The 72,089-nt window shown below is 33.7% G+C and overlaps 5 protein-coding genes and 1 non-coding gene across 9 annotated transcripts in view; 3 read left to right on the top strand and 3 right to left on the bottom strand.

Annotated features, from left to right (window-relative positions):
- The window catches only part of LOC100793101 (vacuolar protein sorting-associated protein 2 homolog 2), an 11,551-nt gene extending 6,491 nt beyond the window's left edge, over positions 1-5,060 (top strand). Inside the window, exons 5-11 of the mRNA XM_003546512.5 lie at positions 2,406-2,510; positions 2,602-2,673; positions 3,084-3,155; positions 4,128-4,208; positions 4,295-4,330; positions 4,433-4,491; positions 4,762-5,060. Of these exons, the coding sequence (XP_003546560.1) occupies positions 2,406-2,510; positions 2,602-2,673; positions 3,084-3,155; positions 4,128-4,208; positions 4,295-4,330; positions 4,433-4,491; positions 4,762-4,825 (489 nt within the window). The 3' untranslated portion in view covers positions 4,826-5,060. The remainder of the gene's footprint in view (positions 1-2,405; positions 2,511-2,601; positions 2,674-3,083; positions 3,156-4,127; positions 4,209-4,294; positions 4,331-4,432; positions 4,492-4,761) is intronic.
- A 4,726-nt stretch (positions 5,061-9,786) lies between these two features.
- Positions 9,787-9,893, bottom strand: LOC112999704 (small nucleolar RNA R71). The gene has a single exon (XR_003264912.1). It is a non-coding gene; the product is annotated as a small nucleolar RNA R71 (small nucleolar RNA).
- Positions 9,894-19,171: 9,278 nt separating this feature from the next.
- On the top strand, positions 19,172-20,196 carry LOC112999595 (uncharacterized). The gene is made up of 3 exons (XM_026125910.1): positions 19,172-19,632; positions 19,741-19,960; positions 20,074-20,196. The coding sequence occupies exons 1-3, from the start codon at positions 19,172-19,174 to the stop codon at positions 20,194-20,196; spliced, it is 804 nt and encodes a 267-aa protein (XP_025981695.1).
- Positions 20,197-29,446: 9,250 nt separating this feature from the next.
- On the bottom strand, positions 29,447-34,592 carry LOC100792570 (protein LSD1). Of its 4 annotated transcripts, none has more exons than XM_006597858.4 (7): positions 34,421-34,592; positions 34,016-34,130; positions 33,291-33,407; positions 30,920-31,020; positions 30,316-30,396; positions 30,153-30,230; positions 29,447-29,783 (listed from the first exon to the last, which is right to left on the bottom strand). In XM_006597858.4, exons 2-7 carry the CDS (start codon positions 34,125-34,127, stop codon positions 29,742-29,744), a joined length of 531 nt encoding a protein of 176 aa, XP_006597921.1. In that variant the 5' UTR covers positions 34,128-34,130; positions 34,421-34,592; the 3' UTR covers positions 29,447-29,741. The 4 variants fall into 4 exon arrangements, with proteins under 4 accessions (XP_006597921.1, XP_006597920.1, XP_006597922.1 ...); XM_006597857.4 differs by having other exon boundaries at positions 30,914-31,020; positions 34,421-34,590; XM_006597859.4 differs by having other exon boundaries at positions 30,153-30,224; positions 34,421-34,589.
- A 13,817-nt stretch (positions 34,593-48,409) lies between these two features.
- Positions 48,410-49,112, top strand: LOC106796120 (uncharacterized). The gene is made up of 2 exons (XM_014767679.1): positions 48,410-48,688; positions 48,777-49,112. The coding sequence occupies exons 1-2, from the start codon at positions 48,410-48,412 to the stop codon at positions 49,110-49,112; spliced, it is 615 nt and encodes a 204-aa protein (XP_014623165.1).
- Positions 49,113-58,617: 9,505 nt separating this feature from the next.
- On the bottom strand, positions 58,618-59,808 carry LOC102660786 (uncharacterized). Its single transcript, XM_006598379.1, has 2 exons — positions 58,976-59,808; positions 58,618-58,891 (listed from the first exon to the last, which is right to left on the bottom strand). The coding sequence occupies exons 1-2, from the start codon at positions 59,806-59,808 to the stop codon at positions 58,618-58,620; spliced, it is 1,107 nt and encodes a 368-aa protein (XP_006598442.1).
- Between the last annotated feature and the right edge of the window lie 12,281 nt (positions 59,809-72,089).

The following is a 72,089-nucleotide window of genomic DNA, read 5'->3' as shown; positions in this document are numbered from 1 at the left end:
AAAACTTAGCTCGGGTTTGGTTATGGTGGAGTATTGGAGAGCTCCAACTACTAATCTATATAGAGTAGGATCTGAGAGGAGGTCTGCTCTTGTTTTGGAGAGCTTGCATCCAGAAACCATTAGGGAAGCAATAGGTTGGGCCTCAGCCATTTTAGTTTTCTGTAGAAGGTCTCTTATGTATTTGCTTTGAGTTAGAAGAAAAGAACCATCCCAAAAAGTAGTCCAGCTTCCCAAGTTGTTTGAGCTAAAAATTAAAATAAGTTTGACAGTAAATTGCTGGACTAAGTTGACAGAATTGTCAGCGATTATAATATCATCAGCATATGCCAAAAGATAAATGACGAGAGGTATCTTTGAAAACAAAGATAGATCACACTTGCTTGCAGAAAAACCAAGATGCAAGAGAGTAGATTTTAGTCTATCAAACAACTATCTTGGTGCTTGCTTAAGCCCATATAGAGCCTTATTCAGTTTACAAACTAGAGAGGGTGTGCTGCATATAAATCGTTTCCTCTAGAAAGCCATTTAAGAAGGTATTGTTGACATCAAGTTGAAAGAGTTCCCACTTATTGGTTAGAGCCAAGGTTAGAATCAACCTTACTGTAACAAGTTTGATGACAGGGGAAAAAGTTTCATTGAAATCAGAACCAACCACTTGATAAAATCTAGAGTATTATAAGTATCCATTCAATCTGGCGTCATAGGCATCCAGGAATGTCTGAACCATCGCCCTATGAGTGTCCATCCGCTCCTACATGCCATCGAGGTGAGTTGCCAGAGCAGCATAGTGAGATTGGAAGCACTCTTCCATCTAATCTAGACGGCCATAAACCCCAGCCCTCATCTCATCTAAGTAACCTAGAGGGTCTACATGTCAAAAGCAAGCAAAGGAGGCTACTAAAACTGAGGCTGCTGATGACTGAATGGTGCTAAGGCTGTCCTGCATGTCTTCGTCCTTATGCGGTGCTCCCTCGGGGGGCTGTTGCTGTGGTGCATGCTCAATGAGGACATAACCATTTTCTTCCTGACGAATGCAGCCAATGCTCAGAAATGTAGCACGGCGAATGACAAACATGGGAACAGGTGGGGTATCGTCAGTGTCAGGGTCATAACCCAGGTAGTGTGCCAACTTGGCAATGAAAGCACCAATGATGATGTGGCCTTGGTGTAGCTTGGAGGTACATGTAGCCAACATTACATCGGTGTCCTCTAGTCAGGTAAGCATCTCTATTGGTGACCACACCGTCACTGTTCTTGCGGCAGTGAAGGAAACCTGAAAGCCACTTCTGAATGGCTCGCAGAATGGGGTATCTAATCTGGCTGGCCTTGGAGTGTTGTGCTTTGTAACCACCTTGGCATGTGATCTTCATCCAAGTGTTGGCCCCTGTGTATCCCTCATATGCTCCTAACTTTGCCCAACAATAGTCTTCAGTCAGGATGGAGGCATCTATCTCAAAACCCAGGATGATGTTGAACTTTGCTAATGTCATATGATGCTCCTAGCCCCCATCATGAAGAAGGAGATCATCTGCTCAGTCGGAGGGTCATGGACATCATACCATACCGCATGTGGATCATCCTCGGGTGGGGAAATAGTAGGCTGCCACCCTCGGCAAGAGGCTAGGAACTTCAAAGTGGGTATCCAATAGATGGGCTCATCAATCATTGCTAAGTCGGGGCCCCATCCCAAGGCATAAGCTATGTCTAGGCAGCAAGTGGGATGAATCAGAAAGGTAGACAACCTTCGATAGCGCTCTATAGAATCTTGACAAAACCTTTAAGGTGACAATGACTTTAATATATTTCCTCGGGTTCAGCTGCGCAATAGTTCTCTTTCCTCGGGTTCAGCTGGTTCTTATTACATGTATCTTGGCATTCTGAACCAGCTGTTAATCCAATCATCTTATGTATCTACAGTACCTCTGGTACTCATTTATATATATGATACTTACTTTTGCTGAGCAAAAAAAAATATATTTTCCAAGCTTGGTGCATTCAACATATATTCTCTAGCTTGAGGGGGAGTGCTGGAAACAGGTTTTATACGTTAGGAATTTTGCTGTCTATATTGGGAATTGCTGTCTAGATACATGAATGGTCAGATTCATGCATATTACTTGTGTACTTGGGTATTGCATCTATATTTACTGCTCTTAAATGTAATTAATTCTGAAATGTGTATAAATCTGTTGAATGTTTCTTTAACTAAAGTAATTTGCAAAAAATCTCAATCTTTGACCACAACATATTGCTTTAATTAAAGGGAAACACCTGCATTTGTCCTAGCTCCTGATGCCCTTTCTTAAGTTAAGTGTGAGAGGCTGTGTTAAGATCTCACATCGACTAGAGATATGATCAATGTAGTCCTTATAACCAATGTACTGAATAAAGAAGTGTGGTTGCAGGCTGCCACCAGAATCTTAGCTCGTCAACTTGTTAGGTTACGTCAACAGATAACCAATTTGCAGGGAAGTCGTGCTCAGATCAGGGGTGTAGCAACTCACACACAGGTTGCGGAAAAAATTATTGTTTTTTTTTCATTAACTTTTTAAGATGATAACAGGATTTTCAATTTTCACAATTTCCAAATTTCATTTGCAGGCATTATATGCAAGCACTTCAATCTCTACGGGAATGAAGGGTGCAACTAAAGCAATGGTGGCAATGAATAAGGTACGTTATCCAGATTGATTCAGCTTCATATGACTCAAAATTATGGAATGCATTTCTTTTGTTTACTAGTAAATAAATATGCAATCAGTTTATGTTATTCAAACTCTTTTCCTTGGCACTGAAAAAATCTCAAAATATATGCAAGCCTGCACTTTCACCCAACCAAACACCTAAAGGTCAAAGAGTCTTGAACTCAAGTATGCCATTGCCAAGGAAGCAAAGTGAGCATGAGTCCATTGGATATGTTGATAGAAAGCTATTGTTTAATACAAAAAACAGCAAAATTGTCTCTTTCAGCAAGTTTCTGCTGTTACTGGATCAAAAGTTCATATATTTGCTAGATTCATTTGTGACATTGATAATATTTTGCCAAACATGACTAAAAATGTTGCATTGTTTTTTCTTTTCAGCAAATGGCACCGGCAAAACAGGTTAAAGTGATCAAAGAATTCCAAAAGCAATCAGCACAATTGGACATGACGGTAATTTGCCTTTTGAGCATATTTCTGATGTGTTCTCATGCAAGTTTCATGTATTAGTGGTAGGCTAAATATATTAAGATTCATCAGTAAGTTCTCTAGTAACTTCTTTTAGAATTGGATCAAGTTTGGCCTTCATTAGAGAGAATTTAATACAGTTGACTGAACAATATGTTAATATTCTTAGACATTGTTTGAGGGGACCACCATTGGTGTCTATTGGTTGGCATTGCAATAGCAACTCTTTCACTCTATGAAACAGTGTGTTGCACACTAGAAACTGATTAAGGAATTATTTGGTTTTTGCTTCAGCATAAAGTACTGTTGATTTAAATTCTCAGTTCAGTATTTTCAATGGTGTCTCTATTAACGAATATTGGAGAGGCATATGGGAGTTGTTGACTGGAAAAAGATGTACTAGAAACAGTGTGCAAAATAAGAGGGAAGGCAGTAGACAAGTTGTACTAAAAAAAATTTTAAGTATAACAACTAGAAATGAAGGAATCAGAACATAGCTGCAGCAGCCTGAGCCTCAAACAGCAGAATAGAAGCAATAAAAAAGGAATTTCAAGAGTTTTTTTGTTGCTATAAATTGTTACGAGGGTTTCTAAGGAAGCTGCAGAATAGATCTATTGTTGAGAGATTTTCTAAGAAAACTGCTCTTTGTTCTTATTTTTTAAATAATAATATTTCACTACCCTGTTACAGTTACTAATTAGCTGGAAATGAATATTTAGAGTGTACTTTTTATTTTAAAAAAATGGGGATGCAAGTAAAATTTGCAAAACAAAGGTCAGCTTCACCCCATTTGACAAAACTTTCTTCCATAAATTTATAACATTATCCTATTTAGAGTGTACTTTTTATTTTAAAAAAATGGGGATGCAAGTAAAATTTGCAAAACAAAGGTCAGCTTCACCCCATTTGACAACACTTCCATAAATTTATAACATTATCCTATTATCCTATTTGCAGATTGAGATGATGTCAGAATCTATTGATGAAACTTTAGACAAAGATGAAGCTGAGGAAGAAACAGAAGAGCTCACTAACCAGGTGAATATATATTACCAACTTAATTATATAGCCTGCTATTATAAGCAAATTCTTCCTTTGTAAAATTTTCATTTTATTCATCACAGGTTCTTGATGAGATTGGAGTAGATATTGCATCCCAGGTTGGTTTTGGACACAACACGAATCCATTGTGTTTGCACCAATTCTTTCATTTAATTTTTTTTCTGAATGTCATCCTGATGCTGGTAATTTTATGATACTAGTTATCTTCTGCTCCAAAAGGGCGTATTGCTTCAATAAATACTGAAAATGTTGCTCCAAGGTACATTTCAATCTTTCATGGAAAATGCTGCCTAATCATTTCAATCTTATATTTGTTAGGAAAGGGGATACAACCCGCGAACTTTTCTCCTTTTTCTTCTCCCTTAACCATCAAATCCACCTTATATCTCCATTTTAATCTTATATTGAAACTGATTAGCTGATAAAAAAAAAATATATATATTGAAACTGATTAGACAGCATTTAATTTTCTTTTATTTCGTGTTCCTGTGGAATATTTGAAGAGAGAAACTTCTTTTTGTTGATGCAGACCAGCAGAATCCCAAGATGTTGAAGATCTTGAAAAGAGATTGGCTTCTCTTCGAAGAATATAAATATCTGATCATCTATATGTTAATGTACAAATCATTATGTATACTATAGCAATGGAGACATTATATTATTGGCACCTCATATAATTACCAATTTTATGCTGATGTGTGTTTGGATATAAAGAACTAGCAAAAATAGTTTTAGACTGGAATATATATTACTACCCCCATACATTTATCAGTTGGGAATTTGTAAATGTGTTTATCGATAAGCTTAGGTAGGTGGGTACTTCATTTCTTTCCTTTTGTTTTCTATTTCTGCGGCAAATTTTTCCTTTTTTAAAAATAAAAATCACTTAACGAGTGCAGAGTGATAGAGGTAATTTGAAATCGGATTTATCCTAGTTTGTCTGTAGAAGGAGAAATGAATACCCGAAATCTCATTAGCCCATTGAGTCTAGATAGAGCAAGGCTAATATAAATGTCCAAAGTGTACTTCTTTTGTAGAGTTTTCATAGAAATCTAGCAATTTTATAAAGTTATTATATTGGAACACGTTGCACAAAAATAGCACTTGGACGAATATTACAATAACTAAAAGTTTTTGGTCAGTCCGTGCTAGCCAGAGTTTTGTGATGACCGGGCAATGGTTGTGAAGCTGATGGCTGTTCAGCGGAAGTTCTATTAGCAAGGATTAGAAGTTTCACCCTCATTCCCAACCTTTTGTGATGACAAAGCATCTTTCCTTCATGAAACTTCTATTAGCAAGGATTAGAAGTTTCACCCTCATTGCCAACCTTTTTCTCTTTGGTGACTTTAGATAGAACAAAATGAAACAATTTTTTGTCACAAGTATAACAGTACTCATTTTTGCTTCTCATTTAATAAGTATATTTTCAATCTTGTCTCTCACCCACCATGGTCATCAACTAAAATATAAGAACAATAAGAAAAGTGAAGTTAAACCATAAGAAGCAATTTTGTGTTTAAGTCATTTATTAAAATTTGTGCTACTATACAAGACATTGATTTTGCAACTGCACTTATTATTGCTTCTTGCAGTTTGTATTATGAAAAATCTATTCCGACATGCAACTTCATATTAATTACATGTCGGAATGAATTTTTCACAATGCAATGAGAAATAGAAATAATAAAAGTGCAGGAAGTTTTACCCTATTTCTGTCAGGTACTAAACTTTTTATTTAGGCACATTATTTGTATCAACAATATCAATGATACTTGAATACTCCAACAGTATAAAACCTATCTAGCAACAATTGTTTTTCTTCATCTTTTTCCTATCATTAATTCAGTTATCACTTCTTTATCTTCTATTTCTCTCTCTAATAATGTAAACTAGGTGTCCACAAAACATTATTTATATTCAGTATAAAAAGCTCACACCACAATGGAAAAAACTGAGACATCCAATAACTGTTGAACTAGTATTACAAACATAACAAAGTTCAATCTGTTTGGATAAACTTTCCTGGAAACACTTAAAGAGAAAAAAATAAATTTCTTCATAAATTACAATTATCTTTTGATATTTTACGAGTATGCTTACACAAATCAATACATGTATTTTTTTTTACACAAACCAATCCATTTTAATATAGGTTTTTTCATATTTAATTATTTCATAAAAATAAAAACAAGTCCAAAATTGCAAAAGTTCTCCCATTAATTTTGAGTAAATAGGCATTTTGGTCCCTAACTTTTGACCCCTTTTGCAAATTAGTCCTTTTTTTTAAATGTAAAAAATAGTCTCTATCTTTACATCCGTTATGCAAATAAGTTCCTACCATTAAAATTTAATCTCCTGTTAGTCATATGTCTATGTGGCAAGTCTTTGTCCATGTAAGCAAACCCATGTGACAAGTTTTAGACTAAATTGAAAAATTATGATAAGTTAGGATAAAAACTATTCAAAAATTAAGTAAACTCATTTTCCCCAAAACGGTTTCATTGCCTTAGTGATGTGCCATCATTTTCTCCTATTTCTTAACCCTTTTTGCCCCATTTTAAATACTGATTAGTCTTAATTGTCAAATTTATTAGGCAGTTTTATTATTTGGGCCCATTCAGTTAATTTGATGTTTTTAATCTAATTTCAGGAATTAATGAAGCATTGGGTTTGAATCCAGAATTGGGCTTGGGCTTGAATCCAGAATTGAGCTTGGACTTGAAGAGGGCAGACTATTTTATTCTACAAAATTAGATCTTATCTTATCTAGATTTGAATTTCTCATCTAGATATTATTTAATCTAGATCTTATCTTATCTTATCTAGATTTGAATTTCTCATCTAGATATTATTTAATCTAGATCTTATCTTATCTTATCTAGATTTGAATTTAATTTATTTATGGGCCTGGATTTAAAACAGATTTGTAAGCTTTGGGACTGAAAAACTATATAACAGCACCAAGGTTCTAGTTTAGGTCTCTCTTCGATTATTCGTTTTTAGTTTTAGTCTCTCTCTCTCTCTCTCTTCTTCTCTCTCCTATTTTCGTTTTTAGTTTTAGGCTTTTCTTAGACATTTTTTTTTGTTTTGCAATTCCAGTTTTGACTTTTCATTTTAGCAATAAAATTTCGTTCTTCAATCTATAATTTTGTTCTCTATTGATTAATGGAAGGCTAGATTTTCTGGTGTTGTTCCTTTTGAGGACGAAGCCCAACTCTCTTTGAGGTTTCGCTTGCAATGTGGTTTCCTGGCAGTTTTCCCTTCACCAGTTATCCCAATTTCGTGAATATTAATCAGTGCACGCTTCGTGTTCGATTAATTGCCTCTGAGCCTAACTTGCGTTCATGCTTAATGGACGAAGGGCTAACTGGTGTATGTGGTGCCTAATCATGTATTGAAAACCCTAAGTTGATTTTCGCTTAGTAAATTGAAATAGGAATGGATTAAGTGGTTGACTGTTAGGGACGAATTCTCCATAACCCAGGATAAGAAAGTGGCTTCTGAATCAGAGGAAACAACCCGTTTTTAGTATTAGTAGTTTCGTATTCCATTTTATTTGTTCTGCTCTTTAATTACCAAACAACCAAACCCCCCCCATCGTTACTGTTACTGTTACTGCAAGTATATTATGAACATTTGGCTTGTCACTGCTCGTTGGGAAACGACCTAGGATCACTTCCTAGTTACTGCATTTTCATGTTTATTTGATTCGGGTACGGCCTCGATCAAATTTGGCGCCGTTGCCGGGGAGCAGTGTCCAAAGGTTCATAATAGCTAGCTATTGTTGTGTGTTTAATCCTTTCGTGTTTTATGTTTAATTGTTAGTATTGTGTTAGTATGTGTGTTAGTGTTGATTAGTTCACTGGTATTGATAACAGACAAATCCAGAATCCATATATCTAGGCTAATTAGACTTGTCAGGTTTTAGCGATTTTAATATATAGATTTTAGTCCTTATTTTCATTGTCGGTCTTCCTTAGAAGTAGTTATTCCTTATTTTTTTACTGTTGGGTTTTAGGAGTAAGTATTTGAATTTCTTAGAAGTAGTTATCTTTATCGCAATTTAAATATTTTATCATATCTTATCTTTAAATTTTTTTATCTTATCTTATCTATTATCTTTATCTTCTATTTTGATCTTTCAATCTTTTATCTTCTAATTTTATCTTTAAATATCTTATCTTTTCTTTACCTTATCTTCTATCTTCTATTTTAAATTCTTATCTCTTGCTTTTAAATTGGGTTTGCATTAATCTAAATACAAACAAAGTCCCTGTTTCAATCTTGGGTGTTTTGCTGTGAAGATTGTGCTTGAAAACAGAGTAGTAGTAGAAATCAGCTTGCGGAAAAACAGGGTAGTAGTAGAAATCAGCTAGAGACGGATTTTAGCGACCACCCATGTTGAATTATTTGGGATTTTTTGTTTTAGTAGCTAGGGTTGTTATTTTTGGCTGAATTTTTTTGTGGTAACTTCTTTTAATCCATATTTTGTGGGAAAAATAGCTAGAGCCTTTAGTTTGGTCAGATTTGAAAGTTCCAAAAAACTAGCAAATTTTGTGTTTGTCAAAACTTCAAACGGCCATAACTTTTGCTCCGGTTATCAGAATCGCAATTATTATATATGCATTTGGGGTAGAAAAAAATTTCCTACGCCGTGGCAGCCGGCCTATGGCCGGCTGAGGTCTCCATCGTCCAAAAAAACCGATTCTGTCAAAAGTTTTTTATTTTTCAAGTTTTATTCACTTATTTTTCTTAACCTACCATTTTTAGCTTTCATAGTTAGACTTTGAATTTTTGTCTGAAATTTTTTGTGCTATCTTCTCATCATTTTATAAGGTTGCTCACAAAATTTCAAGTCATTTGGATATCATTTGAGGGTAGTTGTAGTTCAAACCTACACCTTTATTTACATGACAAGGCAACTAGCTGTGTGCATGCTGAATGTAGTGTATGACTAGAGGCAATCCATCTGACTTACAACCCTTTGATCCTGAGATAGATAGGACATTTCATAGATTAGTTAGGCATCATTTTATACCTTTTTGATCATTCTGAGCATTCCATAACTGGTGAATCTGTGCATTCTGTTATTGGTGATTTTGAACATCCTGATCTTGAGCATTATAATTTTGAGCATTCTGATTCTGAGCATTCTGATTTTGCACATTCTGAGAACATGGCACAACCTCCACCTCGTGAGAGGACTCTAAGGGAAATGGCTGCACCTGATTTCACCTATGAAAGCTTGTGCATCCAATACCCTGATGAGGATGTCCCATATGTTCTTAAGACTGGACTGATTCATTTGCTTCCAAAGTTCCATGGCCTTGCAGGTGAAGACCCGCACAAACATTTGAAAGAATTTCACATTATCTGCTCCACCATGAAACCCCCAAATGTTCAAGAGGATCACATATTTCTGAAGGCTTTTCCTCATTCATTAGAGGGAGTGGCAAAGGACTGGCTGTATTACCTTGCTCCAAGGTCCATCACGAGCTGGGATGACCTTAAGAGAGTATTCTTAGAAAAAATTTTCCCTGCTTCCAGGACCACAGCCATCAGGAAGGATATCTCAGGTATTAGACAACTCAGTGGAGAGAGCCTGTATGAGTACTGGGAGAGATTTAAGAAACTATGTGCCAGTTGCCCCCACCATCAGATTTCAGAACAGCTTCTTCTCCAATATTTTTATGAAGGACTCAGTAATATGGAGAGAAGTATGATAGATGCTGCCAGTGGTGGAGCCCTTGGAGACATGACTCCTGCTGAAGCCAGAAATTTAATTGAGAAGATGGCCTCCAACTCCCAGCAGTTTAGTGCCAGAAATGATGCCATAGTCATTAGAGGAGTGCATGAGGTAGCTACAAACCCATCTGCATCATCTGAAACTAAGAAGCTTGAAGGCAAACTGGATGCGTTGGTCAACTTGGTAACCCAGCTGGCCTTGAATCAGAAATCTGTACCTGTCGCAAGGGTTTGTGGTTTGTGCTCCTCTGCTGACCACCATACAGACCTTTGCCCTTCCATGCAGCAACCTGGAGCAATTGAGCAGCCTGAAGCTTATGCTGCAAATATTTACAATAGACCTCCTCAACCTCAGCAGCAAAATCAACCACAGCAGAACAATTATGACCTTTCCAGCAACAGATACAACCCTGGATGGAGGAATCACCCTAACCTCAGATGGTCCAGCCCTCAGCAACAACAGCAGCCTGCTCCTTCCTTCCAAAATGCTGCTGGCCCAAGCAGACCATACATTCCTCCACCAATCCAACAACAGCAACAACCCCAGAAACAGCCAACAGTTGAGGCCCTTCCACAACCTTCCCTCGAAGAACTTGTGAGGCAAATGACTATGCAGAACATGCAGTTTCAGCAAGAGACCAGAGCCTCCATTCAGAGCTAAACCAATCAGATGGGACAATTAGCTACTCAATTGAATCAACAACAGTCCCAGAATTCTGACAAGCTGCCTTCTCAAGCTGTCCAAAACCCCAAAAATGTCAGTGCAATTTCATTGAGGTCGGGAAAGCAATGTCAAGGACCTCAACCCGTAGCACCTTCCTCATCTGCAAATGAACCTGCCAAACTTCACTCTATTCCAGAAAAAGGTGATGACAAAAATTTACCTAACAATTTCTGTGCAGGTGAATCTTCTTCCACAGGTAATTCTGATTTGCAGAAGCAGCACATTCCCCCTCTTCCATTCCCTCCAAGAGCAGTTTCCAACAAAAAAATGGAAGAGGCAGAGAAAGAGATCTTGGAAACGTTTAGAAAGGTAGAGGTAAACATACCTCTGTTGGATGCAATAAAGCAAATTCCAAGATATGCCAAATTCTTAAAGGAGCTGTGCACTAATAAGCGGAAGCTTAAAGGAAGTGAACGGATTAGCATGGGCAGAAATGTCTCCGCATTGATTGGTAAATCTGTTCCTCAAATTCCTGAAAAATGCAAAGATCCAGGTACATTCAGCATACCTTGTATCATAGGGAATAGTAAGTTTGACAATGCCATGCTAGATTTAGGAGCTTCTGTTAGTGTTATGCCTCTGTCTATTTTTAATTCTCTATCTCTAGGTCCCTTGCAGTCAACTGATGTGGTAATTCATTTAGCTAATAGAAGTGTTGCCTATCCTGTTGGTTTCATAGAAGATGTCTTAGTTAGAGTTGGTGAACTGATTTTCCCTGTTGATTTTTATATCTTGAATATGGAAGATGGATTTTCTCAAGGATCAGTTCCCATCATTCTAGGCAGACCCTTTATGAAAACTGCTAGAACTAAGATAGATATTTATGCAGGCACACTGTCTATGGAGTTTGGTGATATAACTGTTCATTTTAATATTCTGGATGCTATGAAATACCCATCTGAAGATCTTTCTGTATTTCGTCCTGAAATAATTGACCATGTTGTTGATGAATACATGACTGATCTTTATTCTAATCTGCATGCCTCTCACTCTTCATGCATTGAGTCTGAAATTGTACTTGATCATATGTCTGAATTTGATGCTGAGAGTGAATCTGAGAGTGATATTGATTGCATGCCTGGTGGTGGTGTTTTACCTCTTGAGATTGATTTTATAGAGTCAGATAGGACTAACCATGTTTCAGGAAGTACACATACCTCTGACTTTCTTTATGAGGTCAAGGCTGAGAAACCATCTCCTTCTACCACTGTCCAGCCGACCACACCAGAATTGAAGCCTCTGCCATCAAATTTAAAATACGCTTACTTGGATGATAGCAAGAGTTTTCCAGTGATTATATCTGCCTCCCTTGCTGATGAGCAAGAGGAGAAGTTGTTGTCAGTGCTCAAGAAGCATAAGAAGGCTATAGGCTGGACCCTGGCGGACATTCCTGGTATTAGCCCATCCACATGTATGCATCGAATAAATTTAGAGGATGGAGCTAAACCAGTAAGACAACCACAGAGAAGACTCAACCCGGTGATTCTTGATGTAGTGAAGAAGGAGATAACCAAGCTTTTGCAAGCTGGAATCATTTATCCTATCTCCGACAGCCAATGGGTGAGTCCCGTCCAGGTAGTCCCGAAAAAGACTGGCCTCACAGTGATCAGAAATGAGAAGGGGGAGCTGATTCCTACTCGGGTGCAGAACAGTTGGAGAGTCTGCATTGACTATAGGAGGCTGAACCAGGTTACCAAAAAGGACCATTTTCCCCTGCCATTCATTGACCAGATGCTTGAACGCCTGGCAGGTAAATCCCACTACTGTTTCCTTGATGGTTTTTCTGGTTATATGCAAATTACTATTGCTCCTGAGGATAAGGAAAAGACCACATTCACCTGCCCCTTTGGCACTTTTGCTTATAGGAGGATGCCTTTCGGCCTGTGCAATGCCCCTGGTACCTTCCAGCGGTGCATGATTAGTATTTTCAGTGATTTTTTAGAAAATTGCATAGAGGTGTTTATGGATGATTTCACTGTATATGGATCCTCTTTTGATGGTTGTTTGAATAGTTTGGAAAAAGTTTTGAATAGATGCATTGAAACTAACCTTGTTCTAAATTTTGAAAAATGTCATTTTATGGTTGAGAAAGGTATAGTTTTAGGCCACATTATTTCCAATAAGGGCATTGAAGTAGATCCTGCAAAAATTTCTGCTATTTCACAATTGCCTTACCCCTCTTGTGTGCGAGAGGTGCGATCTTTTCTTGGTCATGCAGGATTCTACAGGCGCTTTATAAGGGATTTTAGCAAAGTAGCCCTTCCACTGTCCAACTTGTTGCAAAAGGAGGTGGAGTTTGACTTTAATGACAGATGCAAAGAGGCTTTTGATTGCCTCAAAAGAGCGTTGACTACCACCCCCATCATCCAGGCACCCGATTGGACAGCCCCTTTTGAGCTTATGTGTGATGCATCAAACTATGCATTGGGGGCTGTCCTTGCTCAGAAAATTGATAAATTGCCCAGGGTGATATATTATGCTTCTAGGACTTTAGATGCTTCCCAAGCAAATTATACTACTACTGAGAAAGAGCTTCTAGCCATAGTTTTTGCTCTTGAAAAATTTCGATCTTATTTGCTTGGTACTCGCATTATTGTTTATACTGACCATGCATCTCTAAAGTACTTGTTGAAGAAGGCTGATTCTAAGCCTAGGTTGATCCGATGGATGCTCTGGCTCCAAGAGTTTGACTTGGAGATCCGTGATAGGAGCGGAGCACAAAATCTAGTTGCTGATCATTTGAGCCGAATCGAACGTGTCTCTGATGCAGATTCACCTATTCGGGATGATTTCCCGGATGATCATTTGTATATATTGTATAGTATTTCTGACTCTCTTTCTACTCCCTGGTTTGCTAACATTGTCAATTATTTAGTTGCCTCTGTTTTTCCTCCCTTAGCATCTAAGGCCCAAAAAGATAAGATTAAAAGTGATGCTAAGCATTTTATTTGGGATGACCCCTACTTGTGGAAATTGTGCAGTGATCAGGTCATTAGACGGTGCATTCCAGATCATGAGACTGACTCAGTCCTGCAGTTCTGTCATTCTTCCGCACCAGGAGGTCATCTGGGTGTTCAAAGGACAGCTCGCAAAGTGCTTGATTGTGGTTTTTATTGGCCCACCATATTTAAAGATGCGTGGAAGATCTGCAGCACTTGTGAGCAGTGTCAGAGAGCAGGACATACACTTACATGGCGACAACAAATGCCTCAGCAACCTATGCTATTTTGTGAGGTGTTTGATGTCTGGGGTATAGATTTCATGGGTCCTTTTCCTGTCTCTTTTGGTTATGTTTACATTCTCCTTGCAGTTGACTATGTTTCAAAATGGGTGGAAGCCAAGCCCACTAGAACTAATGATGCTAAAGTTGTCGCAGACTTGTCAGGTCTAATCTGTTTTGCAGGTTTGGAGTACCTAAAGCAATTGTTAGTGATCAAGGAACCCATTTTTGCAACAGGACAATGCATGCCCTGCTTAAAAAGTACGGGGTGGTACACAGGGTATCCACACCATACCACCCCCAGACTAATGGACAGGCAGAAATTTCTAACAGGGAAATCAAGAGAATTCTAGAGAAGATTGTGCAGCCAAGCAGGAAAGATTGGAGTACCAGGCTTGATGATGCTCTCTGGGCACATCGGACTGCCTACAAAGCACCCATAGGAATGTCTCCTTATCGGGTTGTCTTTGGAAAGGCATGTCATCTTCCAGTGGAAATTGAGCACAAAACATACTGGGCAGTGAAGACTTGCAACTTCTCTATGGATCAAGCTGGCGAGGAAAGGAAGTTGCAACTGAGTGAGTTAGATGAAATCCGCCTAGACGCCTACGAGAATGCCAAGTTCTACAAAGAAAAGACCAAGAAGTTCCATGATAGCATGATAGTTAAAAAAGACTTTGTGGTTGGGCAAAAAGTGTTATTGTATAATTCTAGGCTTGGACTCATGAGTGGTAAGTTGAGGTCTAAGTGGATTGGTCCTTTTGTTGTTACTAATGTTTTTCCTTATGGTACAGTTGAGATCAAAAGTGACTCCACAAACAAGAGCTTCAAGGTCAACGGACATCGACTTAAGCCATTCCTCACGAACCCTTCTTTAGTGGACGTAGTGGTGGAAGAGACTTCCTTACTCCACCCTACTCTTCCTCCACCATGACTTAGGGAGTTTTTCTTTTCCTATCTCCTTCTTTGCTTTTATTACACTTGTCCGATTCTCTTTGATGATTTAATTGTTTTTAATCTTTTAATTGTGCTACATTGAGGACAATGTGTTGTTTAAGTATGGGGGGGGGGAGTGTTCTTTGGTTTTGCTAGTTTTGTTGGTTTTGTTAATTTGTTAGTTGTGTTAATTTGTTAATGTTGTTAGTTTCGTCGGATTTTCAGTTTAATATTTTGGGTCAATTTCATGTGCACGTACGACTTTGCATGTTTTTCTTTGAATTATAGGATATGTTCAAGAAATGGGTAATTGTTTTGAAAATAAAAGTTCTTGACATTTTGTGACTTGAAATCCTTGATTCTTCTCTACATGTCATGATAGTTTTGAAAGCTCAATTTGAAAGTGATGATTTTACCTTTGTGAGAATTTGAGCCATCCATCATTATAATCATTTGGTGTGTTTTGCCCCATTGATTGCTTGCACAATAGCCTTGGCTTGATTCTTGTTGATGCGTCCTAATTCACATGCATATTTGGAAATGATTAAGGCAATTTTGTTCTTATAAGCTTCTAGCCAAATGGACTTACCTTGAATTAATTCCTTTGATAGCCCTTTTGAGCCTTGTTTCCCTTTCCTTGTTTTGAAGCTCACTACAAGCCTTAAGTGAAAAACCATGATATTACCATATCCTTAAGGAATTTTGGAGCTTTGGAATTGTTTTGGGAATAAGTGTGGGGGGTTTTTGTTTCATTGGACAACTTGTTTTGTTGACTATGCTTCATGATGTATTTTGGGCCATACTTGATGTACATTGTATATTGGTTAAATGTTGGACATGCTGAATGAAATGTTGTTTCTCAAAGGCAAAAAAAAAAAAAAAAAAATTTCGAAAAAAAAAAAAATTCGGAAAGAAAAAAAAAAAAAGAAAAGCAATAAAGTTGAGTGAATAAGATCTTAAATGGCACAAGAATGATGAAACTCTTGGTTCTACTCTTCATGTTTAATTTTTATCCTTACTTCTTTTTATTTTCTTATTTTTTTTCTTAATATGCACTTATTCCCCTTTGCTCCTCTATTCCTTTGGGATTTAGCCACTTATTCCATATTTCTCCATACCTTGTCCTTGGCCCCATTACAACCTTAAAAGACCTTTTGATCCTCATGTGCTTGTGTTTATGGGTTGATTGTCAATTTTAGAATCTTGCCAAGTTTATGTGGTGTTTGCTTTCATGGGTGCTTTGAGGGTAAATAGTAGCCTAGACACTTGAGAGATAGAGTGTATATCTTGTGAGGCTTTATCACTTTTCATTCTTGAGCTGATTAACTATTTTGCCATGATTGGGTTGCTTGGATGATTTTCATGAATGTCTTGACTTTTTGGATCTCCTTATGTTAGATGTTACCCATTCCTTTTATTCCTTGATGTTCATTGAGAAATATGTGAATGTTTTTGTTTGTCTCCCTCTGATATCCTTGGATTTTGTTCTTTGTTTCATTTTGCCCAGGAGTGCAAAAGGCTAAGTATGGGGGGTTTTGATGTGCCATCATTTTCTCCTATTTCTTAACCCTTTTTGCCCCATTTTAAATACTGATTAGTCTTAATTGTCAAATTTATTAGGCAGTTTTATTATTTGGGTCCATTCAGCTAATTTGATGTTTTTAATCTAATTTCAGGAATTAATGAAGCATTGGGTTTGAATCCAGAATTGGGCTTGGGCTTGAATCCAGAATTGAGCTTGGACTTGAAGAGGGCAGACTATTTTATTCTATAAAATTAGATCTTATCTTATCTTATCTTATCTAGATTTGAATTTCTCATCTAGATATTATTTAATCTAGATCTTATCTTATCTTATCTAGATTTGAATTTCTCATCTAGATATTATTTAATCTAGATCTTATCTTATCTTATCTAGATTTGAATTTAATTTATTTATGGGCCTGGATTTAAAACAGATTTGTAAGCTTTGGGACTGAAAAACTATATAACAGCACCAAGGTTCTAGTTTAGGTCTCTCTTCGATTATTCGTTTTTAGTTTTAGTCTCTCTCTCTCTCTCTCTTCTTCTCTCTCCTATTTTCGTTTTTAGTTTTAGGCTTTTCTTAGACATTTTTTTTTGTTTTGCAATTCCAGTTTTGACTTTTCATTTTAGCAATAAAATTTCGTTCTTCAATCTATAATTTTGTTCTCTATTGATTAATGGAAGGCTAGATTTTCTGGTGTTGTTCCTTTTGAGGACGAAGCCCAACTCTCTTTGAGGTTTCGCTTGCAATGTGGTTTCCTGGCAGTTTTCCCTTCACCAGTTATCCCAATTTCGTGAATATTAATCAGTGCACGCTTCGTGTTCGATTAATTGCCTCTGAGCCTAACTTGCGTTCATGCTTAATGGACGAAGGGCTAACTGGTGTATGTGGTGCCTAATCACGTATTGAAAACCCTAAGTTGATTTTCGCTTAGTAAATTGAAATAGGGTTGGATTAAGTGGTTGACTGTTAGGGACGAATTCTCCATAACCCAGGATAAGAGAGTGGCTTCTGAATCAGAGAAAACAACCCGTTTTTAGTATTAGTAGTTTCGTATTCCATTTTATTTGTTCTGCTCTTTAATTACCAAACACCAAAACCCCCCCCCCCCCCCCATCGTTACTGTTACTGTTACTGCAAGTATATTATGAACATTTGGCTTGTCACTGCTCGTTGGGAAACGACCTAGGATCACTTCCTAGTTACTGCATTTTCATGTTTATTTGATTCGAGTACGGCCTCGATCACTTAGACTACGATTGCAATGGGTTTTTTCACTGTGGTCCAAGAACGTCTCTTTGTATTCCCTCCATTTTTCAGTCGTGGTCTCCCTCGTTCTCATCATTAACCCCTCCCTCCACCAGTAGCGAACGTTTCTCGGCATTCATTGGTCATTTCCACTCTTCGCGCTTTTCTCTTCACTCAAGTTCGCATCATGTATGTCATCATTTGAAATTTTTGTGTGTTCGTTTTCATTGTTGCTCTAGGTTCGCATAATGTATGTTATCATTTTCATTTGCAGTCGTTTACGTTATCATTTTTGTTTCAATGTTCATCGCCCTGTTGCGCGAAGGGTTTTGTTTCGTGGTTGTTTTGCGTTTTCGCATTTTTATTTTTCATTTTGGTCTCTATTTTGGTGAACCAATTCGTCGTTTTGCTCTTCATTCATATAAATCGTTGTGATGTGTTGATTAAGGTTTGATGAAGAATGATTTATATTCTCTTGTATTTTTGGGCTTTTATATGTTGAAGGGTTTTGATATAGCATGGATTCATTGTTACTCTATTTTGTGGTCCTTTATTATTTTGATTTATGATGCTCTGTTTTTATACAGGACATTGCATTTTGTTGTGTGATGTGCCTATGTTTGAGTTAGGTTTTTTATTTCCTAATATATGGCATTTTTTGTGGTTTTTGATTGTGTAGAATGGATGTCAAGATAACTTTAATATTGCACCATCGAGGAAGATTCACTCCACGTGCCAGTGATGGAAAGGTTGAATATATAGGTGGAGAATTTGACGTTTGGGAGGATATATCTGCAAATTACATGAACACATTTATCCTATGTGATCTGGTGCAAGCATGTAAGAAGTATAGCAGGATATGAGATTGTTTTTGGTTGATTGATAAGGACTTAGATTTTAATCATAGGTTAAAGAGTTGTACAACAGATGGAGATATATTATACTTAGTGAAGGATGCTTTGAAAAATGAGAATGAGATAAACGTTTATTTTCATCATGAAGTAGATCCAATTCCAGAAGAAGTCTCACTGATGTTGGACTTGAAATGTCATCCAATTCCAGGGGCCAGTAATGAGGATGATTTAGATGATGTACTTGTTGCTGGCCATGAGGAAGGTAAATTTTAATTGATCTCTACTTGGTCCAACATGGTTAGCATAATTTTGAATAATTTTGGAATTTAATGTTTATAATTGATTAATATAATTTATTTGTACTTGGTCACCATTGATGCAGATGTTGGTGGTGGAGAGAAAGTTATTAATGTGGATGTTGGTGGTGGTGAAGAGAGAGATGTTGGTGGTGGTGAAGAGAAAGATGTTGGTAATCCTGATGATGAAGATGACAATGATGAGGATGAATGGTTTATAGACTTCTCTTGTATGAGGAAGGAAGTTGAAGTTGAATATGAAACAGATGGCTATCATTCAGAGGAGCTCAAAAACCCCATTAGTAGTGATGATGAAGATGAGGATGTTCACAAAGTTTATCCTCAATACAATGAAAGTAGTTGATTTGGTGAAATGAAGTTGGAAGTAGTGATGGAGTTTAGTACTCTGGCTGAATTTAAATCTGCCTTGAGGGAGTATAGCATATTCATAGGCAGGGAGTTCAGGTGGAAGAAGAATGATAAACAGAGGGTTAGAGCAAAATGCAAGAAGGCATGTTGTGATTGGGAGATCTACTGTGCAAAGAATGAACACAAAAACTGTTTTCAAATCAAGTCATTTAAACATGAGCATAAATGCTGCAGAGAAATCAAGAACAAACAAGCAAATAGAGAGTGGGTGGTCAGCAAACTTGAGGCCAAACTCAGAATCCAGCCAAGCCTTAAATGTGTTGAAGCTTTGGATTATTTCAAGCAAGAGTTTGGAGTTCACATTGAAGTTACAAAGATGTGGAGAGCCATGAAAAAAGCAAAGCAACTAGTAGAAGGGAGTGAGAGGAAACAATATGCCAAAGTATTTGACTATGCACATGAGTTGTTGAGGAGCAATCCTGGGTCAACAATTAAGATCAACACATTGCCAAGTCCAGAAGGTCCACCACAATTTTAGAGGCTATATATTTGTCTTGTTGGCTGTAAAAAGGGGTTTGTTGCTGGATGTAGACCATTCATAAGTCTAGATGGATGTTTCCTAAAAAGTGCATTTGGAGGAAACTTGCTCTCTATTGTTGGGGTTGATGGCAATAACCACATCTTTGATATTGCTTATGTTGCGGTGGACGTGGATAACAAAGACAATTGGAAATGGTTTTTAACTTTGTTGCATGAAGATCTTGGAGATTACGTACAGAATAGGTGGAATTTCATGTCAGACATGCAAAAGGTATGACGTGAACTGGTTTGCAATTATTATCATAATTTATGGATTTAATTGCAGTTAATGACATAAGTTAGGGACTACTTTGAAATATTTACTAAACTGTTTTATTTTTCCAGGGACTTATTTCATCTTTACAGGAAGTCATGCCCGGTGCACCTCATAGATTTTGTGCCTTGCATCTTTGGAAAAATTTTATTAAGAAATGGAAAAGCAAGGAACTTAAAGGATTAAAGGAATAGTGTGGCAATGTGCAAATTCGACTACCGTTGCTGAGTTTGAAGGCCATATGGTGCATTTGAAGACAATCAACTTGCAAGCTTGGGAATGCTTGAATAAATGGCCCAAGGAAGCATGGACAAAAGCCCATTTCAGTACAATACCCAAAGTGGACAACATATGCAACAACACATGTGAGGTCTTCAATGCCAAGATTCTGCAATATAGAAGCATGGACAAAAGCCCATTTCAGTACAATACCCAAAGTGGACAACATATGCAACAACACATGTGAGGTCTTCAATGCCAAGATTCTGCAGTATAGAAGCAAGCCTATTCTCACCATGCTTGAAGAAATTAGATGTTACATCATGAGAACCATAGCTTCCCACAAGGTTAAACTTTCTGGAAAACCTGGACCTTTATCTCCAGTTCAATACAAAAGACTAGAAAAGGAGATTCATTTTGCCAATCAATGGACTCCAATTTGATGTGGTGATAACATGGGCGTGAGATATGAGGTCCACATGTGGGGGAAAAAGGTTGAGGTCAATTTAGCTTAATGAACATGCACTTGTAGAGTTTGGCAACTAACAGGTTATGTTTTGTACAATTTTTCTTTTTTTCATTTGTAATCTACATGTGTCCTGATTTTACAACCTTGATGTAGGGATGCCATGCCGACATCCCATTACAGCAATAAGTCACAAAGGAGGCAAGCCTAAGGACTTGTGTCATGACTGGCTGTCCATAGAGGCTTATAATAAGACATATCACCATTTTATTCAGCCAGTCCAAGGACCACAATATTGGGCCCAGACACAGTATGCACAACCTGTTCCACCACATAAAAAGGTTCAAAGAGGAAGGCCTAAGAAAAATAGAAGGAGAGATGCAGATGAAGACAATGTCATAGGACATAGGGTAAAGAGGAAATTTCCTGACTTTACATGTGGAAGGTGTGGCCAAACTAATCATAACATCAAAAGCTGCAAAAATATTGGAGTTCCTATTAGGCCAAAGAAATATGTTGCACTACCAACTTCAAATCAGGATGACAACCTACTAGCTCAAGATGAGTAAGCTTTGAATGAGGCTTAAGAAGTTGATGCTCATGTTCAAGAAGGTCCGGTGGAGATTAATTTATCTCAGCCTAATTTTTCACAAGATAGTGACATGGAGTTCATGGTAAATATTTTGTTCTCCTAAGACTAGCCAATTTGTTTCTATATATTACAAGTGTTATTCATGTTTTTCATTTGCATGTAGGTCCCTACACCTATTGTTGATGTTCCACCAGTAGCAAGGTATAAGCTAAACATAAGAAGACCCAAACAAAAGAACATTTCAGACACTTTAATAGTAGACGCACCTGTTGTGGATGGCCCACCAACAGTACCCTTACTTTTTGATGCAATCCTCCCTAGGAATGGACCAATCACTAGAACCATGAGCAAGAGGCTCCAAGAAGATTGGGCTAGAGCTGCTGAAGAAGGCCCTAGGGTTCTCATGAACCTTAGGGTAGATTTCTGAGCCCATGGGCCAAGGTTGGGTCCAATTATCTTTGTACATATTAGACTAGGATGTCATTATATTTGGTCCTTGTATTTAGGGCTCCATATTGTAGGTAGGGTACCCTAGAAATATAGGATTTTTCAGCCCTTGTATTTTAGGGCACCTAGACTAGTTTTTGTATTAGGGGTAGTTTTGTAATTTCACATGCACTAAGTGGATATTTGATGTGTGTGGTTGGAAATAAATTTAATTGAATTGGTAGAAGCCCAATCCAATTAAATTTTAGAGGGGGAGGTGAGCATTTGCTTACTACACCCCATTGCCACATCATATAGTCACACTTTGTGCATGTCCTTCATGCTTTTCATGCCTCATGACACCTAAGCATACTTAGTGGAGAATCTTGGAATTGATCTTGGATTAGTGGGCTGAACCATAACTAAAATTCACTAATCATAATTAGTGAAATTTTGGCTCCAAAGTTTGGCTCCACAAATTCAATTTCAAATTCAAGTGAAATATGAATTTCCCTCCAATTTTGTGTGACACTTAGGCTATAAATAGATGTCATGTGTGTGCATTTTTTTCAACTTTGATCATTTGAATATTAAAATTCAGATTTCAAAGCTCATTTGGAGCACAAAATTTCGTGCTCTTCTCTCCCTCTCCCTTCATTCATCTCCTTCTTCCTCCAAGCTCTTATTCATGGCCTCCTATGGTGGTGAGCTTCTTCTAGACTCATCTTCTCCTTGAAGTGGCGTCTCTTCTCTCTCTTCCTTTTCTATTCTGCTGCCATTCATCTTCCAAGAAGCAAAGGAATCCATTGATGATGAAGATCCTAGGCCTACAAGCTCCAATGGAGCTTGCATCACTTTTCATGCCAACACCAAAGTTCACTAGAAGGAAGGCTGCTGATAAACATTCAGTATAAAAATGAAGAAAAGTGAAGACCCATTTCTTGTTTTATTTTGTTATTAGGATGTGTAGTTGGATATGACTAATTTATATTCAGTAGGTACTAGTTTATGTTGTGTACTTTGGTACTTTAAATTTGAAAGCTTGAACGATTAAACATTATGGTACTTATCTATGAAAGCTTGAGTTATCCATTTTGGTTTATGGTGTGAAAGTTTTATATGGTGTGAAAGCTTGCCCTGCTGAAGGATTGCTTGTAACTAGCATGCACTGGTGCATGCGCGCATCATATGCTTTGGTCTGTGAAATGAAATTATGGTTGGGCCATGTTGGTTCTCTGTTTTAGGAAGTGTCAAATGAAATTTGCTAGCATTTTTCTGCTCAGGTGTTGGAGCTTTTATGCAGGCTTTGGAGCAATTTCTGCTAGCAATTTCCTCTGCATCTATACAATTTCCATGATAGTAAGGAACTATTGATATGGACTAAGACCACTGTTAAACCTTACAACAGCTTGTAGAGTTTGAAAAATAATCACATGATTTAATGTCATGTTTCTTCTCTTTCTCTTATAATTTACACATTATTTTGGAGCTGGAGCTTCATGTATTTGAACTTCGAATTAGAGAGAGAACAAGGAATGACCATTACTTTTAGTGCTTTTTTCTTCCCTGATTGGTTTTTCAATTTCTCAGACATTTGCTACTTCACTAACTTCAAGAAGCTATACAGCTAGAATTATGCGTTTTATTACTTGAACACTTTTGATAAATGGGGTTAATGGACAGTCCGGACTTTGTAAAAAGAAGCATGATGCCTAATCCTTTAGCCCAATCTATTACTTATGAGAAGAAGTGGAGCAAAATAAAATAAAAGGGGGACAAGTTCAATATTTGCAAATATTTTACATATAGTAATTAGAGAAATCGACATGTCTCATGAGTAAGCTATTTGACACATTTTATGTTTTTATGTGTACTCATTTGCTACATTACCATTTTCAAGGGATATTACCTTTTTGTTCTTATATAGCTATTCTTTTCACCAAATAGTATCGAAAACTCAAGGAATTGTCATTTTTGCAATGGTGTATATTATTTAGATTTAGATAATCTTAATAGTAATCACTCGCACATGAAATCTGGCTATGGTGACATGTTAAGTGTGTGAGGTGGCTTTCATGATGTTTCTGATGATTTAATGTCTTGTTTCTTCTCTTTCTCTTATAATGCCCTGATATTAAAGATATGAAAGTGAACATTGAATGGCTTATCTTGAGACTGGAAGAGATACTTGAGGCAAGGAAACTTCTTAATCAATTTGCCATGCTAAAAGGAGAAAAGTATGTCAGCAAAAAGATCATTGAAAGTGTCAAGAGAGAATTGGAACAATGTGAAGCAGAAAAGAAGGCATTGGAAAAAAAGGAGACTGCTTGCAAGAAATCACTGGCCAGAGCACAAGATAAGTCTACCAAGATATATGAAACTATCACAAATGCTAAATCTAAAGTGAGACACTTTGATAATTTCTCTCTGGCGGATGGTTTGCTTTAGTTTTATCATTTCTTCAACCAATTTGTAGGCTTCTTCCATGGTAATGATTTTAGGATAGTTTAATGACTTGTATAGATTTTTTAGATAATTATGCTTTAAACGTATGCTAAAACTACGCTTTATATAGCCACATCTGGTATTTCTAGAGGCACACAAATATATTGCTTCATAGTAGTTAGACATCATGTTGCTAAGGAAACATGGAAAGTCAAATTTTTGCATGATAGTAAGCTAATACAATAGGTTCTTGAAGCAGTCGTTTTGCACTTGAGTTGATAGTCTACGACAAACTTGGTGTTGATCACAACTTGATTGTGGGCTCCTGGTGGAATTTAGATAATAACCATGTATACTGAATGTGTATTTAATAGTAAAGACTTAATTATATTTTAATGAGTTATGAGATTTCGAAGAACAGATTCTGCATGAATGGTGCGTTGAAAGTGACAGTGTTGTCATAAATAACTCCAGGCTTCTTTGTGGTAATGCTTATCTAACCATATATTAATTGGCATGAAATTGTTTCACCTTAATAGTGATCTTAGATTTAAGTTTCGGGTAAACAGGTGTGTTAAATTATTGAAGAGTGAATTTTATAGTCTATAATTGTGACACCCTCTACCCCTCACATATATATTAATAAAGGAATAAAAATTCAATATTAATTAAAAGTATTTTTAAAACATTTTTAAATACAAGCTTTTCAAATGGGTAAAAGGCTCACATTCACTTTCTTCTACATCATATTCAAACTTGTCCAAATAAATAATAAAGTCATCTCGACACAAAGAAGGTCATCTAAGTTTCATACAATTAATATAGAACATATATCCTAATGTCACATTCTATCAGAGCGTGGTGTTCCCGTGTCCTCTAGCATGAGGTTCTTCATAGTCATCCACCTATTCATCTGCTCCCCCGAACACAAAGTTCAAGGTCATCACAGGATCCAAACACAAATAGCAAACCAGGAGTGAGTTATCACATTTCTAACTACTATAGAGAAACAACACAACATATAGTAGCCAAATACAATTTACTTAGCATATCTCACATTATTTCATCACTTTGCCATTCATCAATCACATTTTTCATCCATCAATCACACCTTTCAATCATCAATCACAATACACAGGAATCACACACCCCGATCAAGACATAATAACACATCAATTTCATAATAAACAATTAGCAAGTGTATGCAACAGTTATGCTAAGACTCAAGCTTATATGCAATGTGGTACCATGTTAGTGAAAAACCTCGTCGGACGCCTAGGAGTACATGACAAGACAAACCATACAATAGTAAGTCAAGTCACTCTCACTAGACAATATCATAGGGAGACCAGTCAGGGTTACAATGTTTTGCGAGAATGCTTCAACCATATGGGATCAACATAGGCTTAAAGGAGCACTCAAACCGTGTGACCCCCAAGGCCTACACTCTGAAGAGTCCGTCAGGGCCTCTCCCTCCTGATTCAGGTCCAACCCAGAAAATATTTTAGCACAAAGACTCTATCTATGAACTGTACAAAACACACGAATCCTCAATTGTTCTCAAAATAATTTTAACTCGTCGCCCTTTAAGGGTCTTATCATTAACTCGTCGCTCTTAAAGGGACTTAACATTAACTCGTCGCCCTAAAAGGGACTTAGCATTAACTCGCCGCCCTTGAAGGGACTTATGATCGTGTGATTGTACAATTCATAGTTCACAACTCAATGCACATATATATCTCAATCATATACATACTCAATTTATCACATACACTTAATCCCAATCACAATGGTATAATCTCAATTTAACATGTTATCACACCTCATGAATCATATACACTTTACCTATGAACTATGCAATACACACATCTACTCAATTGTTTTCAAAATCATTTTAACTCGTCGGGTTCCCACAGTGGATCCCATCACAATACTCGTCGCCCTTAAAGGGTTTTACAATTGTGTGATTGCACAGTTCATAGTTCACAACTCAATACACACATTTCATCTCAATACACATGTATTTCATCATCTGTCACATGTTCAATTTATCACATACTCACAGTTTGAATCATCATTTCATAACCTCAACGTAACAATTTATACAAAAGATTTTATCACAACATGGAATGTAAAACCTCTGAAATAGTTCCTCACAATTGTATCAAAATCAATTAATCAAAATCATGGGTTAACACAAAGATATCAAGATCACTCAAGTTTATCAATCAATTCTCATCAAGACATCAATTGGTACATAGAACACAATAATATTGTATTCATAATCATAAAGAAAAATTATAATTCAATAAACATCCCAAAATAAACTCAAATTTAGTTCTCTAAGGATCCCTACACATGTTCATTCTAACCCCCAATTGCGATAAACTCATCCCTTACCTCTGAGCGGACTCACGTGTCTTCAGCTAGCGATAGTAACATTTCTAGCGATTCCCTAAGATTCCTTCAGTTATTCATTCGACTGCTCCGATAGAATTCCCAAACTTCAGAGAGACGGAGAAGAGATTGAAACCTCCACTTGTACTGTCTTCATGTGATTCCTTTTTCTCCCTCCACGAATCTTATCTCGAAAATCCCAAAGGTGTAAGTGTGCGCAATTGAATTTCGAACAACATATCCAAATTTAATGAAAATCCAACGGTTAACGAATTCGGTATCATAGTTTTACCGAGACAGTTTTGGGTTTCTGCGGGAAAATAAAAGGCTACAATGCGAAGGGTTTTCCTCTAAGCTCAGACATAATATCAAAATTCCCAACGGTGAGAATGTTTGGAATTGGGTTTCGAACGTGGTGTTCAAATTTCACGACGATCCAACGGTGAATGAGCCCGAGATCGTCGTTTTTCTAAGACAGGTTTGGTGAGCTGCGGGAAAAAGAAAGAGTTTTGAGAGGAGAAGGGGAAAAACGAAAATGAGGCCAAAAGGCATCTGACTTAACATAACTATTTATACCTAGGATACTCACCTATTATTTACTCTATATTTATTTATTTATTTATTTATTTATTTTATAAAAACAAACTCTATTTTATTTTCTATCAAACAAATAAATGAAATACCCTTTTTATTTTTTTCTCAAATCATTATTTTAATTAACAATTATATCTCCTTATTTATTTATTTATAAAATCTCATCATTTTTCTAAAACTTTATTTATTTATAAATAACAATCCTTTTTAATCTAGATTACAAGAATTGGGATGTTACAATAATAGTCTTATCTGATTTGAGCAAGATTGATTCTTGTATAAAAGAAAATACTTATCTAATGGTGATTAAGGAATAGCAAATTGGAAGAGGATTTTCCCTTTTGTCTGTTATTGTTATTGATGTGATTTCTGATACGCAGGTGAAGGACCCATATCACATGCACAACCATATACCACGCCTTCAATAACAGTATTTAGTATTTACAGAAAAATAAATATGATATGACTAGTGACTTCATGCAAAATCTGCATGATTGAAAATGGAATCAGAAATAATGATGTAAATTCTAAAGAGAAATTTTCCAATTTGGAATAAAAAAACAATGTTAAATTCATTTTAATCGCATCACAATTCACAACTAAAATGTGGATGAAGCCAAATTAACTCAAATTTCTACTAGTTGTCAATAAAAAATGCCAAGAAGCATTATAAGCAGAAAATATGGCAATTACTCTGTTGTACCACATCTGACAACAGTAGACACCAACAATTAACAATTTAATAGAATATCACTGGTCTTAATCCTAACTTAATCTTTATATTTTTCTGTCAATGCATAGCAGGCCAATGAGACGCATATAGCTTATCAACACGCACATAACACATAAGAGTAGAGGTAAGGAGGCAAGGTGAAGAGGTGGCAAAAAGCCAGAAGCAATAGAAGTTGCACTTATAACACATAAATGAATATGTTTAGATAATGATAAATAAATAAAAATAAAATTATATTTAATTGAAGTGGATTTAGGTGAATTGATTAAACTAGATTTTTTTCTCCTTTAATTAGCAAACATCAACACAATCAACACCAGAAAAGTATAACCAATTATATGATATTTGATCAAGTTGAGCATCATTCTATTGTTCTGCAAAGTAATTGACAGTAGATAGACCCAAATCAAATTTCAAATGAAAAACTTGAGGAATTGCAAAGTAGCTGACAATAGTAACAAAAATTGGAGGAACTTCATTCACAATATTTATTCACCAAAACAACACTTATAATATCAGAAGATACTTTTACAATTTTTTCCTAAAATATATTTCCCCTAAAACTAACATTATAGTTAAAATTGAAAAACCTAACAACACAATGCTTGTTAAATTTCTCATTTTCTTTTGCAATGCTTCAATTTGTAGGTTCAAATCAGTCACTATCATTGATTCTCTTGTGATAGAAGAAAAATTAGAAATTTGGTTTTCTTCTTCAACCCATTGAAAAAATTGACAGTTGTCCGGGTCTGTTTGGGACAATGCACAAGTATAGAATAACCTTCCTGGATTCCTCCTTATTCTTGCAGTTCGAATAGCTGCACGTCTTCTATGGTGGCATTGGCGAATGGTTCTATCAGAAAATGCAGAAGAGCTGCCACTTGCAGACATGGAAAAATCAAAGCCCACTAGGAAGAAGATGGAGTGGGGGGAGAAAAAAGATAGAGTAAGGGGGACAAATAAGACCAAGGAGAAACACACACACTTAAGACTTCATCATGTTAGAATTAAGAGGAGAGAAGCTTTAGAAACCCTAATTTGAGGAAAAAGAAGCAAGTGAAGAAGAAAATATTTGACTACTTTTTAAATTTTGCATCAAAGTCCAGTCTATGTGTCACAATCTGAGACAATTTATCACATTGCATAGTCTATGTGACATTAAATTGTCAATAATGCACCTCACTAATAGCGTTACTTTTAAATTTAACAACAATAATTATTTTGTAAAACATATGCAAAAGTAGAAACTATTTTTTACATTTCAAAAAGATAAGGACTAATTTACAAAAGGAATCAAAAGTCAAGGACCAAAATGTCTATTTACTCCATTAATTTATCCAAAAGTTGATTTTTAACTTGTGTACAAGTTAATTTTAACAAAAGGAAAAAAAAAATCTCATTTTTCTTTCTAATTTTCTTCTCCTATAAGTACTTCATTACTCATACTTAATGTTCAAGCAGGTCGATATTGTATTTCTGCGCCAGTTGACTCTAGGCACCTTATCAGGTTATATGCTTGCATAATAAAACTATTATTAACACATCTGAATATACGAATCAAGTCACCAAAGAAGAGGAAACAAATGTGCATCTACGACTTGTAATTCGAGATGTGAAAAACCCTGTGATCCAACTACAGCAAAAAGAGGACCTAGGCAATTGCACAAATGACAAGTTTTGTGCCCTTTCCACTTGTCCTCGTATTCATATACGTAAATTAAATCAGTCTAAATGTCGTTTAGAACAAAAATATTTTTAACTTCTATGCTGCAAAGTCACATATACGAACAATATCTTTGAGCACCAGCAGCTGATGAATCAAATAATGTTCTCTTTACACTTGTATAACATGATAATGTGACAAGTATCATTTCTTCTCTGTTGTAACGCCCACAACAACATTGCTCACCTGACATCAAATTCTTACCAGTGAGAAAATCTTGCTTTGCTAAAAATCACAGAAAAATTAGTGAAATAAAGTAAAAAAAAATTATAAGCTAAAGAATATTTTTAGTCCCTAAACACACTATTTTTTTTTTCATTAGTCTATTTAAATTACTTATTTTTAATTCTTAAAAATTATAAATAAATAAAAAGTGTTTCCAGTCACCAGCAAGGGATTAAAAAATTAGTGTTCTTGTCATATATAAGAATTAAAAATAAATAAAATTTAAGTAGGGATTAAAAAAAAAGAGACTTCGTATTTTCATTGACTAAAACATACTTAAGTCAAACATGCATCCAAAACTAGCCAAAAAGCAAAAGATGTAGTAATTACCAATTTCCCACTCGAATCAACAGACATGGGATTTTCTACTACGACAGTTTGGCTCTGAGAATGAGGCATTGACTGCAGCTAATAAAATGACGTATCAGGTATCATAACAAGAATGCAACAATTGCTCTAACAGAATCACCAAAAGAAAAGGAGAAAGGCATACCGATGAAGTAGAAGATACTGTTCCAGAGTTGGCTGTTCCATTTGGTCTCTGTACAGGAATTGGAAGCCTTCCATTCGTCATCTACAGAAGAAGCAGAACCCATTAAATGGTAGAAAAACTTAGTCAGAAAAGTTACATAAAATGCAAAACATTTGCATCATATTTCAAGATTTTCATGTCATTTATAACATGTAAAAGGCGCAGAAATCCGAACTTGTGTCCAATGTTGAATCAGATAACAGCCCCTAGGAAGGAAAGATGTTTTGGAGTTTGAACAACAAATTTAACTAGAGCTTCTGGGTTCTCAAAACAATTTTCAGTGATAAGAGGATATATCAGATTTAAAATTCCAAATATAGTCAAATAATTACACTCATATTACTTTACAAATCCAATCAACCACAAATTTCTAGCTACAAATTTATCACATAAGGATTCTGATTCACGTTGCAACAGAAAGCCACCTAAATTTACAGCAAAATGAACCCCAAATCATGTGACAAAACTCATGTCAATTTAATTTTAAGAGTTCTAACGCATTTGTAAAAATAGAAAGTGAACATGCAACACATTAATCATTCTATTAATGTATACTTACACTGACATTAGTAATATAGCGACAAATTGCACATTTTACTGAGGAAGCTCCATAAGGATACATGAGTGTTGTCCGGCAGTTCGTACAATGAATGACTTGATTAGATTCTTTTTGATGAAGACACAGCCCATCAACAATAAATCAGTAAAATATTTAAGCAAATTAATAAGCAAAAAATATTACAGTAAAACAAGGAATTCATCATTGGAAAGACATAAGATAAAGAAAATGAAACCTATTAAATGACACATCAAACACCCAACATCCTGTAGTTTATGCAGTAGAATTTTGTGCATAAAATAACCTTATTACAGAGCTCTGTCAATTGATGACAGCATTCACCAATACAAACTGTCTTGAAGGATAAAATACAAAATCAAATTAACATTAATCCAGGTTTTGGGTCATGTTTATATTCAACTGAATCTGGATGTCACTCTAGTTTTGTGATTTTCAGGTTGTGAACTAACTTGACATTATTTGTTGATTTGTTTTGTTTGACTTTATTTTTTATTATAAATAAAGGTTTATTAAGAGAGAAAAGAGAGGTACAAAAAGGATAAGAAATCCTCAAGGAATAAAAGGGAAAAAACAAGAATTAAGAACAAGAAACATGTGACACATGTCAATCTACCTGAAGATCTGAAAAAGACACCTCCTAGCAGAACACCACAAAGAAGCTAGTCAGCTAGATGAACTGCTCGATCCCAAATGCACTCAAAGAGGCGATTGATGATGAAGAGATAGCTGGCCTTGGAAATGAAGATTGATGATAGATATTAGCATTGTATTTGATTTTGAATATTTAGTTGACCACTTTTATTTTGTCATTGACAATTGACAATTTGGCATGCATTTGGTTATAAAACTCTTTTTGTATATGTTATTAATATGTTTTAATCATTAACTATGAATGTTTTTAATTTCAGGTACATTTTAGGATTCAAAATAGCAGTAGCTCTGCTATCTGCTATCCCGCTTTAGCGTTTTTGGGGAGCAGCCACTCCACACCACTATTTGGGACTAACTAATATGCTTACAGGGTAGTTGGTTCTTGACAAATATTACAACTGTTGATAGACCTTTTTCATTTTCATGGTCTGCATGCAGCAAGCAATTCCATGCATTGAGCTAATTTGGATCATTAATTTAATTTGGATGAAATATTACTCAAAGAAGAATGTAAATATGCATGGTAGTACTGTTGACCTCAATTTATACAGTTTACTTTATAGCTTATAGCATCAGCTCTATATCAAAGCTAGCACAAACTATTTTTTCCTTGTCAGCTGAGCATTTTCCTAGTACTAAGGAGTCAGTACTATCATAAATAGTTTCCAAAAAGGAGAATATAAAAAATTAAGGTTCTAAAGTTGGAAACAATGCATGTTTGACCAGAATTATTACTGTTAGGTTCTAAAAAGTGATAAGGGCATGGGAAGAGTTGGCTTAGCTAAGGAAATTGAGAATTGCAAGGGTTTAAATCCGGCATTAGGTCTTCCCTAAGACAGTTGATCATAATTATTTGTTTAATAACAACATATGTGGTTGTGGCATTTCATTAATGTTTTATGAAATTTATTAAATAGAATTTTGACCAGAAAGTTGGGAATGATCAGAAGAAAATTATAATCTTATGATAGTTACAAATCAAAAAGAAAGCTGTGGAGAACCACAAGGTTTGCATTCAAGTTTGTTCATTTTCCTGCTACCTAGATATGGTTTGCTGGATATTTTTTGTGTTTACAATTTGTACTAGATAAAGATATAAAAACCATTCATGAGCGTTTACTAAACTCATTAGGCTTTTAGGAGAATTGGTAGTTGACATGTATCAGAGTCTTTATGCAAAATTAGTCAAGGGTTCAATTATTGTCACTCCCACTCTTCTAAATAAAATAAACTGAATTTCAGCACAAGGTAGAGACTAGAGAGTGGGCTTGTACAATGTCCAAACTTTAAGCCCAAAGGGTTGTTGCATGAAGAGATGCTTAAAGATATAAAAGTCATTCATGATCCTTCACCAAACAGCCTATTCTTTTAGTAACGAATACATTTTCAAATATGTGCACAAACAGTTGGTTTACATTCTTGAGTTCATTTCAAATCAACATATGGCCTATTCCAACAGCAAGGTAATGAGGAAAGGAAAAAAGGATCCCCTCACTGCTCCCCTGCTGAATCCAATACCAGGATTTGGGATCACCATCAATGAATTAAGCATATTTCATGATCAAGAAAACCACCAAAACATCACTACTGTTACAGTTTATAAATGTAAATAGTTTGTCAAGCAAATCAGCATTTAGTAGAGCAAAATAAATATTGAGCTAATAAGCTTCACAAATCTGGCAACAGAGAAATATATGGTAGGTACCTAGTACTGGTACAAGGTTAATAGTGTGACAGCAGGAACATCTCACACTTGTAGCACCACGTGTGTACATTAGCAATGTCGTACAGCCTCCACAATAAAGTTGTGACATGTCCATTCCTGCACGGGCAACATGAAATTAAAGGTTCCCCCAGATGTAACCATTTAGTTAAAGTCCAATACATGTTAATGAATACTTAATCAAGCTGAATGCATAGTTTCTTATCAGTTTATCTCTGTCTCCAGCTCTCTCCACACACACACACACAGAGTATCTTTTAAAATAATATGCCAATGTTAGCTACACACACAATTTCTTGATTTTTTTTATCTTAATAAAAGCATATAGCTAACATTTCTATTGATTTTTCATCATCATTGATCTTCAATCTCTTGAAGAATTTATTAAAAAAGCATAATCGTAGTCAAACAGAAGAAAAAATGCAGCCAAGTTGTGATACGATGGATGCCATAACAAATGCATATCGGCATCCAATTCAAGCACAGTAGCATTTCATCACCAATGCTAAAGTATCCATGCATGAGAGATATAAAATAAAGTAATTTTATCATTTAGTTAATCAATTACCTACTATTCCACACCTAAGATGGCTTACACTTACACCACTCAATCCAAGTGTGAACTGTGAAACTAATCCAACAAACTAAACATGGAGCAAGAAAGTTTCTCAAATCTTGATTAAAAAAAAACAACGAAAGGGACGTACCAGGAGGAGGAACAGAGGTAACGGTGTTGCACAATGCACAGCAAACATTGGTTGCTCCTCTAGGGTAAACCAAGATGTTCCTACACCCATTACACACAAGTTGGCTTCCCATAAACTGCAAAGTCACAAACACACACATTAGCAACATTTTTAACATCTCAGTGCCACATAATCTTACACAATTCCAATCCCAAACCCATAAAACAGAGAATTCATAACAAGATATATGCCCTGCCCTGAAATTTTTAATCTTTGCATATTCAAACAAATCAAAAACTCTCTCAAACCATAAAAACCTCACCCAGAAACCCCAAGAAATAATAATAATAATAATGATAAAATTGAAAGAAATTTGGCGGAAATGTGAAAGAAACTGAGAAGAATCGAAGAATAAGAAAATCATACCTGGGGTGTAGTGAATTGAGAAAATGGAAGAGGAATCGATAGAGATTAGAATGTGTGAACTGAACGAAACGAAACCTCGCTCGCGGCTATACCAATATTTTGATTTGGCCTTCAAATTCAAGTCTGCTTATAATAACTTCCTTCCTTCCTTGAATACGCGGATTACGAAACTTCACCGCGTTCCAACCTTTTTATTTTATGCCTTCTAATTAACCCAAATTATTTATTGATTAATTTGAATTTAGTTTAAGGTAAAAATATGAGTTTTTTTTTCTATAGAAATTCGAATTTTTAGTCTTTTTAGAACCATTTGATCATTTTTGGTCTTTTTAATATTAATTTTCAAATGCACCGCTTTTAATATTTTATATAGATAATGTTTTAAAGAAGAACGAAGAACATATTTTATCATTAAATTTACATACACTTCCACTTCATTTTTTTTTCTTTATATTTTGTCGATTGTTCGCTTATAAAAAAAATACTTTGGAATTTAATTTACTGAAGTATATATTGTGAATAAGATCTTAATATATATATAGTTATGGTAAATTATTATAAGAAAAGTCTAATAAAATCTTAGCTTAAATTGAAAAGATTAAAAAATATAATAAATATTTTAAATATAAAAAATTTGAAGTTAACATTTAAAAAAATGTTTCTTCAAGTAGCATCTCAAAAAATATTAAAAGTTATAAAAAAAAACGTTTCTTTAGATAAAATTACTTTTTTTAATTATTGATTGAAGTATCCACTTCTGGAGACCATGAGTCTGGGATTATAATCTCTATCGGGAAGTCGCATAAGGTAAGTGATTAAGCATTTGTAGTTTAGTATTTTTTTTCATTCTTAGTAGCTTATTTGACCTCTTGTTGACTCTTATTTTTTTACCTTAACTCAGTTTTGGTCTTAGACAAATGATTGAACTCAACTGATATTTGTGGCTTATTTTCGGATTTTTGTGTTTACTTGACATATCCGCCTTGTGTAGGGTCTATAGGACACTACAAAACTCCAAATGCAGTGTGTGAGTAGTCCCTAGAAAGCTAAGAAAAATATCTTTTTCATGATTATAATTATGTTTAGGATTGAAAATGGATTAGATTATGGATTCATTTCCTAATTTCAAAATTTAATCACAGATTATTTGGATGATTTTCCAACCTAATTTGTGATCTCAAACAATTTAGGGATTGATTTGATTGAATTATCTATAATGCATTTGATTGAACTTTCACACTCTGAACATCATTTGTAATAAGTGTGATGATTCGATTTACATTGGTTTGGTGAATTGAATTTATGCTATTAAACTTGATTTGTATTCTGTTTTGTTTTGTTCTGTTCATCTTTGTTTTGTGTTTTCACATTCCTTTACATTTGCCTACAAACTATTCATCAAAATTCTCTTTGCTGTTTATAAGTGAATTGAAGTAGGAACCAAAATGAATTGGATCTTTGAGTTGACCTAGGTTAATCCTATATTATAGAATTTCCTAGTTTTATTTGTTTAGGAGCGATTTGACAATCGTTATCAATAAGTATTTTCCTTTCAATGGGGTTTATTTCATATCCAAGGTCAGGATTTGAATCATGAACAACTTGATATTGTATTCTCACTAAGGTAGCTTAAAAACACCATTTTTTTTTTAAAAAAATAACCATAACTAGTAATAAAACTATAATCAATTTCATAGAAATGATTATTTCAAATAACTTATTTGTATAGTTATAGTTAAAAAAACTTAGTTATTTAAAAATGGTTATTTCAAATAACTTATTTTTATTCATTCATAGTCGATTATATAACTAATTTTAGATATAGCTTGTTACATAACTAAGGCTTAAATATATTCGAGATCTCCAAAAAATATCTAAATTTAGCAATAGATCCCTAAAAAAAATTTGCTTCTCATTCGGTCCCTAAAACTTCAAAAGTTTTATGGGAAATCCCTGTCATTAGTCTCCATCCAAAATGTAATGATGCGTCTGTTAGTTGGACACGTCAGCAATACACGTGTGGAGTCACGTCAAAGGTATCTTTGACATGGTGTGCCACATGGATTTTTTTTAATTTTTATTTAATTTAATTTAATGAACTATTTTATTTTAAAAAAAATAAAGTTAAAGTGACCTGAAACGCAGTCAACGGATGTTGTTTTGATAGGGACCTAACACAAATTTTATATATTTTTACGGGGATCTGTTACAAAATTATCAATTTCATAGGGACCTAAAAACAAAAAGGTTCAAATTTTATAAGGATTTAAAACAACACGTCATTACAATTGTTGATGTTTCACTATAGACAACATTATCATACCTACTAGAACACTACATTGCAAATGCAATGGTAACAACACTTAATAAACCCCAAGGAACGCTACAATGCATCCTAAAACCTTGACCATCTTTTGTTCAGTGTTAATCTTAGTATGTTGCTTTGCAATTTTTTTCCTTAGTTCAACAACAACTTCATAACTTGCTTGAGATTGATGTTCTTCTTTAGCCAGCATCTTCTTCAACTCCATGATTTGTTCCTTATACAAACAAACTTTTTCTTCATTTACTACAACCTTCCGCTTCAGCTCCTCTATTTGTGACAACAAATGATTCACATCCACATTACTTCCATAACCCACATTGCCCATATTACTTCCCTGCCACCATTACTTTCAAAGTCTTGGCTCAATGATTTCTTCAAATAATCATCCTGATCCCAAAATCTATAGTTCTTAACTTCATGCAATCACAAACAAAAGCAATTTAAAACTATAGAACAAAACACAACACCAACCCAACCATGTTTTAATAAAGAGCATAGATCCTTGCATTCCACTTAGCACATTGCCAAAATAACTAGTTTGGATGCTTGTTGGTTCATGATAGTAGTTGAAGTGTCGACTTCTCGCAAAGACAACAAACAACACCATTAGACTCAATCGATGAAGACAAAGCTCCAACTGATGCCATCCATGACCAACATGAACCCTACTCAACCCTTTTCAAACCACCATGAGCCACCACCAACTCAAATCTACTCTCATTGACAACCCAACTTCAGCTATTCTCCTTGTCCTCATCTCAGATCAACAACCTTAAAAAAAATCAAACAATCCAAAATGACAACGTTTACAAAATTTCCTTTTTAAAATAGTGTTTGGATGACGTCATTAGATGACATGTACCACCCTTTCATGTGGCTCCTCACGTGTATCGCTAACATGTCCAACTAACGGGCACACCATCATGTTTTGGATGGAGACTAACGACAAAGATCTACCACAAAAGTTTTGAAGTTTTAGGGATCCAATGAAAAACAAATTTTTTTCATGGATCAATTGCAAAATTCAGGTATATTTCTAGGATCTCGAACATATTTAAGCCTATAACTAATTATATTCATAAACAGTTATATAATTAGTTATTTAAAAAATAACCAAATGTACCAAATTATAACTAGTTATACAAAATTAGGTATAATTATAATTATAATAAGCACTTGTGATTTATATAATTATTAGTTATGGTTATTTAAATACACAACGATGGTGTTGATTGGTAGATGAAGGTTGCAGAGAGGTGCCAATGGGCGACTTTCTTATTCATTCATAGGAGTGAATAGACAATTTAGTCCTTGAGATTGTACCCATTTTGCATATTAGTCCCTAACTTAATATTAAATTCAAAATAGTCTCTATCTTTGCATAAGTGTTGCAAAATAGTCCTTCCGTTAAATTTTAAAGTAACGCCGTTAGTGAGGTCAATTTTAGTGCCACGTGGCACTAAAGGATGACGTGGCATGACACGTGGACGTGCCTGATGCCACATCATTTGATGATAACAAAACGAGTAAATAGATAATTTAGTCCCTGACTTTGTACCCCTGTTGCATATTAGTCCCTAACTTAATGAAAAATTCAAAATAGTCCCTATCTTTTGCATAAATATTGCAAAATAGTCCCTAACTTAAAAGATGCTAGAAATCATGCTTAAAGTGTCCATGCATTGCAAAGGTTGTGCCTAGCACGATTTCTGGCCGCGCAGATTCCTCCTTGGATTCCTTGTCATCTTTTGATTCTTCTGGTTTTTTCTCTTCTTCTTTCTTTTCTTCTTCATTTGCTTTTTTCTCCTCCACTTTGTTTTCCTCTGGTTTTTTCTCTTCCTATTCAAAACACACAAAAAAATCAGAACCCAAAATGATACATTGATGGTAATTGAAGAAAAAAAAAGAGGAAAAGAGAATGGTTATGCAGACCTCGCCCATTGGTGTTGACAGCTACAGAGATAAGGTTGTTGCTGTGGATTTTTGGTTCTTTTTATTTGTGCAAGTGTGTGTGAGTTCTTTTTCGTATATATGCCTCAATTGGTTCAAAATCATCAAATTTGAAGAAGTCACTCATTCTATCATCATCAAATGGCGTGACACTAAAATTGACCTTACTAACAACATTACTTTAAAATTTAACGGAAGGACTATTTTGCAATACTTATGTAAAAGATAGGGACTATTTTGAATTTTTCATTAAGTTAGGGACTAATATGCAACAAGGGTGCAAAGTCAGGGACTAAATTTCATATTTACTCGTTTTGTTATCATCAAATGACGTGGCATCAGGCACGTCCACGTGTCATGCCACGTCATCCTTTAGTGCCACGTGGATAGTCCACGTGGCACTAAAATTGACCTCATTAACGACGTTACTTTACAATTTAATGGAAGGACTATTTTGCAACACTTATGCAAAGATAAGGACTATTTTGAATTTAATATTAAGTTAGGGACTAATATGCAAAATAGGTACAATCTCAGGGACTAAATTGCCTATTCACTCTCATTCATAGCTTCTCAAGGCAATTGGTGTGCATGATGTCCACTGTGTCCTACCGCTGGATTAGCCACTGCAGCCAACTGGCTTTGGAGTTAATGATAGTGATTTTTTGATAGAAGGTGCAGGTGGGGAGTTAGTGTGGTCATTGTGGTGGGAGTAGGTGATGGAAGTTGAATTGGAAGAGGGTGTCATGGGAAAAAAAGAATCTTTGTGCATGGTTTTAATGAGTGAGAAAAGAATTAAAATAAGGAAGTGAAATTGAATGATGTTGACATGAACATGTTGTAAAATGTGATAGATGATGGGTTTGATAGTCACACATTACACACTATTTGTGTATTGTGTGATTAAAATCTGAATTGGTAATTGATTTTTGAAATTGATTTTGAATATTAGGGATTTTTGAGAATGAGTTGGATATTTTTATAAATAAAAATTATTATATTGGTAGCTAAAACCTACCACAATGTTTAAAATAATTTTTTATAATGAGACTATTATTTGTGAAAATTTTATTACATTTATAGTGATGGTTTTCCGACAATATATTTTGAAAAACACTAACGTTTCTAATGAAAAATTAAAAAATAATCAAAAAGATATATTTTGAAAATATTAAGGACCTGAATGAAACTTATAAAATTTAATGTATCAAATAAAAAAAATGTTTGATTACACTTTAATATCCTAAGGATTTTTTTTAAATTAAAAAAAATCAAATAAAAAACTAAAAATAGAAGATGCATGTCTTGTTAGATAATAACTTTTCGTATTCCTATATGAAAATATTACATTCTCATCCCTCTTCATGTAAATAAAAAGTATGAAAAAAAAAATGAAATAAAAAGTATGAAAAAAAAAATGAAGCCACGACACTCCCAGGAATGCACAATACATGGGAATAAATTTTAAAAACTTATAATAATAATAATAATAATAATAATAATAATAATAATAATAATAATAATAATACATTTCCATGTTCACATTTCCGAAAATAAGCTTTTTTTTAATACGAAAAATAAAAGCACTCTTAATCTTAATTGAAGTTAATATGTTTTAAAAAATGATACTTTTCTAAAATTTTCATAGTTATAATAACACTACTTTTTTATAACTATTTCTATATAATAAAATTAATGTTTAAAATCTATTTTTTAGACAAAATCATTATACACTTATTATTTATTATCTTCTCATGTATGTGAAAATTGTTAAATTTTTTCCTTTAGTTGTGTGATTTAGTTTTTCTTTTATAAGTTGATATCTATATATGTAAGTTTTTAATATGGAAAGTATATATAAAATATAACTTATGAATAATAATATTTTTTATAAAAAAAAAGTAAACAAAATTTAATTAACTCATGAGGATCTCGAATTTACTTAAAACCACACTAACATCTGAATTATTAGGATTAAATTATTTTTTAATGCATTGCTATATTAATTTAATATAAATATATTTTTTCTCACTTACTACATTACGAATCAAATATTTAATTAAATATGTGTCTAAAATTAATTTTTAGACAAATCATTATTCATTTGTTTTGCATTATATTCTTCCGAATATAAATTATTGAAGATTTCTCTTACCTGTATAAATTTAAAATGTCTTTCATAAATTTATATTTATTCGTAAATTTATTAATATAAATAAAAGTTATGGGAAGAAACAGTATTTTAATGAAATAAAATAATAAAATTTATATTTAACTTACGAGGATGAACAACTTACCTAAACTTACATTAAAGACAATAGAATGAAATTAATTCTTTTAATTCATTGTTATAATAATAATTTTAATTTTAATTTATTCTTATATAAATTTGTAAATAAAAAAATAATTTTCAAAATCAATTTTTTAGCTATCATTATTATTTTTTATTTTTTTTATCTTACTTATATAAATTATTGAAGATTTTTTTATGTGAGCAAATTTAAATTTTCTCTTATGGGTTGATATCTATACGTAAATTTTTTAATATAAAAATTATATTGCATATATAAAAAAATATAGGAATGGTAAGTTTTTTATGATATAAAGTACGGAAATTTATAAAAATCTTGACTTAATGTATTATTTATTGTAGCTTTTAGTTGTATTTTTTTTAAAGACAAACCATAATCGGTGTCTTAGGATATTGATTAAGAAATTAAAAAGAGAATTTTTTTTATTGAAATACACAAAATTAAGTTGTCAATGAATTTTATGCTCTCTTACAATTCTACAATAAATATCTTCTTTTTTAAATTTCTTAATCAATATCCTAACAAATTGTTTAGATAGGGTAATTTAACTAAGTAATGTATTTTTTAAAGAGAATTAAATTTCTTTCTATTAAAAGTAACTGTTTGGATATTTTATTAAAAGAAATTTAAAATTTAAGAATTTAAGAAGGAATATTAGTTAGCTAAAAAAATAGAATTTCAAATTTCATCTCAAGAGAGTGAATTTGGAAATTCCCACTCTGGACAAAGGCGCACTTTCGTGCTCTCGACGTGCCTCGCTCACTCGTTGTCACAGTAGAGCCTCACTCTTAAACTTCTCTCTCTGGTTCATCTTACTTATATCTTGAACTTTCATGGTTTTGATGTTATTCTTTTGTGATAATTGTTTTGTTTTATTCTCATCTTAATCCAAATTGCATTTTACTCAACTGAATTCCAATCTAGGGTTCATATATTTTCCTCAATACTCGTTCTTGCAAACCTGATCCTTGGCTTTCGAACTTCTCCCTCCCTGCTTCGTCGTGCTCTATCATTGGCTAGGTTTTTTTTTATTGAGATTTGGTTCTAGGGATTCATATTTTGATGTTGTTCTTTTGTGATCTATTTCATAATTTTTTTGTTTTACTCTCATTAATCACATTTTACTCCGTTGAAGTGTTTTACACATTAATAATTTTTTTTATATAACATTACTTCTATGGTTGTGTTTTGTTTGTGTTCTGTTTTGGATTCAAAGAGAAGGTTATTGTATTCTATTTTGGGAGTCAGATACCAATCCTGCAATTGAAAAACAAGTGGATATTATTCCTTGATTCACAGAGTTTATTGCATAAGTTTCTCTTACCACTCTTAATTTATAGAGTTTCAAATTCAATCCTTGTTTTACAAAGGTAAAAAGAAAAATAGCTATTTAAATTTTCAGTTTCCATTAGATTAATTATTATTTAGCAGTGAAAGGGGTCTCCACTAGTTGGTGCATAAGTGGAAATTTGCAGCAAACAATTTCCACCTTTGTTGATTTTACTGAAGCAACGATCTTTATTATATAAAGTATGTTTGTACACATTACAATTAGAAATATGTAGTGCTGGATGTGCATCATATTCTACAATAATAGCATTTTCTTGATAGCCATATCTTTTAACATGTAGAAATAGATTTAAATATGTTGTGACCAATGTTATTAAACCGGTTGGTTGATTCGATTTACATCTTAGATTAAGTATGTGTTCATAATTTGGTATTGAAACCTATTGTGTGATACTCATTTGAGTCTGTTGAGTCACTTACCATACCATGCCTTGTTCGATATTGTTATGTTATGCCAATTGCCCAGACACTCACTAGTAGTAGTAGTAATTAGTATTGTTATAACCACAGTGCTGCATTTATGGTTTCAGTTAAGTAGGTTTGCTAGGAGTCACTCATATAAAATTCTTAGGTACTCGAAATTTGATGTATGTGTTAGTGCCTCATTGATTCTAATTGTGCTTGGCATATACATCAGGCATTAGCCATTGAGACATCAAAACTCTTTTTCTTCTTTCAAATGCTTAAAACTGTGGAACAAATTCTTTTTAAACTATTTATGTTCCTTCTATCTTCTTTCCTTCTGTTTAATATGGTAACAACAAAGTATTAGTACGACAAAGTAATGTTTCTGATCACTCACAATATCAAATAGAAATTCAAAGCAAGAGACTGTGCAAGGTACTAAGGTGTGATTAAGATAGTTCCCATGATTTGATAGCCTTTATCTAGGTCTAATTGGTGTAAACCATGCATGATTTAAAATAATATCAAACACACATGATCGATAAGGCATCTTTTATTTGGCCAAGCAATAGCATATTGAATCGAGCATCATTGCCCACCATCTATTTGCCTTTTTGGCTCTATTGGTATGTCAAGTCCTCTCTTCTTGTTCGAATTTAAAGAGCATAATTTATATTAACTCAAAGCACTCTTTTTAATTACTCCTAAGCAATAGTTATTATGCTTTTTTTGCAACAAGGATCGCAAGCACACTTTGATTTTGCTGGTTTGTTGTTGTTTATTGGTGGCTGTAGCTGTTCACATCTTGTGTGAGCTATTTTGCCTCCTTGTTCCTTTTTTTAATAAAATTTCCCTTTGACCTTCCAAAAAAAATCCGTGCTTTACAATATCAGTTAAGAATTTATTTCCGAATAGTTAAAAATCCTATGGTAGTTAAGTTTTTTAAATCGATTGGAGAGGATCATCATGCTCTTAATTATTTTTCAGAGTTGTGTAGATAAATTGCTAAAACTAAAACAGTAGTAAGATTTTACTTACTATTAGGAAGGAAAAGTCTATCCACATTACTAAGTTACCTTCATGGTATCTTCTTAAATTGGGTGGGTCAATATTTGTCTTTATGCATGATTAAGTTTGTCTTTGTTTATTTTAGTTACATTTCTACAAATCCATTTATGTTTCTACTTTTCTGGTTAAGATTTTTGAGGTTTGTATGTGACTTATGAATGTTTTCATGTCTTTCCACTTCTTTTTAGTTCTATTAATCGTCTGAACTTTGTAAATAATTGTGTTGTGCCTCACAATTTAGGGAAATAAAACTTTACCCATAATGTTATGCATTATATATACTATTTATTATTTCCTTTTTTTCCTTCTTTGTTAGAGTGCTTTTGTGAACAATTTATTAAAGTTAATGACATCCTTTTGTTATTATATTACTTTTGTTTTAGTTATATAGTGTGGATAGTCAAGAAATGGAAAGTAGTATAGTTGATGCTTTAGTTGCTTCAAGAAAACCTAGAAGAGATGAAAGGGAAGAAGAAGAACTTGAACAAGCATTTTTCATTATTGTTAGTGTTGCCACTATGCTTTTGAGTGCAATGACTTGGTATCACGGCAAGTACTCTGTTAGGGAACGAGCCCAAAATTTGGAATTAAAAAGACATAGTTTCCTCAATCGTCAATACAAGTAAACAAAAACTGATTGCATTGAACAATTAAGGGTCAGTATTTAAGCTTTGTAGAATTTTACAAGAGAAAGGGCAATTAGTAAAAATAAGAAATGTTCCTATAACTGAAGCTGTGGCAATGTTTTGCATATCCTTGCTCACAACCTAAAGTATAATTTGTACACTTTAGTTATTGTAGATCCATGCAAACAATAAGTAGGCAATTCAAGAATGTCCTGCGAGTTATAATGAAAGTAAGCAAATAATATTTGAAGCTCCATGACTATAATCTAGAGGGCTCGGTGGAAAACAAATGGAGATGGTTTAAGGTAAGTTTGCCATTTGTTAGTAATTATAAGATACTTTAAGTGATTACAACTTATTTTTTATTTTGAAATGTTTTTAGAATTCGATTGGAGCACTTGATGTGATACATATTCCAGTAACAGTTGCTATAAAAGATAGACCTAGATATCGTAATAGAAAAAGTGATATCTCTACAAATGCTTTAGGAGTTTGCGGTCCAGATTTAAGGTTTATATATGTGTTGCCTTGGTCCAGCAGGAGATTCTCGAGTATTGTGAGATGCTTTGCGTCGTCAAAACTGTCTCCATATTTCAAATGGTAATATCATGAAATGATGATACTTTATATAACATGTAAAAGAAATATGCATGATTTTTTATATATAATATTTTTTTTTAAAACCATTGTAGGTCAATATTTTCTTGTGGATGCAGGGTATAGAAATGGCCCTGGATTTTTAGCACCTTATCGAGGGACTAGGTATCATCTTAATGAGTGGATTGGAAACACCCCTCAAAACTACAAGGAGTTATTTAATCTTCGTCATGCAAGTGCAAGGGATGTTATTGAAAGATCATTTGGGGTATTGAAGAAAAGATAGAGTATATTAAGAACTCCTTTTTTTTATATAAAAACATAAATAAGAATTATTAATGCTTGTTTCATGTTATATAATTTCATAAGAGATGAACAACAAAGTGATCCAATTTTGGAAGCCCAAGACTTGGAACTTTTATTTGTTGTTGACGATGAGTTAACCAATCAACAAATGGAAAGAGTCCAAATAATATCGGAGAAGAAGTCACAACTATCCAAGCAACGGAGGAATGGACAAGATTTTGTGACACTTTAGCAATGAATATGTTTGCTACCTATCAAATAAGAAGAAACTTTTATTAGGGAGATGTTTTTAGTGGATTTGGATTTTGTTTCTTATGTGTAATTGATTTTATACTCATGTATGTGTGATACTTTGGATTTTTGTATTTCATAATACTTTGGATTTTGTTTTCTTTTTATGTGCAAGTAACTTTATACATTCATAGAATGCTAATTTGACATGTCCCACCTTTATATATATGTAATTATATATGTGAGATTTATTTTTGTCTAGAGAAATGGAATCAAGCAATGTGAAGAACAATTCAAGTGGAAAAAGAAAGATGTCTAGTGAGGACACAAGAAGTTACTTCTCATGGAATTTGTGACACCCTCTACCCCGACATATATATAAATAAACAAAATATATAAAAATATCGGTAACCAAATTCGCACGGGTAAAAGGTTCACATTCACTTCGCTATTATCAATTAAAACTTATTAAAACATATTCGGCTCAAAATAAGGCCGTCAAAATTTACATAGATATTTTGTTAAATCAGTGAAATAAAATAAAATAGACTAACATCATGCAATTAATATAAAAACTTATGTCCCACTATCACATCCTATCAGAGCGTTGTGTCTCGACGTCCTTCAGCACAATGTTCTTAAAGCAATTCACCTAGTCATCTGCTCCCCGAACACAAAGTTCAAGATCATCACAGATCCAAAACAAACAACACACGGGAGTGAGTTATCACATTCCTAACTAATAGAGAAACAAGACAACTAGATATACATATCATATAAACCAAATAAAACTTACTTACACGTAATTCCACCACTTTGTCATTCACATTTCACTTTTCATCCATCAATCACACTTTTCAATCATCAATCATATTACACAAGAATCACACGCTCTGATCAAGACATAATAACACATCAATTTCATAATAAACAATTAGCAAGCGCATGAGACAGTTATGCTAAGACTCAAGCCTATATGCAATGTGGTACCATGTCAGTGAAAAACCACCCTGGGGCGCTTAGGAGTACATAACAAGACATACCACACAATGGGTCTGTCAAGTCACTCTCACTAAGTAAGATCATAGGGAGACCAGTCAGGGTCACGATGTTTTGCGAGAATGCTCTAACTATATGGGATTAGCATAGGCTTAAAGGAACACTCAAACCCGGTGACCCCAAGGCCTACACTCCGAAGAGTCCGTTAGGGTCTCTCCCTCCTGATTCAGGTCCAACCCCTAAAATCATTTTAGCACATAGACACTGCTCGTGAATTATACAATATCCACAACCTCACACTCGTGTGTTAAACACGTACAACATATTGCGCTACAATTTAACATTGGTTCCTAAATAGAAACCTACACTTTCTCTTTAACACTGGCATAGGAAACCTACACTTTCTCAATGCATAAACACTGGTCGGGTTATTGTATAATTCATAGCTCACAATATAATTAATGTAACATCAAGTGTTAAACACGTCAACTTATTCACAATCGAATATCATGTCCACACTTTAACATCTCATAACATCACATCAACCATCTCATAACATTCCTAATGATATTCATAAGGTACAACATACACATGTTCATCAATTTAACCATAATATCTCAAACTCCAACACTTAATAATTTTGGAATCATACTATAACACTCTACAATATTATTTACATAAATTATTAATATAAATAACTACCTCTATATATATAAACTAGCATACATCATATTGAATCACAAATTTCAAAGTAAGCTTTCAATGCACAAATTCTAAAATAATTATATGAACACTTTGGTCAATTTCAATTATGATATTAATTTTTTAAATTATATATAAAAACCTAAAAAGCAAGAAAAAGAGAAAATACAAAATCAATATCTCTCTCTAAATTTTTCCTTACTTTATTTCATCAATTCATATTAATTAGAAAAATGCTCGATTTATAAGGTTCACGCTCAACACAATAGCATATCAATTTAACAACAATTGGTCTGTCAAACATATATAATTCACTGTAATAATTATAAGGATAAAATGAAAATTGGAAAAACACCCCAAAAACTCATTCCAATTGATATCTCTAAGGATCCCTACACATGTTCTCATTAATCCCCAATTGTGAATAACTCATCCCTTACCTCTTAGCGGGCTCACGTGTCTTCAGCCAGCAATAGCAGCATCTCTAGCGGTTCCTTGAGATTCCTCCAGTTATTCCTCTGACTGTCCCGATAGAATTCCCAAACGTCAGAGAGACGAAGAAGAGATTGAAGCCTTCACTTATACTATCTTCATGCGATTCCTTTTTCTCCCTCCACGAATATTATCTCGCAAATCCCAACGGTGAAAGTGTGCACAATTGAATTCCAAACAACATATCCAAATTTTATAAACATCCAACAGTTAACGAAACTGGGATCGTAGTTTTACTGAGACTGTTTTGGGTTTCTGCGGGAAAAGAGAAAGCTGTGGTGCGAAGGGTATTTCTCTTAGCTCCGACATGTTTTACAATTCCCAACGGTGAAAATGCTCAGAGTTGGGTTGCGAATGTGCTGCTAAAGTTTCACGACGATCCAATGGTAAATGAGTCCGAGATCGTCATTTTTCTGAGACAAGTTTGGTGGGCTGCGGGAAAAAGAAAGGGTTTTGAGAAGAGAAGGGGAAAAACGAAAATGAGGCCAAGAGGAGACACCTGACTTAACATAGTTATTTATACCTATGGTACTCAGCCTATTATTTTCTCTATATTTATTTATTTATTTACTAAAAAGCTTTTTAAATTTATTTACGAAAAATTGGGATGTTACCGAATTCGGAAATGGAGCATGTGCTAGCTGATGTGCTTAGAGATCAAAGAAATTTGGGTAATAAAGGTGATGGAAATTGGAAAGCAGTAGCATATAGTACTGCAACTCAAATTTTGTCCAAGCGTTTTGGAGTTCACCTCATGGCAGATAACATTAAGAACCATTTTAAGCTTTGGAGAACATGGTATGGAATTGTGAGTGACATTCTTAGTCAAAGTGGATTTGACTGGGATAGCACAAAGTATATGATTACTGTTGAAAATGAAATTGCATGGAATGAGTATGTTAAGGTAGTTAATCATCTTTTTAATTTTATTTATTATTCAATCGTAGCTATTATTTGTGTTGTTATTAACATGTTTCTATTTTTTTTTCAAGTCACATGAAGAGGCCAAACAATTTCGATTCAAAGTCATTCCTAATTGGGATGATATTGTAGACCCATGTGCAAAGGATAAAGCTACTGGACTCGGAGCAGAAAATGCATTAGATGCAGATGATATCATGAGCAAAGAAGCAAATGAAGAGGAAGCAATTCCCAGTGTGAGTATTGACTTAGAGGGATCAAGTTCTGTCACAAGGAAAAACATTCGCCCAAATAAGCATGGAGAGAAAGAAGGGATGATTTCCTCAATGAAAAAAGTAACCGAGTCATTGAAAGAATTTGTTAAAGTGACTAAGAAGAAGATGAAGAACAAAAAAAGATGGAGATAAATGAATCTCAAGAAGTGGTACATGAAGTGGTAAATGAGCTAGATAATATACCTAATTTTAATGGTGCACTTCGACATAGAGCAATCAATTGGTTGACAGAAAATCCCATTAAGTTTGTGATTATAAAAGCTCTTACATTGGATGAGACACTACTAGGAAAAACATTTTCTATGACAGCGAAACTACAATGGTTGACCAAGAATCGTCTTAGTATATAAGGCAGTGGAAATTTTGTAAATAAGGAGTTTTTAACGAAGATGGTTTTACGAAAACCACCTTAGAAGGCTATCATTCTAAGACGACTTTTACAAAACCGTCTTAGAAGATTTTTCGGTGTATATAATATTTAATGTGTCCCTCTTTACTCGTTGCGCTTCTTCTTCTTCTTCGTCGATGTTTTTGTCTGACTCCAATGAAAAATTCCCCGCTGAGTCACTGTTCCGGTAGCTCCGAGTAAGGCCGAAGGCATCGTTGCAACCTTTCTCTTGTTGGCATCTTCGACATTGTTATTCCCGTCCTTGTCTACAAGGGCATCATTCGTGAATTCGTAAGTAGTCATTTTCCAATTCCCAATTAGGGCTTTCTTTAGGAACGAACCACTTTAGCACTTTTTTTTCAACCAATGTTGATGCTTGGAATCAATGTTGTAGTTGCTTTCAATGTGATTTTTCCTGACTGGAGGCTAATGGCATTGTTAATAGTAATTTTCATAGCTATGGAATGCTTAAAAATTGAATCTATGCTTTATTTATTTGCTTGCCTATCATTTGACGTAGTTTGAATTTGAAACAAGCCTTTCAGTCAATGCATTCTTTAAGGGTGTCAAAACATGAAAAAATAAACCATCATTAAGAAGGTAAAGGTTGCTTAAACATGGCTCACCCTTTATATTAAACTTTGAATTAATACACACTTTAGTCCCTGAACACGGGTTGTTGTTGCTTTGATTGTTGAAAGATTTAATCAATATAACGTGATTAAAAAATCCTAAAATATAATATGGATAAGCATGTTGAGCAGGCACAAAACCTTGACTTCCATTTCTTGGAGTACAAGATCTCTCAATAGAGAAAGAATTGGGGATACTATTGCTACTCGGTAAGTCATCTTGTGAATAGTTTCCAAATATTTCTCCATTTTTTTTGTGTTTTAAGGCCATTACCCCCATGTTTAGTACATGCTTGATTCATATCTTTCATCCTAAGTGTTGTAGTAGTAGTAGTAGTAGTAATAGTAGTATTGTTACTATTGTCAACATGAGCACTTTCTTCAATGTTGCTCTTCAGTGTTGTTGCTTTGACATAGGTGAAAAAGGCTACTGACTCTCCAATCTTTTGTTCACTCTTCTTTGGACTAGATAAAAAATGTCCTACAAAATTATGGAAAATCAAAGAGAAATCAGTAAAAATGACACAAGGTACTCACTTCAACCAAACTTTGTTCAACTTCAGGACTCAGATATCTCATATCCCTTTTAAACTAAGGTCATTTTTTAAATTATAACAGTATAGCTAAAAGGAAAGATTTGATGTGCAAACTGTTGATAAATATTTGTGTTTTAATTTAAAATTTATAAATATATATTAATTCTATTTTATAAAATAAAATATTTATTTTAGATTTTCTTAATATTTTGTTTTAATGAGTCAACTAGTTTGTTATGTTTGTTGTGACAACTGTAGGTTGGTTTTCCAACGGTCATATTTCTAACGGTCATATTTTGTTGTTGCAAAATGCCTATATATATCTCTTTCCTCTTTTCTAGAAATGACAGACTGAGAGCTCTGATTTCTTTCTCCCAAAAATTTGTCTCTTTCTTTTCCTATAAAAAACTTATTTTTTGTGAGAGCAAAAACATTGGTGTTCATAAGGTTCAGGGATCTTTTCGCTGCACACGATTGGAACCAACGGGTTGTCGTATCTTGGGAGAGGAGTGCAATCAAATTTTCCTACCAGTGTAGTTGGGCGCTTTCTCTCTAAGGATAGCGTTTACGCGCTTCAACCCAGACTATTTAATTCTTTCCCTTAATTTAATTTTTCCTTGTGCTCATTGTATGATATAATGCATTATTTATGTGTTGTCAATTAAATTTATTTTGCTACTGTTATTTTGTTATTTAATTCAAGACTGAGCATCTTCTTCGTATTTATTTTCTTTCATTTTTTATTTTATTTTCCAACACAAACTACCATCAATACTTCTGATGCTTGATGGATGCTGCCTTGGAGTACCTGCATGTGTAATAATAAAAAATAACACTTGGGCATGAACAAATGTATTTATTTTGATTTTCATGAGAAATCAGACTTGAAATGTAGTTTAAGATTTCATTTAAAAATGCAATATGATTCATTTATATTTAATCAAATTTTAACTGCACCATTGACTTTTATGAATTTATATTGCAATTCAATCTCTATACTACCATCAGAATTGATATCTCCTTTTCGTGTGGAAGGCAATGCGAAACTAAGAAGCACACCATTTATTTATTATATATACACAAACACAACACATTGAAAGGTTGAATAATTTGCAAAGTAAGCTCAAAGTTGATTTGAAAGAAAACATTTCTTATATACTCAATTTAATTTCAAGGTTTACCATGTTGCATAAGCTCATCAAATTCTCATACTGTAGAATCCATTAGTTACATTCTTTCTTTTATTACTTAAATATTGATTTCTAACATTTACCTATTGTTCTTGTTGGATAAATACTCCTGTCTCTGGATTAGTGCTCCTTTTGGACTTGTCATCTGTGTTATCAGAGAACAAGGTGGTACTGTTTGTATTGGCATCACTTGGATCTGATGCTACCAGATCAAATTCATAATTCAAGATGTTCTCTACAAGTCCAAGCTGCCAGAATAGAAACAACTATTTCAAGGTTTTCCAGTGTTGTGATTAGTGTATTATACTAATGGTTTTACTCTGTTGTTTGTGTCCATAGCTTTAAAGTTTCACTTGCTTTATTTATATAAAATAGTCATGGAATGAGATAGCATCTACAGACCAAACAAATAATGAGCTTGAGCTTCTAACCAAAACTTTCAACTTATGTCAGTAAGGTATTTAGAAATATGTGTCTGTTTCTGTGTCACATGATTATGAATAATCCATGTTTTCATATTTCTCTTGTGATGATTCAGTTGAATTAATTGAAGGAATTGAAGAGGACTAAAGATTTGTATGACTGGGCAGAGGTTGCGTATAGTTATTTGGCGATGGTGAACTACCCATATCCTGCTGAATTCATGATGACTTTGGCTGAACACCCCATCATGGAGGTTAGTATGGTTTCAAATTTGTAGTATATGATGATGGAATATCCTACCATGCCTATTTTTTGCAAATATAGGTGGCTGGATTGCTTATACACTTGTGAAAAAAGGCCTTTCCTTAACCTCTGTTCGAAAGGTAAGAAAATTACTGAAGATAATCTTGATTAATAAAATAAATTGTTGTTAATGAATTTTGTAAATCAAATAATAGTACAAGGACATTTATTTCAGTCCTTAGTAGAAACAATTTTGTTGTTTATTTTTTCAAGTAATTGTCCAAGATAAATAATATTCTGGTTAAACCATCAATCGGGTTTCTGGGTCCTGCATTTTTTCTTACATAGCTAAGCCATGTGAAAATACCTCCCATGGCAGTACTATGCATGGCTTGCAATGAGGTTTGAGCTAAATTAATTAATATATATCTTACCAAATCATAGGTGGACCAAGCCCGCTTATTAATTATTACAACTTGGATGCAATGTTTTTTTTATTATTAGAAATCACTAGCTACATGCCAATGGTTGTAGTGTAGGTGCTTAAATTGAAACGATGGTGTTTCTTTGTATTCTATTTGATAATCATTGTGATATATAATTCAGTAAGAAAACGATTTAATGTGATATTCTTGTACACTTCTGGAAATCAAAATGGTATTTAAGTCCATTTTCTTCTTTTCTTTTATTTCTTCACCATTCCTTCTTAGACAAATTATCCAATTAGTGTTATATGCATATAACTCTATAGTATGCATATAAGTGAATCTTCTGTCATTTGTATATACACTGCACAATTATTATATAAGTGAATCTTCTGTCATTTGACTATAGATAAGGTATATATATTTAAATTTTCAATGCTATGCCTAATTACAACCTTCTAGCTCTAGATTCCATTGTTGGAGGGGTCACATTCATCACTTTCTTTCTAGTTTGCTAATTTCTTTCTCTTCACACTCTTCTCTTCTTTCTCACTTTTGCTTTGAAAATGTATGTGTTGAAATTAAGTGACACACTTTAGCTAGCTAGCTCCATCTTCTCATTTTAGCATCTCTTTTGAGTCTTGAATGAATTTTTGTTTGGTGGTCAAAGTATAGCTAGGAAGCCTCTAAAATCCATGCATCACACTGCTAAGAATCTGAAAGGTCCAAATAGAAATCTCAATAATGAGAAGATTCTATTCCAAGTTAATATTACCAACACCTACAGTTTCCAGTAAAAATGGGCCATATATGTATTATTTTTTGCGTGATTGTGTGATTTTTCATTTTCATAATTATTTTTTTACGTGAACTTTTTATTTGGGAATATACTATTATTGGTCTGGAGTAGTAATATCTTCCAAAGATCTCAATAGATCGATCGTTGTTATATTTTGTCCTTCACTCTCTGGACCGTAGATTAAAATTTACCTATAAATAAAGAAATCAGTTAAATTCAATATTTTTAAAATTGGAACTTATAATTAAATGCGTAATAATCTAACTCCTTACTATATATTAAGCCGATTTTAGTGATTTTGATAATTGGAGAAGTGTAAATATGGATTTGCAATTTATTAGTTTAGTCATACGTGGTTAAACATGTAGTAATTAAGTTAATAATTTTAATATCGTTTAATATTTTAAGTAATAAAACAATACAATTTATATGTAATATTTGAATATGTATTTTTTTATAGTAAAATATTTTAAAGTAACTAAAAAGATTTAAAATAAAAAAATGGTTATTTTTAAATATTTACAGGTTCAAAATTCGATTATTACTAGTTTTCATCGGTTGTAATTAAGATGAGTTAATTTTTGGAATTAACAGGCTAGACACAAGACTAATTTCTAATTAAGTCAATCGAACCAGCTGATCTGATCTAACAATAAAACCAACGATTGATTCCAGTTCATATATTCTCCATTCAAATACTAAATTTATTAGAATTTTATATTTATGATATATTAAATTCCAGTTCATATAGGTTTTATTAGAATTATCTAAGGAGTTCAATATTGAAAAGTTTCTCCTTGTGTTTTTGGACTCCCTGATTGACTGCAGGTGTGCTTCCTATGATTGTCTTTCTGGAGATATATGATTTAAGTCGTATCTTATAGAAGCTTGTGTTTTGTTGTGATAAATGGAAAGATGTAATATTATTGATGATGTCTCTTAGAACATAATTTTATGGTTTATCTCTAACATGAGTTATCTAAATATCTAATAAATAAACAGAACATAGGCCAGCTCAACATCATTATACTTACTGTTACTGAATCCTTAGATGCTCCCCTTTTTTTTCCAGCTTATTGCTAATTACTTGTTTATTTGTTGAAACCAAAATTTAATTTCTGCTCTTGCAAGACCACTGCAACCATATCCCATTTCTAGTAAACGTATAGTCCCAGATCAAATTGATAAACCTGATTGGGCCGATGATGTAAGTTATCTGACTTCTTCCTATTTAAATGCTTTGTATTTTTATCCGATTTAACTCATTTTGGCTTAAGATTACTTAGTGGTGGTTCATTGGTTTCTGATTTGTTTTTATTTCTTCTTGTGTTTAACTTTTAGGGAACCCCCAAAATTGAGCACAATAGTAGTCTACAGCATAGCATACTGTTGAGGTGAGGAATTTTAAAAAGCACAGTAGATGATTTGTGTAAGATCAAATTGGACATTGTCTTTATTTTTTTTATTAGACTTTCTAACATATATTAATCTGTAAGTCAAAACTCCAGATCAAATTGAGAGAATGAGGGAAACTTGTCGGGTAAGTTCCTTGCCACTTTTTTGCCTATATAGATTCTTAGAGGAAGATATTTTTACCCCTCTTCCATATGCTACACTAAAACAAAACATGACAACCTCCTTTTACAAGTATGCATTTGGCGTTTGGATCATATTAAGTAGCTAATATGATTCAATATCAGTGGTTTTTTAAATTTATTTTCATTTTGATATTTATTTATGTTAAAAAAATTACGTTAAAATTTCACATTTTAATCTCAATTTTTTTTAAAAAATTATATATTTTTTTGTCTCAAATCACAATTATTTATATTAATAAATTAATTCTCTTTGCTTTTTCTTTCTCTCTCAATTCAATCTACTTAATTATAGTTTTTACTTAAATACAAATACTCCTATAATTAGAATATTATGTATAATATTATATATATATATATATATATATATATATATATATATATATATATTATTTTAAAAAATTGGGAAATATGAAAAAAAACATGGTGTGCTTATTAATGGGCCAGACAATATCTTTGGTTTAAAGGATGAAAACAAAAAAATTGAATTAATGTAGAATATAAAAGATATAGATAAAATAAATATAAAATTTCTCTTCTATATTATTTCTCTCTTCTTTACTAACCCAAACAAAAAATGATTGAATGAATGAATAGGGTAAAATAAGATACGTAGTAACATGTGAAGGGTGGGTGTGTATTATGTATGTAAGGAAGTGGTGGATGTGTATTATGTATGCAAGGAAGTTGTTAGGGGAGAAAGAACACAATGCTGACTTCGAGGGCAGCAACCTCCAGAAAGAGAGAGAGAAAGGAGAATTCTTAACTTTTGAAGGTTTTTCTTTTCCCTTCTATGAAGAGCAATTCGTACATATATAGCATAAGCTGTTATGCATAGACAAAGACCCAACAACATAACAAAAAGTAGAAAACGGAAAATATGCGTAATCAAAATATCCTAACAATAATATCCCTCCTAACAATAATATCCCTTTATTCTACTAACATCTTCTAGAAGACTCTATATTAACCTATAGTACTGTGCTATTCCTTGTTCACGTGCCTGTGCCTGCTTGCATGACCTTGGTTCCACATTCAGCACATAGTCTTGATTTGTCTATTGGGTCTTGCTATTTGTAGCTTCTGATTACTGTTCCTATCCTCTAAAGGCATGATTTGGTGTTGGGCACTACCTTCGTAACACTCGCATGTCCTTCAAAAACACCTTGCCCTTAAGGTGTTGGCGGTAGGAGGAATGAACCTGGATCCCAAATTAGGATGGGCGTAGGAATGAGTGAATGTCTATTAGTGGCGCGGAGGCAGAACCGGTCTGAAGCATCTCGGTGCAAGATGACGCTGCCGTAGGGGACCGTGTTGCAGGAGCTGTGGTAGTAGTGGTGGCGGACAGTGCGGAACACCTCCGGCAAAGCCCTTGGCGCTGCGACGTGATTCGTTACCAGAGGGGGCAACAAGGATGAGACCTTCGGCGCTGATACGGGTCGCGGCAACAACCATATTGCTTGTGCCGCGGCGTGTGGTATCGACAGAGGGGGCACCTCCGACGACAACTCCGGCATACCCAGCGGGACAAGTTCCTTCGTGGTGTCGTTGTGAACTTCGTCGTCGACGTGGTGGCTGTGGATCGATGAAGAAGATGTCGTGAGTGCGGTGAGCGTCGGAGACAGAGTTGGCTTGAGTGGCGAAGGCAACGGCGGATGGGGCGGTGGAGTTAGCGGCGGTGACGTCGGAAATGGCGGAGGTGGCAGCGGAGGCCGCGACAGAGGTCCGGGTCGTCGAGGCAGTCAGAGGAGAAGGGCATCCAGTTGGGCGTCGAGGCGGCGTGTAACGACATCAAGTTTGGCCAAAGCCACCTCAAGGCGGTCTTCGGTGGCTGACGACGAGGCTGACGACGAGTTGTGTGGGTGGTGGTAGGCAGTCATGGAAGTGGCGTATGGTGAGTGGCAGCCATTGAAGGTGGTCGTGGGAGCTCCGTACGGCGAGTAGAAGCCATGGACGGCAGCCATGGAAGCTTGGTATGGTGGTTGCGGAAATGAAGGAGGGGTTCTCTCGGGATCGAACAAGCTCAGCAACCGTTGGCGGGTACTCTCAAAATCAATCCCAAGGGATTTAGCTGGATGTACAAAGGGATGAAGGGTGGGCGGCAATGAAGGTGTGGGGAGATGGGTATGGCAGCCATGGAAGGCGACCATGGGAGGTCAATGAAAGCACCAATGTTAGGGGAGAAAGAACACAATGCTGACTTCGAGGGCAGCAACCTCCAGAAAGAGAGAGAGAAAGGAGAATTCTTAACTTTTGAAGGTTTTTCTTTTCCCTTCTATGAAGAGCAATTTGTACATATATAGCATAAGCTGTTATGCATAGACAAAGACCCAACAACATAACAAAAAGCAGAAAACGGAAAATATGCGTAATCAAAATATCCTAACAATAATATCCCTCCTAACAATAATATCCCTTTATTCTACTAACATCTTCTAGAAGACTCTATATTAACCTATAGTACTGTGCTATTCCTTGTTCACGTGCCTGTGCCTGCTTGCATGACCTTGGTTCCACATTCAGCACATAGTCTTAATTTTTCTATTGGGCCTTGCTATTTGTAGCTTCTTATTACTGTTCCTATCCTCTAAAGGCATGATTTGGTGTTGGGCACTACCTTCGTAACACTGCTTACATAGTAAAAAAAAGGGGGACCAATTGCAAGGCTCATCCGTCAAAGAAAAAAAAAATGTCGGGAAAGCAATTGCCTATAAATATGTTCAGTGGTAATGTTTAGTGCTATGAAGCACCAACATCAATATGGACACCGGATACGACACTAACACAGACACGGACACGTGGACACTTGTAATGTTGAAAATGTAGGACACAGACATGTGTGTGTGTGTATATATATATATATATAATATAATATAAAATAAAATTACATAAAATTAAATATGAGCGATATGCATAAAAGATCTAAATTGAAAATCAAGATTTATATATTCATCATCATCTCAAAAGAAATTTTCCTATGATAATGAGTCACAAAAAATACTAAGAGACCTCATTATACAATTTGTACGCTTTATTTTTTTACAAAAAAGAAATATAAAGCAAGATGATGAATTAACAACTTCAAGTCTTCACGAATTTCACAAACTAGCAATCATCAATGAAAAAGACACCCTCTAACTCTGGTTCATCTAAAGACAAACTAGCAATTTCAAGAATACCACAATCATCAAGTGACCCAAAATCATCTCCAGTTACATCTCACATTTTAGTTTCCTCTTGATGATATTGTGGAGTATTCCTTGAGAGAAGTCGTAGGTTGCTATGAACAAATACTAAATCTTCAGCTCTATGTGGTGCCATCTTGTTTCTCTTTAAAGAATGGATAAATGAATATGTACTCCAATTCCTTTCACAACAAGAAGATGAACAAGGTTGCGCAAGTAGCTTAAGGGCAATCTTTTTGAAGTATTGGAGAATTAATGCCATGAACTAGCCACCAAGCTTTTGGATCCATTTGACCTCTATCATTTAAAGAATCAAGATCATCAAAACCTTCTCTTCCATTCGAGAAGTTGGCAAACTCAATATTCACTTTCCTCCTTACATCCACATCAAGAAAGAACCTCTTGAAGCATTTTAATCTTTCACGAGTGAGTTCCATGTCTTGATGTGGAGGAACTCGATTAGAATCTTCACTTAACCATTCATGACTATAATATCTACAATTAAAAAGAAATATATACATGATTAAAATTTATGTAATTCTAAAAAAAATGTAAGTAAAAAAGTATAGAGTCTATTACCTAGGATTTAAAGAATGAGCTAAACAATGGAGAGGAGTGCTACTCTTAGTCCAACGATCAATTAATATGGAGTGCACTACCTCATAAAAGGTTGATCCTTCACTCTCCTCCTTTCTCTCATATTGATATATGACATTCTTCACCTTTTCAATCATTGAATCCCACATCTCATACACTAGATGGAGAGATGAAGCTTCTGTATCCGTTCTTCTAAGAACATCATAGATAGGGCTAGTGAAAGAAAGAATATAATCAACATTATCCCACCATTTATCATCCAACAAAGTATCTTTCACAAATTTAGCCTTTGCAACATCATCTTCCTTATAAGAAGACCATTGGTCACTAATGACCATCTCTTGGAGTCCTTTCTTCAATTGCTTGAATCGCTTGAGCATTACAATAGTGGAGGCAAATCTTGTTGGAGCAATGGATAGCAATTTCAATGAATTGAAAATTGATAGTCTCATAGAGTGACTCATGACAAAGTTTTTCACAAACATTGCATCATCCGTAATTTGAGAGATCCAAGAACATTCTTCACAAGCAACATTATTTTTTTCTGTATTCTTGGCTGCACATATGTTCTTTAAAGCAAGATTTAATGTATGGACAACACATGGAGTCCAATAGATGGAAGGAAACTCAGCCTCAATTATTAAACCTGTTGCTTTACAAATGGCTGCATTATCCGTCACTATTTGCACAACATTTGAGTGCCCAACCTCCATAATTACCTCCCTCATATGTTTGACAATGAAATCTTTGTCTTTGATCTCATTTGAACAATCAATGGCCTTTAAAAACATAGGTCCACTCTCCGTGACAGCCATGAAATTAATAAGAGATCTTCTTTGCGGGTCACTCCATCCATCACTAACAATGCTCACACCCTTCTGGTTCCATGCATTTTTAATTGGTTGTAATAAATTCTCCACATGTCTTCTCTCGTTTTGAAGTAATGTTGTCCTTAATTTATTATAACCTAGAGGTTGGTAACCACTGTTCTGATTGTTGGCAGCATAGGCAAATGCCTTCCTATATGAGGATTTCTTGCTAAATGAAAAGGCCGCCCCGAAGAGTAAAACATCCTAGCAATTTCATGATTAAGTGTCTCTCTAGCTTGCAAATTAAAGGCATTTTCTACAGATGATGTCTTTCTCTTTTTTGGATCAACACCAAGAGTGTTTGTATCCATTTGGTGTTGAGTAGAAACCGGAGGCAATGACACTAATTTTGTTTTTGACCTCTCCACCCTCAATGTAGCCTCATTGTCTATCTTCTTCAAATCTATAAGTTCGACAACTGTTACCTTTTGACAAACTCTAACTCCCTTTCCTGTCATCTTCAACAAGTGTGCCCTCACTCTAGTGTAAGACCCATTAAAGGTAAAATCACAAATATTGCATTTTATCTCATAATTTCCACCACCAGCTACACTTTTTATCTTTGTAACATAGGTCCTTAAAGGTTTGGTATCATCATCTTGTTCTTTAGCTTGACTAGGACTAGAAGCACTTATCTCTACAACAATTTAAAAAAAATAAAAAATTAATGTAAACAATTTCTAAGTAAAAAACAAACAACAAAAAACAATTTCTAATCAATGTTGTTCTTGTCTTATTGGCCATGTTGTAGCTTAATTTTATTCAAAACAGGACTATTCAAAATAATTTTAGTTTTTGTAAATTATTTGTTTTATTTTTTATTTTTTAAACAATTTAGATACTTTTTAGCAAATAATTTTTTTAAGAATAAATAGGAAAATAAAGAAACATTCAAATTCATAGGCATGTGTGAAATGTTTATGAACTGAAACATTCAAAATTTGAATTTACAAAAAAAAGTTAATGTAAAAGTGATCTATTATAATTTTTCCCTCTGTAATATGTATGTTGTTATTTCTTTAATTACTTAGCAAATAATTTTTTTAAGAATAAATAAGAAAATAAAAAAAAATTACAAGAAAGGTAATTTTTTAATGGCATCTGCAAAAAAAATATTATCACAAGATTTATAATAAAATAAAGAAAAAAATTACTTTTTAAATTTTTTAGCTCTTGATACAATGCTGCATATTTTCGAACTTCCTAGAATAGTCACATGACCAACACACTTTGCTTCCCTTCTTGAAAAATCTAGTTACATAATACACTCATTGGTGATGCATGCAACACTGAAGCCTCGTTTTTGGTCATTTAGGTGGCAACCCTTAAATTGCAAATAAATCATATTTTGTGCAGCTTGATTAACAAGGCACGCAAAATTGACAAGTATTTAAACTTTCTACTATTCATCTATCCTCTCTTACATGGCTCTTAAAATATGTAGCATAGTTTAGACATCTAGAAAAGAATAATTAGGAATAGAATAAGCCTATACAATTATAGGGGCATTTGATTTGGTAGAGCTTCTAGAGAGCTTTGTTGAGCTTATAAATGTGCCTTATGATATGAACGTCTTATAAACTCAATTTATCTTTATTTCAATAATCTCATTTTATTAAATAAGTGTTTAATCAATTTTTTTTATTAATTTAAACGTCTCCTAAAATCAGTTAATATGGTGTGAGTTTATGTTGATGATGAAGTAAACACAAAAACTACTAAAATTTCTTTTCACAATAAAATAAAGAAGCAACAAAAAAAGAAAGAAAGAGAAACTTGCTTTTTACAATAAAATAAGGAAGTGCGGTACATTCAATGGCCTACCTGCTTTGAAGTGGGGTACATTCAATGGCCTACCTGCTTTTTACAATAAAATAAAGAGAAACTTGCTTTTTAGAATAAAATAAAGAAGTGGAGAAACATGCAACATGCAACACCCAACACCCAGCGGATAACAACAAGAAAGAGAGAGAATGTGTAAAAAGTTTAAAGAACAAAGTGGAACCACACAGTCCACACTAAACACGGAAGGAAAACCAGAGGCAGCAAGAAAAACAGAGGTAGCGAGAAAAAACCAGAGAAGAAATAGGAAGCAAGGGCCTATCTGCGCGGGGAAGGAAACGGACGCGGCACTGTGCAGCAATGGAGGCGCTTGTGGGAACAACAAGGAGAAAACGCAGAAGAACTATTCTTTTGGTAAGCATTTTTAAATAAATAATAAAAAAACCTAAGGCTTAATGGGCCGCGACGCGCGTGTCTAAGTGGTGGGTCGTGTCCAACCGCGTGTGTCTCACTGTTCGCGTCGCACCGGAGTCGTACCCGCATGCGTGTCTGGTGCAAGTCCGACGTGGGACACATCGGTGATGAGCCGCGTCTGTGCTTCTTAGGTTTAGTGTGGTTCTTGTCATTTTGTATTTTTCTAATATTAATGCCACCCTTCACTGTTATATTTTCATTTTAATCTCAGTTTTTGTCTAATTTCTTTTAATTTATCATTGTAATTGCAATTGCTTTACCCCACACCACAACTAACCTTGCTCTCATAACGCACCCTCTTCCTAGACCGAAAGAATCTGAGAGAAATAAACATTTTTTATATAAATTTTGGTTTTTTAATCCTGATCCCATTTCCATTTTGTTTGTCCAAATAAATTTCCAATTTAAAATAGCGGAAATTCAAATTGAGAATGGATGTTGCTTCCTTGTCGTGTATGGAGTTGTGTCTCATGATTACATATTTATGATACCTAGAGTTTCTTTTCCATTTGTGAATAATATATTAAATTAAGGGGGCATCATGTAAAAGAGAAGTTTTTTTTTCTCAAAAATTATATATTAAAAAATTTATTTTCTCATATTTAATTTACATTTTTAAAAATAAATATTAATGTAAAATGATATTTTTCAAATATATTTTTAATCAATTTCTCATGAATCATATTAGCTACTTAATATGGTGTAAATATGCATTGTTAAAAGTATGCATTTGGCGTTTGGATTATATTGTGATTGTTGTGTTTTAAATACTTCATATAATTGAAACATACATAATATTTTAAGAAATTAAACTATGGGATGGGATCTTGAATCTTCTTGTAAATCAAATTCAGTTAAACCTGGGGTACGATTCCGTGAAATTGGTGAAGTTATTAATCGTCATGCTTCAATGTCTGACTATTAATTGGTAATGATTTACTTCTTTATTCTTTTATTTTTTTAATTTATTTATTGTTATTCACACTAGTGCATGGTTATCATCTATTCCTTACTCATATTTTCCCATGACCCCATAGGTAAAATCATATTGTGGTCATGGAATTGGAGCTCTTGCATTGTGCACCTAACATTCCTCATTATTCAAGTATTCTTTCCTTAGTTTAAAAGCACGGCAGGGTATTGAAAAAAATATTTGGAAATTTTCTTTTTGCATCCTCTAATGTTTTGATCTTTAACATTCAGCAAAGTATATACTAACTACATTCAAGTTTGGTTAATCAAATTTGACTTCACATGTTTTTATTAAGTTAGTCATATATATTTATACTAATCACATTTTGTTAGCAAAAAAATAAAGGATGATTGATTAAAGTTAATTTTGGTTAAAAATGAAAAGGATATTATATTTGAATATCATTTGATATATTAATTTTATAAGACACTTTTTAAGACGGTTCTTACCTGAGACCGTCTTAGAAAGTAAACATTCTAAGACAGTTGTAAGCTAAGACCTGTCTTAGAAAGTTCCTTTTCTAAAACGGTTGTTAATTAACAACCGTCTTAAAAAGTACCATTTTGGATACTTTTTAAGACAATCTCAACTAACAACTGTCTTAAAAAGTTAGACTTTTTTATGACAATTGTTTTATAACCATCGTTAAAGGTCTCAAGTTTTAGCGATATTAACTATAAAGACAGTTTGTGACCGTTGTTAAATGCTTCAATTAACTATCTTTTTTGTAGTAGTGAGAAGAAGTTTCACATCTCGTCTTTTATACCTTGATGTCAAATTATAGGTACATTTGATATCATGACAAATATAATGATGTTGTATAATTATGTTTTATAATTATATCTCTCATTTTATATAACAAATTATGTTTTAACAAATATGATTTGCTCGGTAGCACTTAACATTATGTTTTTTTTTTGCAGAAAAAATGTGAAGGAATTCTTGTGCTAAAGCAAAGGCAATTAGAAAATTTGGAATTATTTTGGAAGTTGGACTTATTTTGTGACTAGATGTTGCTTAGTCCAAGTTTTTTTTTTGTGTAATTGCATTACTTATGCAAAAAATAAGTTTTATCTATAGGTTTCTAAATAACATTTCAAAGTGAAATGGTACATTCTTACCTCTTACCTCAGTAAAAAATGTCTTGTAAATTTTGATTTGTATATTTTGTTATGCTGTGGTGGTTCTAAGATCACATTTAATATGTCATACTAAATAGTTCTGCCTTATAAGCTTATAGAGCTTTGTAGTGGACCATAAATAGAATAATGATTTAAATAGTTGAATTAATATATTTTTAATTGGAATAGATTAAAATAGTACATATTTATTGGAATACCACACTTGACAAATAGTACATAGAATTTATTAATGAAAAAAATAGTTATTTTATTAAATTTTTTTTATTCAAATATAAAATTTTAAAAAAGAATGCATTTGACTATTTTATCAAAATAAGAAATTTTGAAAATGAAAAAATTCAATTTCTTTTTGCAAACACAATTTTGAAAATGAAAAAATTTAATTTTTTTATCCAAACACTTAATTTTAAAAATGAAAGAAATTAAATTGAAACATTTTTTTTGAAATTCTTAGAATTTAAAATTCTCATCGTCCAAACACACTCTAAGAATAATGGTTAGTAAAACCTTTTCTAAATAGTTTTCAATTAAGTATTTTAAGAAGAATATTTATTACAATATTGTATTTTTTTAACATAATAAAAAACAATCTCAAAATTACAACTCTTTTTATAATTTTAACAATTTAATTTTCTAATTTTTTTATAATATTTATTTTATGAAAAATTCTATTTGTCACGAATGTTTCTTTCGCCAAAATCACACGACCCATTATTTGTATCAAATTCTGTCTTTGTTGTTTTCAATTTTTTTAATCAGGTTTTACTTTAAAAAAACCACAACCATTTATTTCACTTTTTGTGCAATTCGTATTTTTAGTTTTCGTAACAAACAACACAGCTCTTATTTTATATGTTGATAACATATATAAATAAATATGTTTCGCGTGAGGCACGAGTTAACACTTAACACACCAGTAATATACAGTCTTGAGAACTCCTTGCTTGAGCTTGAAATAAATATGTTTCGTGTGAGGCAAGAGACAATATATTGAAGTCCGGTCGTTTTACCTTATTATATGCATCACTCTTTCGTAGCCTCCATCGCAAGAATGTTCTTGATTCCCTTGGATTTCATTTTTCTTGGTGAAACTTTGACCATAATTAAACCCAAAGTAATATATGATGACCTTTTTTGTCCAACAGAAAGCAAATCTACAGAGACTAATATTGTCCTTTCCATACTAGGAACATGAATTAATGCATTTTATTATACTATCAATATTGACTTATGCTCTATATTTTCTGAATATCATGCGCTTCAATCGTCTTGCTTTCGTCTTTCCATTGGATAGTTTGGAATTTCAGATAATGTGTAAGTCACCATCGATCACCTATTAGTTGACCATTTTAATTAAATATTTTTGTTTGATATGTTATAGTTGATTGAGTTTATTTTCCATTGTTTTACATACAATTTAAAATTATTTAATTATCAGCTAGCTTTATGATAATATTTCAATTAAAAAAAACTATTTGCTTTAAGGAATAAAAGAGAAAATTTTAGTTTCCCATGAATTTGAAAATCTTTTGTTAAAAAAAAAAATTCCCACAAAAGTTGGTTTATTTACCTATGTTTCCCACTAAATTGTTTCTATGGGAAGATAAGAATATAACTTTCTTAAATAAATAAAAAAATATAAAATATCACGTCACTCAGAATCATTTACTTATGCTTGGCATAGGAAAAAATAAAGAAAAAAATAAAAATAAAATATTTAAATTGGAGGAAATGTGAAAAGAAAAAAATTCTAAATTTTTGTTTTTAATAAAGTCAATTATTTGTCTTATATTTCTTAAGTTTCTCTCCAACCAAATTAAAGAAAAGACATATTCTGACCCATGTTTTTTTTCCTTTTTTATTTTTTCTTTCACTTTCATCTTTTTCCAACACACCATTAATATAATAAATAATTAAAGTTATATCAGGAATGTTTTATTAAAACTAAAGGTGGAAAATTTTAGTTCTCGATCAAGAAATTTATATAAATATATTTCTTAAAATATTTTTGACCAATTAAATAAACTAACATTTATAAGTATCACAATTCCCAAGAGAAAACATAATTCTCATGAAAAAAGTTATTGTACCAAACATTCCTTATAAGCTTGGCTAAACTTTTATTTGACTTTTCCTCTCTTTAAAAGAGTTGAGCCAAACACTCTTTATATAAAATTATTTTTTTAAATAAAACGTTGCTGTAACTTTGTTCATTAAAGTTCATGGGATTGTTAAGACTTTTTATTGTTGCTGCTACTCCTACTATTATTGTTCCTCCTCCTACCGTCGTTGCTAATTCTACTGCTACTTAACGATTATGTTAGAACCTTTTTTATTTTGAATTTTTTACAGAAGTTTTTAAAGGAATTCTACTTAAAGATTATGTTAGAACCTTTTCCATTTTGAATTTTTTTGCAGAATTTTTGAAGGCATTAAAAATTCATCCTTTGTGGTATATATGCAGAACAAGACCCATGTATATGAATATAGAGTTGTCATCCACTATCACAAAATCATGTCTTCTTTTCTAAACAAGCTAAGAGTGTGCTTGGAATGGGTGAGAGAGGAGAGCTGAAAGTGAGTAAGGGCTGAAGTTAATGCGCTGAGAGTAAACATGCTGTTGGTGTTTGGAACAGCTGAAAGGTAAAGAGTCTGAAATTCAATGGGGGTTCCACGTTAATTAACAACTTTCATATCAAAAGTAAGATGAACGATTACTTAATAAGGGTTATTTGTGGTGTATTTTGGTTTATTTTTTAAATAAAAAATCATTCGAACCAGACATAAAATAAAATAAAGATGTGATTTAAGTTTGTTCAATTTTAATATAATACTAAATTTAAATTAAACCAAATCAATCTTTTACAATTTGATTGATTTGTGGTTTTTTATATTTTAAATATATTATCATAATTTACAATTTATCAACTAAACTATCATAATTATTATGTTATATTATTTTAAAAATAAATTTATTTTTTATTAAATTTTATTTAACATAATTCAAAATTATTATTTTCTCTTTTATTTAATATTAATATAAAATAATATTACCAACTCTTTTTATAAGATAATAATAATTTGTGTATCACTTTCACACTATTTTTTTTAACACTATTAGTATATTTTTTAAAACAAATAAATTATTTAATACTTATCATTAATTATCACAATTAAAAAATAATATAATTACAATATATTAATTTATTTGATTTGATTTGATTTTTTTAATAAAAAGATTCAAATGGAACCAAATAAAAAAGCATGCCGATTTTTTAAATTTTTTGTTTTAGTGATTTATGATTATTTTATATTGATTTCACATTTTACAACCGTTTTGGTTTGATTTTCAACACTACTAATGCACAGTAAAGAAGGGATGGAATGGACAATTTCCAATAATGCCTTTGATTATTTTTTTCAACACTCTTTAGTCGTGAACAGCAGCAAGCGTCCTATACGCCACCCATGAGCCTCAACACTCGTTCCTTTACCCATTAGCCTTGGCTTTTGTATTTTATTCAAACGATAAACGAGAATAGAATACACTTTTGCCGATTAAAAAGCGCTATGACCCAGAAACAAGAGTAAAGCTAAAACTAAATGCTAAGAGCTGAAACATCTGTAAAATTCTTAAAGGGTTTCCTAGACTATCAATTATAGAAAACCAACAGGATCTTGAAACCTATAATTCTCACAAACAATCAATAAAGAATAATAGATAATGATGTGTACCTTTTTCCATAGGAACTTCTCTCTAGTGCACTTTGATTTCCTTGAAAATGAGAGAAATAGAATTTCACTTCCTTTGGCCTTTCTTTTCTGTCTCCGTTCATGATGGTTATGGGTGAGAAAAGAGTACTTTCTGGTCAGGAAGGGGACCTTATTTCACGTTAGTGAGTATTAAGCCCCTTTTATAACCACTCCTCCCATCAAGCTAACCTAGAAACTTCTCCTATTAAGCCAAATTACAATTTAGCCATTAATCGTTAATTATTTATTTATTAGTCCCTACATAAGTCACATGCCTCTCACATGAGACATTAATTCTTACATTCTCCCACTTGGCTCATGTGACATTAATAAACATTATGGACTAAATAAATAAATAGATTAACTAACATAATGCGCATTAAAAATTGACTAAACTATTCTATACATTGGGTTCATCATAATTTCATGATTAAGAATAGGAACCAATTCGAGTCATGGCGGTTGTACATCATCTAATCGACATAGTCCCTTCCATGTACTACAAATTAGTCTTCTCCTTAATATGACCATTAGTTAGGAGTACATAATTGGTCCAACATAATGTCTTCATTCAAGACAAAACCTGTTAACATTACTCTAACACAAACATGCATGCAAGCATAGAGAACAGGTAATCAGAAACATATCATAATTGAGCTCAGAGTGTCAGCAAAATTACATAAGGTAAATTACACTTAATGATCATCAATAACAATAATGCCCATAATTTCAACATGTTCTATAAATGTCTTGGGTGGTAATCCCTTTGTCAAAGGGTCAGCTATCATAAGCTTTGTGCTAATATGTTCTATTGACACTCTTTGTTTCTGAACTTCTTCCTTCACGACAAAGTACCTCAATTTCATATGCTTAGCACCCTTAGAGTACTTGTCGTTCTAACAAAAAATATTGTTGCGGAGTTATCACAATACATTTTCAGCGGCCTAGCAATACTGTCGACAATTCCAAGCCCTGAAATAAAGTTCCGCAGCCAATTAACCTTAATTGTAGCCTCAAAACATACTACAAATTCAGCTCTCAGATGCAACAACAACTGATGCATACAAAATTACTTTCATTTGGTTTTGTTGCATATCATTTCTAGGACATTGTGTGAGACTAACTCTGTCTCATTTCTAAATTAGAATAGGTGATGTTAAACACCTTTCCATCTTGAATCTCTCTAGTACTTTATCGATATATACTTTCTGAGATAAGCCTAACAATCCTTGTGATCTATTATGGAATATTTCTATCCCTATCACATAGCTTACCTCACCCATATCTTTCACTTCAAAGTTTCTAGAGAGAAATTTCTTAGTCTCATGAAGAAGACCAAGATCGTTAGTTGCAAGCAAGATATCATCAATATACAGAATTAGAAAATAACCTTACTCCCACTGATCTTCAGATACATATACTGATAAACGGTATTTGCCTTAGATCTAAAGGAAACAATGACATCATTAAACCTCAAATACCATTGGCGGGAAGCTTACTTTAAGACTGTATATTGATTTCTTTAGTATATACACCATGTGTTCATTTCCTTCAACTGAGAACCCCATTGGTTGGTCCATACAAACATTCTTCTCTAAATCTCCATTAAGAAAGGCAGTTTTCACATCCATCTGATGTAGCTCCAAGTCATAATGGGCTACTAATGCCATAATAATCCTGAAAGAATCATTTCGTGAGACGGGTGAAAACGTCTCTTTATAATCAATGTCATCTTTCTGAGTAAATCCCTTAGCAACAAGTCTAGCCTTGTAACGTTCAAGGTTGCCATGAGAGTCACGTTTAGTCTTGAAGACCCACTTACAACCCTTTGGTAATTCTACAAGGTCCCAAATACCATTATGTTCCATGGAATCTATCTCTTCTTTCATGGCATTTAACCACTTCTCAGAATTATCACATCTTACAGCTTGTGAAAATGAAACTGGATCATTATCATTAATGCTTAAGTTTGTTTCTGTTTCATGTAAGTATACCACATAGTCATTCGAAATAGCTGGTCTTCTTTCTCTTTGAGACTTCCTTAATGCTACTTCCTGTGGTTCTTCCACAATGGGTTCATTATGTATCATGAACTCATCATTGTGTTGTACTTCTTCATTACTGTTTGTAGCAATAACTGAAGTAGTAATCACCTTACTGCTAGAGGCAGAAGCTAAAGGGACTTGCACTCTAACTTCTTTAATTTCCACTTCTCGTGGAACTGTACTCCCACTGATTTCACCGTTTTCAATGAACCTTGCATTTCCAGTTTTGACAATTCTCATACTATGATTAGAACAATAAAACATATACCCTTTTAACTTTTCTGGATAACCAATGAAATATCCACTGATTGTTCTTGCATCCAATTTTCTTTCTTGTGGATTGTAAATTCTTATTTCTGCCTGACAACCCCAAACATACAGGTGCCTCATACTAGGTGTCCTATTTGTCCACAGTTCAAAAGGTGTCTTTGGAACTGCCTTACTAGGAACCCTATTTAACAAACGCATGACAGTTTTCAAAGCATACATCCACAAAGATACGGGCAAGGTTGAATTGATTAACATACTCCTAACCATATCCATTAAAGTTCTGTTACGCCTTTCTGATACACCATTTTGTTGTGGCGTACCAGGCATTGTGTATTGCGCACAAATGCCTCGTTTCTAAAGGAGTTTAGCAAATGGACCTGGGTGTTGCCCAGTTTCATCATATCTTCCGTAATACTCACCACCTCTATCAGATCTAATAATTTTCACCTTTCTGTCTAATTGTCTTTCTACTTCATTCAAGTAAATTTCCAAAGCATTCACTGCCTGAGAATTCTCATGCAGTAAGTAGACATAACCATAACGTGAATAATTATCAATAAAGGTGATAAAGTATCTTTCCCTTCTGAAAGAACTAACATCAAAAGGTCCACAAATATCTGTATGCACAATTTCAAGAAGCTGAGTGCTTCTTGTAGCTCCTTTCTTTGTATGTTTTGCTTGTTTTCCCTTAATACAACCCACACAAATATTTAGATCCATAAAATCTAGATAAGGAAGAATTTCATTCTTTATTAATCTTTCCATCCTTTCTCTAGAAATGTGACCTAAACGTTTATGCCACAAGAAAGCAGATCGTTCATTCACTAAACTACGTTTAGTGCCAACATTATGATGCAGAGTTGAAACATCAGCATACAAACTGTTTATTTCCAATTTATATAAATCATCACAAGAATACCAGTACCAATGAGATAATTATACTTAAATAAATTGAAACATCCATTACCAAAATTAAAAGAGTATGCAGTAACATCAAGTTTAGATAATGAAACTAAATTCCTAGATAAACTAGGTACATAAGGAGTTTCCAATAAATCTAAACGATGTCTAGTGTTGCGTTTTAAACAATAAGTCTCAACTATTTCCACTGGAGCTTTCACTTCATTCCCCATGAAAAACGAACTTCTCATTTGGGCTTATGGTTTGAATTGTAAGGAATCTCTGCATAATGTTAGAAACATGAGTCATACATCCAGAATTAATCCATCATGTATCATGGGAAACTATAGTTAAGTTTGATTCAAAACATACATGAGCATTAAGCTCACTTTTCTTTTCGAACCAAGATTTACACTTTAGGCAATCCTTTTGAAAATGTCTTAATTTCACAAAATTGACAATTATTGCCCTTTGATACCTTTCTTCTGGATTTGCAAAGAGTTGTCATTGTTCTTTAATGACCCTTTGCCTTTATCTTGCTTCTTCATAAATTTCTTTTCAAGCTCCTTGATTCCCTTGGTGGCTAACATAATGGACTAAGTAACTTCCTTGATTCTTAAGCCTCGTTTCTTCCTGAACTAACATACTGTGCAATTCATGCACATTCCATTTATCTTTCATGGTATTATAGTTCATTTAGAACAGGCCAAACTCAAACGATAATGAGTTTAGAATAAACTAAACAAGAAAGTTCTCATTCACAGCCATTATATTCCCAAGGTCTTAAGTCTTGCTGCAATATTTGTCATTTCAATGACATGTTCATACATAGTACGCGAACCATCAAACTTCATGGTGGTCAATGTACTCATTAATGTCCAAGCAACA

The sequence above is a fragment of the Glycine max genome, chromosome 15 (genome assembly GCF_000004515.6).
Source record: "Glycine max cultivar Williams 82 chromosome 15, Glycine_max_v4.0, whole genome shotgun sequence".
NCBI classification, from domain to species: Eukaryota; Viridiplantae; Streptophyta; class Magnoliopsida; order Fabales; family Fabaceae; genus Glycine; species Glycine max.
This window is presented reverse-complemented; position numbering and strand designations above follow the sequence as displayed.

What these genes read in the sequence shown, in the direction of transcription:
- LOC100792570 (XM_006597857.4), bottom strand. Translation starts at nt 34,127, where the DNA reads ATGGGAAGCCAACTTGTGTGTAATGGGTGTAGGAACATCTTGGTTTAC. An exon ending in TACCTCTGTTCCTCCTCCTG is followed by an intron (nt 33,408 to 34,015) that starts GTACGTCCCTTT and finishes TTGCCCGTGCAG; the next exon opens with GAATGGACATGTCACAACTT. An exon ending in TAACCTTGTACCAGTACTAG is followed by an intron (nt 31,021 to 33,290) that starts GTACCTACCATA and finishes TTCATCAAAAAG; the next exon opens with AATCTAATCAAGTCATTCAT.
- LOC102660786 (XM_006598379.1), bottom strand. Translation starts at nt 59,808, where the DNA reads ATGGCTGTCACGGAGAGTGGACCTATGTTTTTAAAGGCCATTGATTGT. An exon ending in GCTCATTCTTTAAATCCTAG is followed by an intron (nt 58,892 to 58,975) that starts GTAATAGACTCT and finishes TTTTAATTGTAG; the next exon opens with ATATTATAGTCATGAATGGT.
- LOC106796120 (XM_014767679.1), top strand. Translation starts at nt 48,410, where the DNA reads ATGGAGCATGTGCTAGCTGATGTGCTTAGAGATCAAAGAAATTTGGGT. An exon ending in CATGGAATGAGTATGTTAAG is followed by an intron (nt 48,689 to 48,776) that starts GTAGTTAATCAT and finishes TTTTTTTTCAAG; the next exon opens with TCACATGAAGAGGCCAAACA.
- LOC112999595 (XM_026125910.1), top strand. Translation starts at nt 19,172, where the DNA reads ATGGAGTTTAGTACTCTGGCTGAATTTAAATCTGCCTTGAGGGAGTAT. An exon ending in TTGTTGAGGAGCAATCCTGG is followed by an intron (nt 19,633 to 19,740) that starts GTCAACAATTAA and finishes TGCTGGATGTAG; the next exon opens with ACCATTCATAAGTCTAGATG. An exon ending in TCATGTCAGACATGCAAAAG is followed by an intron (nt 19,961 to 20,073) that starts GTATGACGTGAA and finishes TTATTTTTCCAG; the next exon opens with GGACTTATTTCATCTTTACA.